Source organism: Colletes latitarsis, unplaced genomic scaffold (genome assembly GCF_051014445.1).
Source record: "Colletes latitarsis isolate SP2378_abdomen unplaced genomic scaffold, iyColLati1 scaffold0018, whole genome shotgun sequence".
Taxonomy (NCBI): Eukaryota; Metazoa; Arthropoda; class Insecta; order Hymenoptera; family Colletidae; genus Colletes; species Colletes latitarsis.
In genome coordinates, this window is record NW_027488369.1 from 17514591 (window position 1) to 17586679 (window position 72089).

A 72089-nucleotide genomic window follows, 5' to 3' on the forward strand; every position below is an offset into this window, starting at 1 on the left:
ACTGTTTCAGTGTGGTCCCACGTTACTACGTGATCCAAACCAGAAAAAACCCAGGTTCCGTTCAACAAGTATGTGAAGAATGCGAAAGTATGAGTCTGATGAGTGAAAATCCCAGGCCTAACCTAGACCTAACATGCGTTATCCTCAAAAATATTGAGCGAAACCAGGTTTAATGGACTGTTTCAGTGTGGTACCACACGACTTCGTGATCCAAACCAGAAATAACCCAGGATCCGTTCAACAAGTATGTGAAGAATGCGAAAGTATGAGTCTGATGAGTGAAAATCCCAGGCCTAACCTAGACCTAACATGCGTTATCCTCTAAGATATTGATCCAAACCAGGTTTAATGGACTGTTTCAGCATGGTACCACACTACTACGTGATCCAAACCAGAAAAAACCCAGGATCTGTTCAACAAGTATGTGAAAAACGCGAAAGTATAAGCCTGATGAGGGCAAATCCCAGACATATCCCAGACCAAACTTGCGTTGTCCTCTAAGATATTGATGCAAACCAGGTTTAATTGACTGTTTCAGTGTTATACTTCATTACTACGTGATGCAATCCAGAAAAAGCCCAGGATCTAGCCATCAAGTATGAGAAATATGCGAAAGAATGAGCCTGATGAGAGCAAATCCCAGACCTAACCTAGACCTAACATGAATAATTCTCTAAAATATTGATCGAAACCAGGTTTAATTGACTGTTTCAGTGTGGTCCCACATTACTACGTGATCCAAACCAGAGAAAACCCAGGATCCGTTCAACAAGTATGTGAAGAATGCGAAAGTATGAGTCCGATGAGTGAAAATCCCAGGCCTAACCTAGACCTAACATGCGTTATCCTCAAAAATATTGATCGAAACCTGGTTTAATCGACTGTTTCAGTGTGGTACCACTTTACTACGTGATCCAATCCAGAAACAGCCCAGGATCTAGCCATGAAGTATGAGAAATATGCGAAAGTATGAGCCTGATGAGGGCAAATCCTAGACCTAACCTAGACCTAACATAAATTATTCTCTAAAATATTGATCGAAACCAGGTTTACTTGACTGCTTCAGTGTGGTCCCACATTACTACGTGATCCAATCCAGAAATAGCCCAGGATCTAGCCATGAAGTATGAGAAATATGCGAAAGTACGAGCCTGATGAGGGCAAATCCTAGACCTAACCTAGACCTAACATGAATTATTCTCTAAAATATTGATCGAAACCAGGTTTACTTGACTGCTTCAGTGTGGTCCCACATTACTACGTGATCCAAACCAGAAAAAACCCAGGTTCCGTTCAACAAGTATGTGAAGAATGCGAAAGTATGAGTCTGATGAGGGAAAATCCCAGGCCTAACCTAGACCTAACATGCGTTATCCTCTAAAATATTGATCGAAACCAGGTTTAATCGACTGTTTCAGCGTGGTACCACATTACTACGTGATACAATCCAGAAACAGCCCAGGATCTAGCCATGAAGTATGAGAAATATGCGAAAGTATGAGCCTGATGAGGGCAAATCCTAGACCTAACCCAAACCTAACATGCGTTATCCTCTAAAATATTTATCAAGACCAGGTTTAATTGAACGTTTCAGTGTGGTACCACATTACTACGTGAACCAAACCAGAAAAAACCCAGGATCCGTTCAACAAGTATGTTAAAACTGCGACAGTATGACCCTGATGAGGGCAAATCCCAGGCCAAACTTAGACCTAACATGCGTTGTCCTATAAAATATTGATGGAAACCAGGTTTAATTGACTGTTTCAGTGTTGTACTTCATTACTACGTGATGCAATCCAGAAAAAGCCCAGGATCTAGCCATCAAGTATGAGAAATATGCGAAAGAATGAGCCTGATGAGAGCAAATCCCAGACCTAACCTAGACCTAACATGCGTTATCCTCTATAATATTTATCAAGATCAGGTTTAATTGATTGTTTCAGTGTGGTCCCAAATTACTACGTGATCCAAACCAGAAAAAACCCAGGATCCGTTCAACAAGTATGTGAAGAATGCGAAAGTAAGAGCCTGATGAGGGCAAATCCTAGACCTATCCCAGACCTAACTTGCGTTATCCTCTAAAATATTGATCGAAACCAGGTTTAATTGACTGTTTCAGCGTGGTACCACATTACTACGTGATCCATTCCAGAAACAGCCCAGGATCTAGCCATGAAGTATGAGAAATATGCGAAAGTATGAGCCTGATGAGGGCAAATCCTAGACCTAACCCAGACCTAACATGCATTATCCTTTAAAATATTTATCAAGATCAGGTTTAATTGATTGTTTCAGTGTGGTCCCACATTACTACGTGATACAAACCAGAAAAAACCCACGATCTGTTCAACAAGTATGAGAAATATGGGAAGGAATGAGCCTGATGAGAGCAAATCCCAGACCTAACTTAGACCTAACATGAATTATTCTCTAAAATATTGATCGAAACCAGGTTTACTTGACTGTTTCAGTGTGGTCCCACATTACTACGTGAACCAAACCAGAAAAAACCCAGGATCTGTTCAACAAGTATGTAAAAAACGCGAAAGTATGAGTCTGATGATGTCAAATCCCAGACCTATCCCAGACTTAACTTGCGTTATCCTCTAAAATATTGATCGAAACCAGGTTTAATCGACTGTTTCAGCGTGGTGCCACATTACTACGTGATACAATCCAGAAACAGCCCAGGATCTAGCCATGAAGTATGAGAAATATGCGAAAGTATGAGCCTGGTGAGGGCAAATCCTAGACCTAACCCAAACCTAACATGCGTTATCCTCTAAAATATTTATCAAGACCAGGTTTAATTGAATGTTTCAGTGTGGTAACACATTACTACGTGAACCAAACCAGAAAAAACCCAGGATCCGTTCAACAAGTATGTTAAAACTGCGACAGTATGACCCTGATGAGGGCAAATCCCAGGCCTAACCTAGACCTAACATGCGTTGTCCTCTAGAATATTGATGGAAACCAGGTTTAATTGACTGTTTCAGTGTTGTACTTCATTACTACGTGATGCAATCCAGAAAAAGCCCAGGATCCAGCCATCAAGTATGAGAAATATGCGAAAGAATGAGCCCGATGTGAGCAAATCCCAGACCTAACCTAGACCTAACATGAATTATTCTCTAAAATATTGATCAAAACCAGGTTTATTTGACTGTTTCAGTGTGGTACCACATTACTACGTGATCCAATCCAGAAAAAACCCAGGATCTGTTCAACAAGTTTGTGAAAGACGCTAAACTGTGAGCCTGATGAGGGCAAATCTTAGACCTAACCCAGACCTAAGATGCGTTATCCTCTAAAATATTTATCCAGACCAGGTTTAATGGACTGTTTCAGTGTGGTACCACACTACTTCGTGATCCAAACCAGAGAAAGCCCAGGATCTGTTCAAGAAGTATGTGAAAAACGCTAAACTGTGAGCCTGATGAGGGCAAATCTTAGACCTAACCCAGACCTAAGATGCGTTATCCTCTAAAATATTGATCGAAACCAGGTTTAATCGACTGTTTCAGCGTGGTACCACACTACTTCGTGATCCAAACCAGAAAAAACCCAGGATCTGTTAAACAAGTATGTGAAAAACGCTAAACTGTGAGCCTGATGAGGGCAAATCTTAGACCTAACCCAGACCTAAGATGCGTTATCCTCTAAAATATTTATCCAGACCAGGTTTCATTGAATGTTTCAATGTGGTACCACTTTACTACGTGATCCAATCCAGAAATAGCCCAGGATCTAGTCATGAAGTATGAGAAATATGCGAAAGTAGGAGCCTGATGAGGGCAAATCCTAGACCTATCCCAGACCTAACTTGCGTTATCCTCTAAAATATTGATCGAAACCAGGTTTAATTGACTGTTTCAGCGTGGTACCACATTACTACGTGAACCAAACCAGAAAAAACCCAGGATCCGTTCAACAAGTATGTTAAAACTGCGACAGTATGACCCTGATGAGGGCAAATCCCAGGCCTAACCTAGACCTAACATGCGTTGTCCTCTAGAATATTCATGGAAACCAGGTTTAATTGACTGTTTCAGTGTTGTACTTCATTACTACGTGATGCAATCCAGAAAAAGCCCAGGATCTAGCCATCAAGTATGAGAAATATGCGAAAGAATGAGCCTGATGAGAGCAAATCCCAGACCTAACCTAGACCTAACATGAATTATTCTCTAAAATATTGGTCAAAACCAGGTTTAATTGACTGTTTCAGTGTAGTACCACATTACTACGTGATCCAATCCAGAAATAGCCCAGGATCTAGCCATGAAGTATGAGAAATATGCGAAAGTATGAGCCTGATGAGGACAAATCGTAGACCTAACCCAGACCTAACATGCGTTATTCTCTAAAATATTTATCAACACCAGGTTTAATTGAATGTTTCAGTGTGGTACCATATTACTACGTGATCAAAACCAGAAAAAACCCAGGATCCGTTCAACAAGTATGTGAAGAATGCGAAAGTATGAGTCTGATGAGGTCAAATCCCAGACCTATCCCAGACTTAACTTGCGTTATCCTCTAAAATATTGATCGAAACCAGCTTTAATGGACTGTTTCAGTGTGGTACCACACTACTTCGTGATCCAAACCAGAAAAAACCCAGGATCTGTTAAACAAGTATGTGAAAAACGCTAAACTGTGAGCCTGATGAGGGCAAATCTTAGACCTAACCCAGACCTAAGATGCGTTATCCTCTAAAATATTTATCCAGACCAGGTTTCATTGAATGTTTCAATGTGGTACCACTTTACTACGTGATCCAATCCAGAAATAGCCCAGGATCTAGCCATGAAGTATGAGAAATATGCGAAAGTAGGAGCCTGATGAGGGCAAATCCTAGACCTATCCCAGACCTAACTTGCGTTATCCTCTAAAATATTGATCGAAACCAGGTTTAATTGACTGTTTCAGCGTGGTACCACATTACTACGTGATACAATCCAGAAACAGCCCAGGATCTAGCCATGAAGTATGAGAAATATGCGAAAGTATGAGCCTGATGAGAGCAAATCCTAGACTTAACCCAGACCTAACATGCGTTATCCTCTAAAATATTTATCAAGATCAGGTTTAATTGATTGTTTCAGTGTGGTCCCACATTACTACGTGATCCAAACCAGAAAAAACCCAGGTTCCGTTCAACAAGTATGTGAAGAATGCGAAAGTTTGAGTCTGATGAGGGAAAATCCCAGGCCTAACCTAGACCTAACATGCGTTATCCTCTAAAATATTGATCGAAACCAGGTTAAGTCGACTGTTTCAGTGTGGTCCCACATTACTACGTGATCCAAACCAGAAAAAACCCAGGATCCGTTCAACAAGTATGTGAAGAATGCGAAAGTATGAGTCTGATGAGGTCAAATCCCAGACCTATCCCAGACTTAACTTGCGTTATCCTCTAAAATATTGATCGAAACCAGGTTTAATCGACTGTTTCAGCGTGGTACCACATTACTACGTGATACAATCCAGAAACAGCCCAGGATCTAGCCATGAAGTATGAGAAATATGCGAAAGTATGAGCCTGATGAGGGCAAATCCTAGACCTAACCCAAACCTAACATGCGTTATCCTCTAAAATATTTATCAAGACCAGGTTTAATTGAATGTTTCAGTGTGGTACCACATTACTACGTGAACCAAACCAGAAAAAACCCAGGATCCGTTCAACAAGTATGTTAAAACTGCGACAGTATGACCCTGATGAGGGCAAATCCCAGGCCTAACCTAGACCTAACATGCGTTGTCCTCTAAAATATTGATGGAAACCAGGTTTAATTGACTGTTTCAGTGTTGTACTTCATTACTACGTGATGCAATCCAGAAAAAGCCCAGGATCTAGCCATCAAGTATGAGAAATATGCGAAAGAATGAGCCTGATGAGAGCAAATCCCAGACCTAACCTAGACCTAACATGAATTATTCTCTAAAATATTGATCGAAACCAGGTTTAATTGACTGTTTCAGTGTTGTACTTCATTACTACGTGATGCAATCCAGTAAAAGTCCAGGATCTAGCCATCAAGTATGAGAAATATGCGAAAGAATGAGCCTGATGAGAGCAAATCCCTGACCTAACCTAGACCTAACATGAATTATTCTCTAAAATATTGATCGAAACCTGGTTTACGTGACTGCTTCAGTGTGGTCCCACATTACTACGTGATCCAAACCAGAAAAAACCCAGGTTCCGTTCAACAAGTATGTGAAGAATGCGAAAGTATGAGTCTGATGAGGGAAAATCCCAGGCCTAACCTAGACCTAACATGCGTTATCCTCAGAAATATTGACCGAAACCAGGTTTAATCGACTGTTTCAGTGTGGTACCACATTACTACGTGATCCAAACCAGAAAAAAACCCAGGACCTGTTCAACAAGTATTTGAAGTGTGCGAAAGAATGAGTCTGATGAGGGCAAATCCCAGGCCTAAACTGGACCAGACATGCGTTATCCTCAAAAATATTAATCGAAACCAGTTTTAATCGACTGTTTCAGTGTGGTACCACATTACTACGTGAACCAAACCAGAAAAAACCCAGGATCCGTTCAACAAGTATGTTAAAACTGCGACAGTATGACCCTGATGAGGGCAAATCCCAGGCCTAACCTAGACCTAACATGCGTTGTCCTCTAGAATATTGATCGAAACCAGGTTTAATGGACTGTTTCAGTGTTGTACTTCATTACTACGTGATGCAATCCAGAAAAAGCCCAGGATCTAGCCATCAAGTATGAGAAATATGCGAAAGAATGAGCCTGATGAGAGCAAATCCCAGACCTAACCTAGACCTAACATGAATTATTCTCTAAAATATTGGTCAAAACCAGGTTTAATTGACTGTTTCAGTGTAGTACCACATTACTACGTGATCCAATCCAGAAATAGCCCAGGATCTAGCCATGAAGTATGAGAAATATGCGAAAGTATGAGCCTGATGAGGACAAATCGTAGACCTAACCCAGACCTAACATGCGTTATTCTCTAAAATATTTATCAAGACCAGGTTTAATTGAATGTTTCAGTGTGGTACCATATTACTACGTGATCAAAACCAGAAAAAACCCAGGATCCGCTCAACAAGTATGTGAAGAATGCGAAAGTATGAGTCTGACAAGGTCAAATCCCAGACCTATCCCAGACTTAACTTGCGTTATCCTCTAAAATATTGATCGAAACCAGGTTTAATGGACTGTTTCAGTGTGGTACCACACTACTTCGTGATCCAAACCAGAAAAAACCCAGGATCTGTTAAACAAGTATGTGAAAAACGCTAAACTGTGAGCCTGATGAGGGCAAATCTTAGACCTAACCCAGACCTAAGATGCGTTATCCTCTAAAATATTTATCCAGACCAGGTTTCATTGAATGTTTCAATGTGGTACCACTTTACTACGTGATCCAATCCAGAAATAGCCCAGGATCTAGCCATGAAGTATGAGAAATATGCGAAAGTAGGAGCCTGATGAGGGCAAATCCTAAACCTATCCCAGACCTAACTTGCGTTATCCTCTAAAATATTGATCGAAACCAGGTTTAATTGACTGTTTCAGCGTGGTACCACATTACTACGTGATCCAAACCAGAAAAAACCCAGGTTCCGTTCAACAAGTATGTGAAGAATGCGAAAGTTTGAGTCTGATGAGGGAAAATCCCAGGCCTAACCTAGACTTAACTTGCGTTATCCTCTAAAATATTGATCGAAACCAGGTTTAATCGACTGTTTCAGCGTGGTACCACATTACTACGTGATACAATCCAGAAACAGCCCAGGATCTAGCCATGAAGTATGAGAAATATGCGAAAGTATGAGCCTGATGAGGGCAAATCCCAGACCTATCCCAGACCTAACTTGCGTTATCCTCTAAAATATTTATCCAAACCAGGTTTAATGGACTGTTTCAGTGTGGTACCACACTACTACGTAATCCAAACCAGAAAAGACCCAGGATCTGTTCAACAAGTATGTGAAAAACGCGAAAGTATGAGCCTGGTGAGGGCAAATCCCAGACCTATCCCAGACCTAACTTGCGTTGTCCTCTAAAATATTTATCATGACCAGGTTTAATTGATTGTTTCAGTGTGGCCCCACATTACTACGTGATCCAAACCAGAAAAAACCCAGGATCCGTTCAACAAGTATGTGAAGAATGCGAAAGTATGAGTCTGATGAGTGAAAATCCCAGGCCTAACCTAGACCTAACATGCGTTATCCTCAAAATTATTGATCGAAACCTGGTTTAATCGACTGTTTCAGTGTGGTACCACATTACTACGTGACCCAAACCAGAAAAAACCCAGAATCTGTTCAACAAGTATGTGAAAAACACGTAAGTATGAGCCTGATGAGGGCAAATCCTAGACCTAACCCAGACCTAACATGCGTTGTCCTCTAAAATATTTATCAAGACCAGGTTTAATTGATTGTTTCAGTGTGGTCCCACATTACTACGTGATGCAATCCAGAAAAAGCCCAGGATCTAGCCATCAAGTATGAGAAATATGCGAAAGAATGAGCCTGATGAGAGCAAATCCCAGACCTAATCTAGACCTAACATGAAGTATTCTCTAAAATATTGATCGATACCAGGTTTAATCGATTGTTTCAGTGTGGTACCACATTACTACGTGATCCAAACCAGTAAAAACCCAGGATCCGTTCAACAAGTATGTGGAGAATGCGAAAGTATGAGTAGTGATGAGTGAAAATCCTCGGCCTAACCTAGACCTAACATGCGTTGTCCTCTAAAATATTGATGGAAGCAGGTTTAATTGACTGTTTCAGTGTTGCACTTCATTACTACCTGATCCAAACCAGTAAAAACCCAGGATCCGTTCAACAAGTACGTGAAGAATGCGAAAGTATGAGTGTGATGAGCGAAAATCCCAGGGCTAACCTAGACCTAACAAGCGTTACCCTCTAAAATATTTATCAAGACCAGGTTTAATTGACTGTTTCAGCGTGGTACCACATTACTACGTGACACAACCCAGAAACAGCCCAGGATCTAGCCATGAAGTATGAGAAATATGCGAAAGTATGAGCCTGATGAGGGCAAATCCTAGACCTAACCCAAACCTAACATGCGTTATCCTCTAACATATTTATCAAGACCAGGTTTAATTGAATGTTTCAGTGTGGTACCACATTACTACGTGATACAATCCAGAAACAGCCCAGGATCCGTTCAACAAGAATGTGAAGAATACGAAAGTATGTGTCTGATGAGTGAAAATCCCAGGACTAACCTAGACCTAACATGCGTTATCCTCATAAATATTGATGGAAACCAGATTTAATTGACTGTTGCAGTGTTGTACTTCATTACTACGTGATGCAATCCAGGAAAAGCCCAGGATCTAGCCATCAAGTATGAGAAATATGCGAAAGAATGAGCCTGATGAGAGCAAGTCCCAGACCTATCCTAGACCTAACATGAATTATTCTCTAAAATATTGATCGAAAACAGGTTTACTTGACTGTTTCAGTGTGGTCCCACATTACTACGTGATCCAAACCAGAAAAAACCCAGGATCCGTTCAACAAGTATGTGAAGAATGCGAAAGTATGAGTCTGATGGGTGAAAATCGCAGACCTAACCTAGCCCTAACATGCGTTATCCTCTAAAATATTGATCCAAACCAGGTTTAATGGACTGTTTCAGTGTGGTACCACACTACTTCGTGATCCAAACCAGAAAAAACCCAGGATCTAGCCATCAAATATGAGAAATATGGGAAAGAATGAGCCTGATGAGAGCAAATTCCAGACCTAACCTAGACCTTACATGCGTTATCCTCTCAAATATTGAGCGAAACCAGGTTTAATGGACTGTTTCAGTGTGGTACCACACTACTTCGTGATCCAAACCAGCAAAAACTCAGGATCTGTTCAACAAGTATGTGAAAAACGCTAAACTGTGAGCCTGATGAGGGCAAATCCTAGACCTATCCCAGACCTAACTTGCGTTGTCCTCTAAGATATTGATGGAAACCAGGTTTAATTGACTGTTTCAGTGTAGTACTTCATTACTACGTGATCCAAACCCGAAAAAACCCAGGATCTGTTCAACATGTATGAGAAATATGCGAAAGAATGAGCCTGATGAGAGCAAATCCCAGACCTCTCCTAGACCTAACATGAATTATTCTCTAAAATATTGATCGAAAACAGGTTTACTTGACTGTTTCAGTGTGGTCCCACATTACTACGTGATCCAAACCAGAAAAAACCCAGGATCCGTTCAACAAGTTTGTGAAGAATGCGAAAGTATGAGTCTGATGCGTGAAAATCGCAGGCCTAACCTAGACCTAACATGCGTTATCCTCCAAAATATTGAGCGAAACCTGGTTTAATCGACTGTTTCAGTGTGGTACCACATTACTATGTGATCCAAACCAGAAAATAACCCAGGATCTGTTCAAGGAGTATGTGAAGTGTGCGAAAGTATGTGTCTGATGAGGTCAAATCCCAGACCATTCCCAGACTTAACTTGCGTTATCCTCTAAAATATTGATCGAAACCAGGTTTAATCGACTGTTTCAGTGTGGTACCACATTACTACGTGATCCAAACCAGAAAAAACCCAGGATCTAGCCATCAAGTATGTGAAGAATGCGAAAGTATGAGTCTGATGAGTGAAAATCCCAGGCCTAACCTAGACCTAACATGCGTTATCCTCCAAAATATTGAGCGAAACCTGGTTTAATCGACTGTTTCAGTGTGGTACCACATTACTATGTGATCCAAACCAGAAAATAACCCAGGATCTGTTCAAGGAGTATGTGAAGTGTGCGAAAGTATGTGTCTGATGAGGTCAAATCCCAGACCATTCCCAGACTTAACTTGCGTTATCCTCTAAAATATTGATCGAAACCAGGTTTAATCGACTGTTTCAGTGTGGTCCCACATTACTACGTGATCCAAACCAGAAAAAACCCAGGATCCGTTCAACAAGTATGTGAAGAATGCGATAGTATGAGTCTGATGGGTGAAAATCCCAGACCTAACCTAGACCTAACATGCGTTATCCTCTAAAATATTGATCCAAACCAGGTTTAATGGACTGTTTCAGCGTGGTACCACACTACTACGTGATCCAAACCAGAAAAAACCCAGGATCTGTTCAACAAGTGTGTGAAAAACGCGAAAGTATGAGCCTGATGAGGGCAAATCCCAGACATATCCCAGACCTAACTTGCGTTATCCTCTAAAATATTGATCGAAACCAGGTTTAATCGACTGTTTCAGTGTGGTCCCACATTACTACGTGATCCAAACCAGAAAGAAGCCAGGATCTGTTCAACATGTATGAGAAATATGCGAATGAATCAGCCTGATGAGAGCAAATCCCAGATCTAACATAGACCTAACATGAATTATTCTCTAAAATATTGATCGAAACCAGGTTTAACTGACTGTTTCAGTGTGGTCCCACATTACTACGTGATCCAAACGAGAAAAAACCCAGGATCCGTTCAACAAGTATGTGAAGAATGCGAAAGTATGAGTCTGATGAGGTCAAATCCCAGGCCTAACCTAGACCTAACATGCGTTATCCTCAAAAATATTCATCGAAACCTGGTTTAATCGACTGTTTCAGTGCGGTACCACATTACTATGTGATCCAAACCAGAAAATAACCCAGGATCTGTTCAACGAGTATGTGAAGTGTGCGAAAGTATGTGTCTGATGAGGTCAAATCCCAGACCATTCCCAGACTTAACTTGCGTTATCCTCTAAAATATTGATCGAAACCAGGTTTAATCGACTGTTTCAGTGTGGTACCACATTACTACGTGATCCAAACCAGAAAAAACCCAGGATCTAGCCATCAAGTATGTGAAGAATGCGAAAGTATGAGTCTGATGAGTGAAAATCCCAGGCCTAACCTAGACCTAACATGCGTTATCCTCAAAAATATTGATCGAAACCTGGTTTAATCGTCTGTTTCAGTAAGGTACCACATTACTATGTGATCCAAACCAGAAAAAACCCAGGATCTGTTCAACAAGTATGTGAAAAACGCGAAAGTATGAGCCTGATGAGGGCAAATCCTAGACCTAACCCAGACCTAACATACGTTAGCCTCTAAAATATTTATCAAGACCAGGTTTAATTGAATGTTTCAGTGTGGTACCACATTACTACGTGATGCAATCCAGAAAAAGCCCAGGATCTAGCCATCAAGTTTGAGAAATATGCGAAAGAATGAGCCTGATGAGGGCAAATCGCAGACCTAGCCTTGACCTAACATGAATTATTCTCTAAAATATTGATCGAAACCAGGTTTAATTGACCGTTTCAGTGTGGTACCACATTACTACGTGATCCAAAACAGAAAAAACCCAGGATCCGTTCAACAAGTATGTGAAAAATGCGAAAGTATGAGTCCGATCAGTGAAAATCTCAGGCCTTACCTAGACCAGCATGCGTTGTCCTCTAAAATATTGATGGAAACCAGGTTTCATTGTCTGTTTCAGTGTGGTGCTACATTACTACGTGATGCAATCCAGAAAAAGCCCAGGATCTAGCCATCAAGTATGAGAAATATGCGAAAGAATGAGCCTGATGAGAGCAAATCCCAGACCTAACCTAGACCTAACATGCTTTATCCTCTAAAATATTGATGGAAACCAGGTTTCGTTGACTGTTTCAGTGTGGTACCATACTACTTTTGTGATCCAAACCAGAAAAAACCTAGGATCTGTTCAACAAGTATGTGAAAAACGCGAAACTGTGAGCCTGATGAGGGCAAATCTTAGACCTAACCCAGACCTAAGATGCGTTACCCTCTAAAATATTTATCTAGACCAGGTTTCATTGAATGTTTCAGTGTGGTACCACATTACTACGTGATCCAAACCAGAAATAACCCAGGATCCGTTCAACAAGTATGTGAAGAATACGAAAGTATGAGTCTGATGAGTGAAAATCCCAGGCCTAACCTAGACCTATCATGCGTTATCCTCTAAAATATTGATCCTAACCAGGTTTAATCGACTGTTTCAGCGTGGTACCACACTACTACGTGATCCAAACCAGAAAAAACCCAGGATCTGTTCAACAAGTATGTGAAAAACGCGAAAGTATGAGCTTGATGAGTGCAATCCCCAGACATATCCCAGACCTAACTTGCGTTGTCCTCTAAGATATTGATGGAAACCAGGTTTAATTGACTGTTTCAGTGTTGTACTTCATTACTACGTGATCCAAACCAGAAAAAACCCAGGATCTGTTCAACATGTATCAGAAATATGCGAAAGAATGTGCCTGCTGAGAGCAAATCCCAGACCTAACCTAGACCTTACATGAATTATTCTCTAAAATATTGATCGAAACCTGGTTTAATCGACTGTTTCAGTGTGGTACCACATTACTATGTGATCCAAACCAGAAAATAACCCAGGATCTGTTCAACGAGTATGTGAAGTGTGCGAAAGTATGAGTCTGATGAGGTCAAATCCCAGACCATTCCCAGACTTAACTTGCGTTATCCTCTAAAATATTGATCGAAACCAGGTTTAATCGACTGTTTCAGTGTGGTACCACATTACTACGTGATCCAAACCAGAAAAAACCCAGGATCTAGCCATCAAGTATGTGAAGAATGCGAAAGTATGAGTCTGATGAGTGAAAATCCCAGGCCTAACCTAGACCTAACATGCGTTATCCTCAAAAATATTGATCGAAACCTGGTTTAATCGTCCGTTTCAGTAAGGTACCACATTACTATGTGATCCAAACCAGAAAATAACCCAGGATCTGTTCAACGAGTATGTGAAGTGTGCGAAAGTATGAGTCTGATGAGGTCAAATCCCAGACCAATCCCAGACTTAGCTTGCGTTATCCTCTAAAATATTGATCGAAACCAGGTTTAATCGACTGTTTCAGTGTGGTACCACATTACTACGTGATCCAAACCAGAAAAAACCCAGGATCCGTTCAACAGGTATGTGAAGACTGCGGAAGTATGAGTCTGATGAGTGAAAATCCCAGACCTAACCTAGACCTAACATGCGTTATCCTCTAAAATATTGATCCAAACCAGGTATAATGGACTGTTTCAGTGCGGTACCACACTACTACGTGATCCAAACCAGAAAAAACCCAGGATCTGTTCAACAAGTATGTGAAAAACGCGAAAGTATGAGCCTGATGGGGGCAAATCCAAGACCTATTCCAGACCTAACTTGCGTTGTCCTCTAAGATATTGATGGAAACCAGGTTTAATTGACTGTTTCAGTGTTGTATTTCATTACTACGTGATCCAAACCAGAAAAAACCCAGGATCCGTTCAACAAGTATATGAAAAATGCGAAAGTATGAGTCCGATCAGTGAAATTCTCAGGCCTTACCTAGACCAGCATGCGTTGTCCTCTAAAATATTGATCGAAACCAGGTTTAATCGACTGTTTCAGTGTGGTACCACATTACTACGTGATCCAAACCAGAAAAAACCCAGGATCTAGCCATGAAGTATGAGAAATATGCGAAAGTATGAGCCTGATGAGGGCAAATGCCAGACCTAACCTTGACCTAACATGAATTATTCTCTAAAATATTGATCGAAACCAGGTTTAATTGACCGTTTCAGTGTGGTACCACATTACTACGTGATCCAAAACAGAAAAAACCCAGGATCCGTTCAACAAGTATATGAAAAATGCGAAAGTATGAGTCCGATCAGTGAAATTCTCAGGCCTTACCTAGACCAGCATGCGTTGTCCTCTAAAATATTGATGGAAACCAGGTTTCATTGTCTGTTTCAGTGTGGTGCTACATTACTACGTGATGCAATCCAGAAAAAGCCCAGGATCTAGCCATCAATTATGAGAAATATGCGAACGAATGAGCCTGATGAGAGCAAATCCCAGTCCTAACCTAGACCTAACATGCTTTATCCTCTAAAATATTGATGGAAACCAGGTTTCATTGACTGTTTCAGTGTGGTACCACACTACTTCGTGATCCAAACCAGAAAAAACCTAGGATCTGTTCAACAAGTATGTGAAAAACGCGAAACTGTGAGCCTGATGAGGGCAAATCTTAGACCTAACCCAGACCTAAGATGCGTTACCCTCTAAAATATTTATCCAGACCAGGTTTCATTGAATGTTTCAGTGTGGTACCACTTTACTACGTGATCCAATCCAGAAAATAACCCAGGATCTGTTCAAGGAGTATGTGAAGTGTTGCGAAAGTATGAGTCTGATGAGGTCAAATCCCAGTCCTATCCCAGACCTAACTTGCGTTATCCTCTAAAATATTGATCGAAACCAGGTTTAATCGACTGTTTCAGTGTGGTCCCACATTACTACGTGATCCAAACCAGAAAGAAGCCAGGATCTGTTCAACATGTATGAGAAATATGCGAATGAATCAGCCTGATGAGAGCAAATCCCAGATCTAACATAGACCTAACATGAATTATTCTCTAAAATATTGATCGAAACCAGGTTTAACTGACTGTTTCAGTGTGGTCCCACATTACTACGTGATCCAAACCAGAAATAACCCAGGATCCGTTCAACAAGTCTGTGAAGAATACGAAAGTATGAGTCTGATGAGTGAAAATCCCAGGCCTAACCTAGATCTATCATGCGTTATCCTCTAAAATATTGATTCAAACCAGGTTTAATGGACTGTTTCAGCGTGGTACCACACTACTACGTGATCCAAACCAGAAAAAACCCAGGATCTGTTCAACAAGTATGTGAAAAACGCGAAAGTATGAGCCTGATGAGGTCAAATCCCAGACCTATCCCAGACCTAACTTGCGTTATCCTCTAAAATATTGATCGAAACCAGCTTTAATCGACTGTTTTAGTGTGGTACCACATTACTACGTGATCCAAACCAGAAAAAACCCAGGATCCGTTCAACAAGTATGTGAAGACTGCGAAAGTATGAGCCTGATGTGGGCAAATCCAAGCCCTATCCCAGACCTAACTTGCGTTGTCCTCTAAGATATTGATGGAAACCAGGTTTAATTGACTGTTTCAGTGTTGTACTTCATTACTACGTGATGCAATCCAGAAAAAGCCCAGGATCTAGCCATGAAGTATGAGAAATATGCGAAAGAATGTGCCTGATGAGAGCAAATCCCAGACCTAACCTAGACCTTACATGAATTATTCTCCAAAATATTGATCGAAACCAGGTTTAATTGACTGTTTCAGTGTGGACCCACATTACTACGTGATCCAAACCAGAAATAACCCAGGATCCGTTCAACAAGTATGTGAAGAATGCGAAAGTATGAGTCTGATGAGTGAAAATCCCAGGCCTAACCTAGACCAAACATGCGTTATCTTCTAAAATATTGATCCAAACCAGGTTTAATGGACTGTTTCCGCGTGGTACCACAATACTACGTGATCCAAACCAGAAAAAACCCAGGATCTGTTCAACAAGTATGTGAAAAACGCGAAAGTATGAGCCTGATGAGGGAAAATCCCAGACATATCCCAGACCTAACTTGCGTTGTCCTCTAAGATATTGATGGAAACCAGGTTTAATTGACTGTTTCAGTGTTGTACTTCATTACTACGTGATGCAATCCACAAAAAGCCCAGGATCTAGCCATGAAGTATGAGAAATATGCGAAAGTATGAGCCTGATGAGGGCAAATCCTAGACTTAACCCAGACCTAACATGCGTTAGCCTCTAGAATATTTATCAAGACCAGGTTTAATTGAATGTTTCAGTGTGGTACCACATTACTACGTGATGCAATCTAGAAAAAGCCCAGGATCTAGCCATCAAGTTTGAGAAATATGCGAAAGAATGAGCCTGATGAGGGCAAATCCCAGGCCTAACCTAGACCTAACATGCGTTGTCCTCTAAAATATTGATGGAAACCAGGTTTCATTGACTGTTTCAGTGTGGTACCACACTACTTCGTGATCCAAACCAGAAAAAACCTAGGATCTGAACAACAAGGATGTGAAAAACGCGAAACTGTGAGCCTGATGAGGGCAAATCTTAGACCTAACCCAGACCTAAGATGCGTTACCCTCTAAAATATTTATCCAGACCAGGTTTCATTGAATGTTTCAGTGTGGTACCACTTTACTATGTGATCCAATCCAGAAAATAACCCAGGTTCTGTTCAAGGAGTATGTGAAGTGTTGCGAAAGTATGAGTCTGATGAGGTCAAATCCCAGACCTATCCCAGACCTAACTTGCGTTATCCTCTAAAATATTGATCGAAACCAGGTTTAATTGACTGTTTCAGTGTGGTACCACATTACTACGTGATCCAATCCAGAAATAGCCCAGGATCTAGCCATGAAGTATGAGAAATATGCGAAAGAATGAGCCTGATGAGAGCAAATCCCAGACCTAACCTAGACCTAACATGCGTTATCCTCTAAAATATTGAGCGAAACCAGGTTTAATGGACTGTTTCAGTGTGGTACCACACTACTTCGTGATCCAAACCAGAAAAAACCCAGGATCTGTTCATCAAGTATGTGAAAAACGCTAAACTGTGTGCCTGATGAGGGCAAATCTTAGACCTAACCCAGACCTAAGATGCGTTAACCTCTAAAATATTTATCCAGACCAGGTTTAATTGAATGTTTCAGTGTGGTACCACGTTACTCCGTGATCCAAACTAGAAAAAAACCAGGATCCGTTCAACAAGTATGTGAAGAATGCGATAGTATGAGTCTGATGAGTGAAAATCCCAGGCCTAACCTAGACCTAACATGCGTTATCCTCTAAAATATTGATCGAAACCTGGTTTAATCGACTGTTTCAGTGTGGTACCACATTACTACGTGATCCAAACCAGAAAAAACCCAGGATCCGTTCAACAAGTATGTGAAGAATGCGAAGGTATGAGTCTGATGAGGTCAAATCCCAGACCTATCCCAGACCTAACTTGCGTTATCCTCTAAAATATTGATCGAAACCAGGTTTAATTGACTGTTTCAGTGTGGTACCACATTACTACGTGATCCAATCCAGAAATAGCCCAGGATCTAGCCATGAAGTATGAGAAATATGCGAAAGAATGAGCCTGATGAGAGCAAATCCCAGACCTAACCTAGACCTAACATGCGTTATCCTCTAAAATATTGAGCGAAACCAGGTTTAATGGACTGTTTCAGTGTGGTACCACACTACTTCGTGATCCAAACCAGAAAAAACCCAGGATCTGTTCATCAAGTATGTGAAAAACGCTAAACTGTGTGCCTGATGAGGGCAAATCTTAGACCTAACCCAGACCTAAGATGCGTTAACCTCTAAAATATTTATCCAGACCTGGTTTAATTGAATGTTTCAGTGTGGTACCACGTTACTCCGTGATCCAAACTAGAAAAAAACCAGGATCCGTTCAACAAGTATGTGAAGAATGCGATAGTATGAGTCTGATGAGTGAAAATCCCAGGCCTAACCTAGACCTAACATGCGTTATCCTCTAAAATATTGATCGAAACCTGGTTTAATCGACTGTTTCAGTGTGGTACCACATTACTACGTGATCCAAACCAGAAAAAACCCAGGATCCGTTCAACAAGTATGTGAAGAATGCGAAGGAATGAGTCTGATGAGGTCAAATCCCAGACCATTCCCAGACTTAACTTGCGTTATCCTCTAAAATATTGATCGAAACCAGGTTTAATCGACTGTTTCAGTGTGGTACCACATTACTACGTGATCCAAACCAGAAAAAACCCAGGACCTAGCCATCAAGTATGAGAAATATGCGAAAGAATGAGCCTGATGAGAGCAAATCCCAGACCTAACCCAAACCTAACATGCGTTATCCTCTAACATATTTATCAAGACCAGGTTTAATTGAATGTTTCAGTGTGGTACCACATTACTACGTGATACAATCCAGAAACAGCCCAGGATCCGTTCAACAAGAATGTGAAGAATACGAAAGTATGTGTCTGATGAGTGAAAATCCCAGGACTAACCTAGACCTAACATGCGTTATCCTCATAAATATTGATGGAAACCAGATTTAATTGACTGTTGCAGTGTTGTACTTCATTACTACGTGATGCAATCCAGGAAAAGCCCAGGATCTAGCCATCAAGTATGAGAAATATGCGAAAGAATGAGCCTGATGAGAGCAAATCCCAGACCTAATCTAGACCTAACATGAAGTATTCTCTAAAATATTGATCGATACCAGGTTTAATCGACTGTTTCAGTGTGGTACCACATTACTACGTGATCCAAACCAGTAAAAACCCAGGATCCGTTCAACAAGTATGTGGAGAATGCGAAAGTATGAGTAGTGATGAGTGAAAATCCTCGGCCTAACCTAGACCTAACATGCGTTGTCCTCTAAAATATTGATGGAAGCAGGTTTAATTGACTGTTTCAGTGTTGCACTTCATTACTACCTGATCCAAACCAGTAAAAACCCAGGATCCGTTCAACAAGTACGTGAAGAATGCGAAAGTATGAGTGTGATGAGCGAAAATCCCAGGGCTAACCTAGACCTAACAAGCGTTACCCTCTAAAATATTTATCAAGACCAGGTTTAATTGACTGTTTCAGCGTGGTACCACATTACTACGTGACACAACCCAGAAACAGCCCAGGATCTAGCCATGAAGTATGAGAAATATGCGAAAGTATGAGCCTGATGAGGGCAAATCCTAGACCTAACCCAAACCTAACATGCGTTATCCTCTAACATATTTATCAAGACCAGGTTTAATTGAATGTTTCAGTGTGGTACCACATTACTACGTGATACAATCCAGAAACAGCCCAGGATCCGTTCAACAAGAATGTGAAGAATACGAAAGTATGTGTCTGATGAGTGAAAATCCCAGGACTAACCTAGACCTAACATGCGTTATCCTCATAAATATTGATGGAAACCAGATTTAATTGACTGTTGCAGTGTTGTACTTCATTACTACGTGATGCAATCCAGGAAAAGCCCAGGATCTAGCCATCAAGTATGAGAAATATGCGAAAGAATGAGCCTGATGAGAGCAAGTCCCAGACCTATCCTAGACCTAACATGAATTATTCTCTAAAATATTGATCGAAAACAGGTTTACTTGACTGTTTCAGTGTGGTCCCACATTACTACGTGATCCAAACCAGAAAAACCCCAGGATCTGTTAAAAAAGTATGTGAAAAACGCTAAACTGTGAGCCTGATGAGGGCAAATCTTAGACCTAACCCAGACCTAAGATGCGTTATCCTCTAAAATATTTATCCAGACCAGGTTTCATTGAATGTTTCAGTGTGGTACCACTTTACTACGTGATCCAATCCAGAAATAGCCCAGGATCTAGGCATGAAGTATGAGAAATATGCGAAAGTAAGAGCCTGGTGAGGGCAAATCCTAGACCTATCCCAGACCTAACTTGCGTTATCCTCTAAAATATTGATCGAAACCAGGTTTAATCGACTGTTTCAGTGTGGTCCCACATTACTACGTGATCCAAACCAGAACAAACCCAGGATCCGTTCAACAAGTATGTGAAGAATGCGATAGTATGAGTCTGATGGGTGAAAATCCCAGACCTAACCTAGACCTAACATGCGTTATCCTCTAAAATATTGATCCAAACCAGGTTTAATGGACTGTTTTAGCGTGGTACCACACTACTACGTGATCGAAACCAGAAAAAACCCAGGATCTGTTCAACAAGTGTGTGAAAAACGCGAAAGTATGAGCCTGATGAGGGCAAATCCCAGACATATCCCAGACCTAACTTGCGTTATCCTCTAAAATATTGATCGAAACCAGGTTTAATCGACTGTTTCAGTGTGGTCCCACATTACTACGTGATCCAAACCAGAAAGAAGCCAGGATCTGTTCAACATGTATGAGAAATATGCGAATGAATCAGCCTGATGAGAGCAAATCCCAGATCTAACATAGACCTAACATGAATTATTCTCTAAAATATTGATCGAAACCAGGTTTAACTGACTGTTTCAGTGTGGTCCCACATTACTACGTGATCCAAACGAGAAAAAACCCAGGATCCGTTCAACAAGTATGTGAAGAATGCGAAAGTATGAGCCTGATGAGGTCAAATCCCAGGCCTAACCTAGACCTAACATGCGTTATCCTCAAAAATATTGATCGAAACCTGGTTTAATCGACTGTTTCAGTGCGGTACCACATTACTATGTGATCCAAACCAGAAAATAACCCAGGATCTGTTCAACGAGTATGTGAAGTGTGCGAAAGGATGAGTCTGATGAGGTCAAATCCCAGACCATTCCCAGACTTAACTTGCGTTATCCTCTAAAAGATTGATCGAAACCAGGTTTAATCGACTGTTTCAGTGTGGTACGATATTACTACGTGATCCAAACCAGAAAAAACCCAGGATCTAGCCATCAAGTATGTGAAGAATGCGAAAGTATGAGTCTGATGAGTGAAAATCCCAGGCCTAACCTAGACCTAACATGCGTTATCCTCAAAAATATTGATCGAAACCTGGTTTAATCGTCTGTTTCAGTAAGGTACCACATTACTATGTGATCCTAACCAGAAAAAACCCAGGATCTGTTCAACAAGTATGTGAAAAACGCGAAAGTATGAGCCTGATGAGGGCAAATCCTAGACCTAACCCAGACCTAACATGCGTTAGCCTCTAAAATATTTATCAAGACCAGGTTTAATTGAATGTTTCAGTGTGGTACCACATTACTACGTGATGCAATCCAGAAAAAGCCCAGGATCTAGCCATCAAGTTTGAGAAATATGCGAAAGAATGAGCCTGATGAGGGCAAATCGCAGACCTAGCCTTGACCTAACATGAATTATTCTCTAAAATATTGATCGAAACCAGGTTTAATTGACCGTTTCAGTGTGGTACCACATTACTACGTGATCCAAAACAGAAAAAACCCAGGATCCGTTCAACAAGTATGTGAAAAATGCGAAAGTATGAGTCCGATCAGTGAAAATCTCAGGCCTTACCTAGACCAGCATGCGTTGTCCTCTAAAATATTGATGGAAACCAGGTTTCATTGTCTGTTTCAGTGTGGTGCTACATTACTACGTGATGCAATCCAGAAAAAGCCCAGGATCTAGCCATCAAGTATGAGAAATATGCGAAAGAATGAGCCTGGTGAGAGCAAATCCCAGACCTAACCTAGACCTAACATGCTTTATCCTCTAAAATATTGATGGAAACCAGGTTTCATTGACTGTTTCAGTGTGGTACCATACTACTTTGTGATCCAAACCAGAAAAAACCTAGGATCTGTTCAACAAGTATGTGAAAAACGCGAAACTGTGAGCCTGATGAGGGCAAATCTTAGACCTAACCCAGACCTAAGATGCGTTACCCTCTAAAATATTTATCCAGACCAGATTTCATTGAATGTTTCAGTGTGGTACCACATTACTACGTGATCCAATCCAGAAAATAACCCAGGATCTGTTCAAGGAGTATGTGAAGTGTTGCGAAAGTATGAGTCTGATGAGGTCAAATCCCAGACCTATCCCAGACCTAACTTGCGTTATCCTCTAAAATATTGATCCAAACCAGGTTTAATGGACTGTTTTAGCGTGGTACCATACTACTACGTGATCCAAACCTGAAAAAACCCAGGATCTGTTCAACAAGTGTGTGAAAAACGCGAAAGTATGAGCCTGATGAGGGCAAATCCCAGACATATCCCAGACCTAACTTGCGTTGTCCTCTAAGATATTGATGGAAACCAGGTTTAATTGACTGTTTCAGTGTTGTACTTCATTACTACGTGATGCAATCCAGAGAAAGCCCAGGAGCTAGCCATCAAGTATGAGAAATATGCGAAAGAGTGAGACTGATGAGAGCATATCCCAGGCCTAACCTAGACCTAACATGAATTATTCTCTAAAATATTGATCGAAACCAGGTTTAATTGACTGTTTCAGTGTGGTCCCACATTACTACGTGATCCAAACGAGAAAAAACCCAGGATCCGTTCAACAAGTATGTGAAGAATGCGAAAGTATGAGTCTGATGAGGTCAAATCCCAGGCCTAACCTAGACCTAACATGCGTTATCCTCAAAAATATTCATCGAAACCTGGTTTAATCGACTGTTTCAGTGCGGTACCACATTACTATGTGATCCAAACCAGAAAATAACCCAGGATCTGTTCAACGAGTATGTGAAGTGTGCGAAAGTATGTGTCTGATGAGGTCAAATCCCAGACCTTTCCCAGACTTAACTTGCGTTATCCTCTAAAATATTGATCGAAACCAGGTTTAATCGACTGTTTCAGTGTGGTACCACATTACTACGTGATCCAAACCAGAAAAAACCCAGGATCTAGCCATCAAGTATGTGAAGAATGCGAAAGTATGAGTCTGATGAGTGAAAATCCCAGGCCTAACCTAGACCTAACATGCGTTATCCTCAAAAATATTGATCGAAACCTGGTTTAATCGTCTGTTTCAGTAAGGTACCACATTACTATGTGATCCAAACCAGAAAAAACCCAGGATCTGTTCAACAAGTATGTGAAAAACGCGAAAGTATGAGCCTGATGAGGGCAAATCCTAGACCTAACCCAGACCTAACATACGTTAGCCTCTAAAATATTTATCAAGACCAGGTTTAATTGAATGTTTCAGTGTGGTACCACATTACTACGTGATGCAATCCAGAAAAAGCCCAGGATCTAGCCACCAAGTTTGAGAAATATGCGAAAGAATGAGCCTGATGAGGGCAAATCCTAGACTTAACCCAGACCTAACATGCTTTATCCTCTAAAATATTGATGGAAACCAGGTTTCATTGACTGTTTCAGTGTGGTACCATACTACTTTTGTGATCCAAACCAGAAAAAACCTAGGATCTGTTCAACAAGTATGTGAAAAACGCGAAACTGTGAGCCTGATGAGGGCAAATCTTAGACCTAACCCAGACCTAAGATGCGTTACCCTCTAAAATATTTATCTAGACCAGGTTTCATTGAATGTTTCAGTGTGGTACCACATTACTACGTGATCCAAACCAGAAATAACCCAGGATCCGTTCAACAAGTATGTGAAGAATACGAAAGTATGAGTCTGATGAGTGAAAATCCCAGGCCTAACCTAGACCTATCATGCGTTATCCTCTAAAATATTGATCCTAACCAGGTTTAATCGACTGTTTCAGCGTGGTACCACACTACTACGTGATCCAAACCAGAAAAAACCCAGGATCTGTTCAACAAGTATGTGAAAAACGCGAAGGTATGAGCTTGATGAGTGCAATCCCCAGACATATCCCAGACCAAACTTACGTTGTCCTCTAAGATATTGATGGAAACCAGGTTTAATTGACTGTTTCAGTGTTGTACTTCATTACTACGTGATCCAAACCAGAAAAAACCCAGGATCTGTTCAACATGTATCAGAAATATGCGAAAGAATGTGCCTGATGAGAGCAAATCCCAGACCTAACCTAGACCTTACATGAATTATTCTCTAAAATATTGATCGAAACCTCGTTTAATCGACTGTTTCAGTGTGGTACCACATTACTATGTGATCCAAACCAGAAAATAACCCAGGATCTGTTCAACGAGTATGTGAAGTGTGCGAAAGTATGAGTCTGATGAGGTCAAATCCCAGGCCATTCCCAGACTTAACTTGCGTTATCCTCTAAAATATTGATCGAAACCAGGTTTAATCGACTGTTTCAGTGTGGTACCACATTACTACGTGATCCAAACCAGAAAAAACCCAGGATCTAGCCATCAAGTATGTGAAGAATGCGAAAGTATGAGTCTGATGAGTGAAAATCCCAGGCCTAACCTAGACCTAACATGCGTTATCCTCAAAAATATTGATCGAAACCTGGTTTAATCGTCCGTTTCAGTAAGGTACCACATTACTATGTGATCCAAACCAGAAAATAACCCAGGATCTGTTCAACGAGTATGTGAAGTGTGCGAAAGTATGAGTCTGATGAGGTCAAATCCCAGACCAATCCCAGACTTAGCTTGCGATATCCTCTAAAATATTGATCGAAACCAGGTTTAATCGACTGTTTCAGTGTGGTACCACATTACTACGTGATCCAAACCAGAAAAAACCCAGGATCCGTTCAACAGGTATGTGAAGACTGCGGAAGTATGAGTCTGATGAGTGAAAATCCCAGACCTAACCTAGACCTAACATGCGTTATCCTCTAAAATATTGATCCAAACCAGGTATAATGGACTGTTTCAGTGCGGTACCACACTACTACGTGATCCAAACCAGAAAAAACCCAGGATCTGTTCAACAAGTATGTGAAAAACGCGAAAGTATGAGCCTGATGGGGGCAAATCCAAGACCTATTCCAGACCTAACTTGCGTTGTCCTCTAAGATATTGATGGAAACCAGGTTTAATTGACTGTTTCAGTGTTGTATTTCATTACTACGTGATTCAATCCAGAAAAAGCCCAGGATCTAGCCATGAAGTATGAGAAATATGCGAAAGTATGAGCCTGATGAGGGCAAATCCTAGACCTAACCCAGACCTAACATGCGTTAGCCTCTAAAATATTTATCAAGACCAGGTTTAATTGAATGTTTCAGTGTGGTACCACATTACTACGTGATGCAATCCAGAAAAAGCCCAGGATCTAGCCATCAAGTTTGTGAAATATGCGAAAGAATGAGCCTGATGAGGGCAAATGCCAGACCTAACCTTGACCTAACATGAATTATTCTCCAAAATATTGATCGAAACCAGGTTTAATTGACCGTTTCAGTGTGGTACCACATTACTACGTGATCCAAAACAGAAAAAACCCAGGATCCGTTCAACAAGTATATGAAAAATGCGAAAGTATGAGTCCGATCAGTGAAATTCTCAGGCCTTACCTAGACCAGCATGCGTTGTCCTCTAAAATATTGATGGAAACCAGGTTTCATTGTCTGTTTCAGTGTGGTGCTACATTACTACGTGATGCAATCCAGAAAAAGCCCAGGATCTAGCCATCAATTATGAGAAATATGCGAACGAATGAGCCTGATGAGAGCAAATCCCAGACCTAACCTAGACCTAACATGCTTTATCCTCTAAAATATTGATGGAAACCAGGTTTCATTGACTGTTTCAGTGTGGTACCACACTACTTCGTGATCCAAACCAGAAAAAACCTAGGATCTGTTCAACAAGTATGTGAAAAACGCGAAACTGTGAGCCTGATGAGGGCAAATCTTAGACCTAACCCAGACCTAAGATGCGTTACCCTCTAAAATATTTATCCAGACCAGGTTTCATTGAATGTTTCAGTGTGGTACCACTTTACTACGTGATCCAATCCAGAAAATAACCCAGGATCTGTTCAAGGAGTATGTGAAGTGTTGCGAAAGTATGAGTCTGATGAGGTCAAATCCCAGTCCTATCCCAGACCTAACTTGCGTTATCCTCTAAAATATTGATCGAAACCAGGTTTAATCGACTGTTTCAGTGTGGTCCCACATTACTACGTGATCCAAACCAGAAAGAAGCCAGGATCTGTTCAACATGTATGAGAAATATGCGAATGAATCAGCCTGATGAGAGCAAATCCCAGATCTAACATAGACCTAACATGAATTATTCTCTAAAATATTGATCGAAACCAGGTTTAACTGACTGTTTCAGTGTGGTCCCACATTACTACGTGATCCAAACCAGAAATAACCCAGGATCCGTTCAACAAGTATGTGAAGAATACGAAAGTATGAGTCTGATGAGTGAAAATCCCAGGCCTAACCTAGATCTATCATGCGTTATCCTCTAAAATATTGATTCAAACCAGGTTTAATGGACTGTTTCAGCGTGGTACCACACTACTACGTGATCCAAACCAGAAAAAACCCAGGATCTGTTCAACAAGTATGTGAAAAACGCGAAAGTATGAGCCTGATGAGGTCAAATCCCAGACCTATCCCAGACCTAACTTGCGTTATCCTCTAAAATATTGATCGAAACCAGCTTTAATCGACTGTTTTAGTGTGGTACCACATTACTACGTGATCCAAACCAGAAAAAACCCAGGATCCGTTCAACAAGTATGTGAAGACTGCGAAAGTATGAGCCTGATGTGGGCAAATCCAAGACCTATCCCAGACCTAACTTGCGTTGTCCTCTAAGATATTGATGGAAACCAGGTTTAATTGACTGTTTCAGTGTTGTACTTCATTACTACGTGATGCAATCCAGAAAAAGCCCAGGATCTAGCCATGAAGTATGAGAAATATGCGAAAGAATGTGCCTGATGAGAGCAAATCCCAGACCTAACCTAGACCTTACATGAATTATTCTCCAAAATATTGATGAAACCAGGTTTAATTGACTGTTTCAGTGTGGTCCCACATTACTACGTGATCCAAACCAGAAATAACCCAGGATCCGTTCAACAAGTATGTGAAGAATGCGAAAGTATGAGTCTGATGAGTGAAAATCCCAGGCCTAACCTAGACCTAACATGCGTTATCTTCTAAAATATTGATCCAAACCAGGTTTAATGGACTGTTTCCGCGTGGTACCACAATACTACGTGATCCAAACCAGAAAAAACCCAGGATCTGTTCAACAAGTATGTGAAAAACGCGAAAGTATGAGCCTGATGAGGGAAAATCCCAGACATATCCCAGACCTAACTTGCGTTGTCCTCTAAGATATTGATCGAAACCAGGTTTAATCGACTGTTTTAGTCTGGCACCACACTACTACGTGATCCAATCCAGAAATAACCCAGGGTCCGTTCAACAAGTATGTGAAGAATGCGAAAGTATGAGTCTGATGAGTGAAAATCCCAGACCTAACCTAGACCTAACATGCGTTATCCTCTAAAATATTGATCCAAACCAGGTATAATGGACTGTTTCAGTGTGGTACCGCAATACTACGTGATCCAAACCAGAAAAAACCCAGGATCTGTTCAACAAGTGTGTGAAAAACGCGAAAGTATGAGCCTGATGAGGGCAAATCCCAGACATATCCCAGACCTAACTTGCGTTATCCTCTAAAATATTGATCGAAACCAGGTTTAATCGACTGTTTCAGTGTGGTCCCACATTACTACGTGATCCAAACCAGAAAGAAGCCAGGATCTGTTCAACATGTATGAGAAATATGCGAATGAATCAGCCTGATGAGAGCAAATCCCAGATCTAACCCAGACCTAACATGCGTTAGCCTCTAGAATATTTATCAAGACCAGGTTTAATTGAATGTTTCAGTGTGGTACCACATTACTACGTGATGCAATCTAGAAAAAGCCCAGGATCTAGCCATCAAGTTTGAGAAATATACGAAAGAATGAGCCTGATGAGGGCAAATCCTAGGCCTAACCCAGACCTAACATGCGTTATCCTCTAAAATATTGATCGCAACCAGGTTTAATGGACTGTTTCAGTGTGGTACCACACTACTACGTGATCCAAACCAGAAAAAACCCAGGATCCGTTCAACAAGTATGTTAAAACTGCGACAGTATGACCCTGATGAGGGCAAATCCCAGGCCTAACCTAGACCTAACATGCGTTGTCCTCTAAAATATTGATGGAAACCAGGTTTCATTGACTGTTTCAGTGTGGTACCACACTACTTCGTGATCCAAACCAGAAAAAACCTAGGATCTGAACAACAAGGATGTGAAAAACGCGAAACTGTGAGCCTGATGAGGGCAAATCTTAGACCTAACCCAGACCTAAGATGCGTTACCCTCTAAAATATTTATCCAGACCAGGTTTCATTGAATGTTTCAGTGTGGTACCACTTTACTATGTGATCCAATCCAGAAAATAACCCAGGTTCTGTTCAAGGAGTATGTGAAGTGTTGCGAAAGTATGAGTCTGATGAGGTCAAATCCCAGACCTATCCCAGACCTAACTTGCGTTATCCTCTAAAATATTGATCGAAACCAGGTTTAATTGACTGTTTCAGTGTGGTACCACATTACTACGTGATCCAATCCAGAAATAGCCCAGGATCTAGCCATGAAGTATGAGAAATATGCGAAAGAATGAGCCTGATGAGAGCAAATCCCAGACCTAACCTAGACCTAACATGCGTTATCCTCTAAAATATTGAGCGAAACCAGGTTTAATGGACTGTTTCAGTGTGGTACCACACTACTTCGTGATCCAAACCAGAAAAAACCCAGGATCTGTTCATCAAGTATGTGAAAAACGCTACACTGTGTGCCTGATGAGGGCAAATCTTAGACCTAACCCAGACCTAAGATGCGTTAACCTCTAAAATATTTATCCAGACCAGGTTTAATTGAATGTTTCAGTGTGGTACCACGTTACTCCGTGATCCAAACTAGAAAAAAACCAGGATCCGTTCAACAAGTATGTGAAGAATGCGATAGTATGAGTCTGATGAGTGAAAATCCCAGGCCTAACCTAGACCTAACATGCGTTATCCTCTAAAATATTGATCGAAACCTGGTTTAATCGACTGTTTCAGTGTGGTACCACATTACTACGTGATCCAAACCAGAAAAAACCCAGGATCCGTTCAACAAGTATGTGAAGAATGCGAAGGTATGAGTCTGATGAGGTCAAATCCCAGACCATTCCCAGACTTAACTTGCGTTATCCTCTAAAATATTGATCGAAACCAGGTTTAATCGACTGTTTCAGTGTGGTACCACATTACTACGTGATCCAAACCAGAAAAAACCCAGGACCTAGCCATCAAGTATGAGAAATATGCGAAAGAATGAGCCTGATGAGAGCAAATCCCAGACCTAACCTAGACCTTACATGAATTATTCTCTAAAATATTGATCGGAACCAGGTTTAATCGACTGTTTCAATGTGGTACCACATTACTATGTGATCCATTCCAGAAAATAACCCAGGATCTGTTCAACGAGTATGTGAAGTGTGCGAAAGTATGAGTCTGATGAGGTCAAATCCCAGACCATTCCCAGACTTAACTTGCGTTATCCTCCAAAATATTGATCCTAACCAGGTTTAATCGACTGTTTCAGTGTGGTACCACATTACTACGTGATCCAAACCAGAAAAAACCCAGGATCTAGCCATCAAGTATGAGAAATATGCGAAAGAATGAGCCTGATGAGAGCAAATCCCAGACCCAACCAAGACCTTACATGCGTTATCCTCTAAAATATTGAGCGAAACCAGGTTTAATGGACTGTTTCAGTGTGGTACCACACTACTTCGTGATCCAAACCAGAAAAAACCCAGGATCTGTTCAACAAGTATGTGAAAAACGCTAAACTGTGAGCCTGATGAGGGCAAATCTTAGACCTAACCCAGACCTAAGATGCGTTATCCTATAAAATATTTATCCAGACCAGGTTTCATTGAATGTTTCAGAGTGGTACCACTTTACTACGTGATCCAATCCAGATATAGCCCAGGATCTAGCCATGAAGTATGAGAAATATGCGAAAGTAAGAGCCTGATGAGGGCAAATCCTAGACCTAACCCGGACCTAACATGCGTTATCCTCTAAAATATTTATCAAGACCAGGTTTAATTGATTGTTTCAGTGTGGTCCCACATTACTACGTGATCCAAACCAGAAGTAACCCAGGGTCCGTTCAACAAGTAAGTGAAGAATGCGAAGGTATGAGTCTGATGAGAGCAAATCCCAGACCTAACCTAGACCTAACATGCGTTATCCTCTAAAATATTGAGCGAAACCAGGTTTAATGGACTGTTTCAGTGTGGTACCACACTACTTCGTGATCCGAACCAGAAAAAACCCAGGATCTGTTCAACAAGTACGTGAAAAACGCGAAACTTTGAGCCTGATGTGGGCAAATCTTAGACCTAACCCAGACCTAACTTGCGTTATCCTCTAAAATATTGATCGAATCCAGGTTTAATTGACTGTTTCAGCGTGGTACCACATTACTACGTGATACAATCCAGAAACAGCCCAGCATCTAGCCATGAAGTATGAGAAATATGCGAAAGAATGAGCCTGATGAGAGCAAATACCAGACCTAACCTTGACCTAACATGAATTATTCGCTAAAATATTGATCGAAACCAGGTTTAATTGACTGTTTCAGTGTGGTCCCACATTACTACGTGATCCAAACCAGAAAAAACCCAGGATCCGTTCAACAAGAATGTGAAGAATGCGAAAGTATGAGTCTGATGAGGTCAAAACCCAGACATATCCCAGACCTAACTTGCGTTGTCCTCTAAGATATTGATGGAAACCAAGTTTAATTGACTGTTTCAGCGTGGTACCACAATACTACGTGATACAATCCAGAAACAGCCCAGGATCTAGCCATGAAGTATGAGAAATATGCGAAAGTATGAGCCTGATGAGGGCAAATCCTAGACCTAACCCAGACCTAACATGCGTTATCCTCTAAAATATTTATCAAGATCAGGTTTAATTGACCGTTTCGGTGTGGTACCACATTACTACGTGATCCAAACCAGAAAAAACCCAGGATCTAGCCATCAAGTATGAGTAATATGCGAAAGAATGAGCCTGATGAGAGTAAATCCCAGACCTAACCTAGACCTAACATGCGTTATCCTCTAAAATATTGATCGAAACCAGGTTTAATTGACTGTTTCAGTGTGGTCCCACATTACTACGTGATCCAAACCAGAAAAAACCCAGGATCCGTTCAACAAGTATGTGAAGAATGCGAAAGTATCAGTCTGATGAGGTCAAATCCCAGACCTGTCCCAGACCTAACTTGCGTTATCCTCTAAAATATTGATCGAAACCAGGTTCAATTGACCGTTTCGGTGTGGCACCACATTACTACGTGATCCAAACCAGAAAAAACCCAGGATCCGTTCAACAAGAATGTGAAGAATGCGAAAGTATGAGTCTGATGAGGTCAAAACCCAGACATATCCCAGACCTAACTTGCGTTGTCCTCTAAGATATTGATCGAAACCAGGTTTAATTGACTGTTTCAGTGTGGTCCCACATTACTACGTGATCCAAACCAGAAAAAACCCAGGATCCGTTCAACAAGTATGTGAAGAATGCGAAAGTATCAGTCTGATGAGGTCAAAACCCAGACATATCCCAGACCTAACTTGCGTTATCCTCCAAAATATTGATCGAAACCAGGTTTAATTGACTGTTTCAGTGTGGTCCCACATTACTACGTGATCCAAACCAGAAATAACCCAGGATCCGTTCAACAAGTATGTAAAGACTGCGAAAGTATGAGTCTGATGAGTGAAAATCCCAGGCCTAACCTAGACCTAACATGCTTTATCCTCTAAAATATTGATCCAAACCAGGTTTAATGGACTGTTTCAGTGTGGTACCACTTTACTACGTGATCCAATCCAGAAATAGCCCAGGATCTAGCCATGAAGTATGAGAAATATGCGAAAGTAAGAGCGTGATGAGGGCAAATCCTAGACCTATCCCAGACCTAACTTGCGTTATCCTCCAAAATATTGATCGAAACCAAGTTTAATTGACTGTTTCAGCGTGGTACCACATTACTACGTGATACAATCCAGAAACAGCCCAGGATCTAGCCATGAAGTATGAGAAATATGCGAAAGTATGAGCCTGATGAGGGCAAATCCTAGACCTAACCCAGACCTAACATGCGTTATCCTCTAAAATATTTATCAAGATCAGGTTTAATTGACCGTTTCGGTGTGGTACCACATTACTACGTGATCCAAACCAGAAAAAACCCAGTATCTAGCCGTCAAGTATGAGAAATATGCGAAAGAATGAGCCTGATGAGAGTAAATCCCAGACCTAACCTAGACCTAACAATGCGTTATCTTCTAAAATATTGATCGAAACCAGGTTTAATTGACTGTTTCAGTGTGGTCCCAGATTACTACGTGATCCAAACCAGAAAAAACCCAGGATCCGTTCAACAAGTATGTGAAGAATGCGAAAGTATGAGTCTGATGAGGTCAAATCCCAGACCTATCCCAGACCTAACTTGCGTTATCCTCTAAAATATTGATCGAAACCAGGTTCGATTGACCGTTTCGGTGTGGTACCACATTACTACGTGATCCAAACCAGAAAAAACCCAGGATCCGTTCAACAAGTATGTGAAGAATGCGAAAGTATGAGTCTGATGAGTGAAAATCCCAGGCCTAACCTAGACCTAACATGCGTTAGCCTCAAAAATATTGATCGAAACCTGGTTTAATCGACTGTTTCAGTGTGGTACCACATTACTATGTGATCCAAACCAGAAAATAACCCAGGATCTGTTCAACGAGTATGTGAAGGGTGCGAAAGTATGAGTCTGATGAGGTCAAATCCCAGACCTATCCCAGACCTAACTTGCGTTATCCTCTAAAATATTGATCGAAACCAGGTTTAATGGACTGTTTCAGTGTGGTACCACACTACTTCGTGATCCAAACCAGAAAAAACCCAGGATCTGTTCAAGAAGTATGTGAAAAACCCTAAACTGTGAGCCTGATGAGGGCGAATCGTAGACCTAACCCAGACCTAAGATGCGTTATCCTCTAAAATATTTATCCAGATCAGGTTTCATTAAATGTTTCAGTGTGGTATCACTTTACTACGTGATCCAATCCAGAAATAGCCCAGGATCTAGCCATGAAGTATGAGAAATATGAGAAAGCAAGAGCCTGATGAGGGCAAATCCTAGACCTATCCCAGACCTAACTTGCGTTATCCTCCAAAATATTGATCGAAACCATGTTTAATTGACTGTTTCAGCGTGGTACCACATTACTACGTGACACAATCCAGAAACAGCCCAGGATATGTTCAACATGTATGAGAAATATGCGAAAGAAAGAGCCTGATGAGAGCAAATCCCAGACCTGACCTAGACCTAACATGAATTATTCTCTAAAATATTGATCGAAACCAGGTTGAATTGACTGTTTCAGTGTGGTACTACACTACTTCGTGATCCAAACCAGACAAAACCCAGGATTTTCAACAAGAAAGTGAAAAACGCGAAACTGTGAGCCTGATGAGGGCAAATCTTAGACCTAACCCAGACCTAAGATGCGTTATCCTCTAAAATATTTATCCAGACCAGGTTTCATTGAATGTTTCAGTGTGGTACCACATTACTATGTGATCCAAACCAGAAAATAACCCAGGATCTAGCCATCAAGTATGAGAAATATGCGAAAGAATGAGCCTGATGAGAGCAAATCCCAGACCTAACCTAGACCTAACATGAATTATTCTCTAAAATATTGATCGAAACCAGGTTTAATCGACTGTTTCAGTGTGGTACCACATTACTATGTGATCCAAACCAGAAAATAACCCAGGATCTGTTCAAGGAGTATGTGAAGTGTGCGAAAGTATGAGTCTGATGAGGTCAAATCCCAGACCTATCCCGGACCTAACTTACGTTATCCTCTACAATTTTGATCGAAACCAGGTTTAATCGACTGTTTCAGTGTGGTACCACATTACTACGTGATCCAAACCAGAAAAAACCCAGGATCCGTTCAACAAGTATGTGAAGAATGCGAAAGTATGAGTCTGATGAGTGAAAATCCCAGGCCTAACCTAGACCTAACATGCGTTATCCCCTAAAATATTGATCCAAACCAGGCTTAATGGACTGTTTCAGTGTGGTACCACACTACTACGTGATCCAAACCAGAAAAAACCCAGGATCTGTTCAACAAGTATGTGAAAAACGCGAAAGCATGAGCCTGATGAGGGCAAATCCCAGACATATCCCAGACCTAACTTGCGTTGTCCTCTAAGATATTGATGGAAACCAGGTTTAATTGACTGTTTCAGTGTTGTACTTCATTACTACGTGATGCAATCCAGAAAAAGCCCAGGATCTAGCCATCAAGTATGAGAAATATGCGAAAGAATGAGCCTGATGAGAGCAAATCCCAGAACTAACCTAGACCTAACATGAATTATTCTCAAAAATAATGATCGAAACCAGGTATAATTGACTGTTTCAGTGTGGTACCGCACTACTATGTGATCCAAACCAGAAAATAACCCAGGATCCGTTCAACAAGTATGTGAAGAATGCGAAAGTATGAGTCTGATGAGTGAAAATCCCAGTCCTAACCTAGACCTAACATGCGTTATCCTCTAAAATATTGATCCAAACCAGGTTTAATGGACTGTTTCAGTGTGGTACCACACTACGACGTGATCCAAACCAGAAAAAACCTAGGATCTAGCCATGAAGTATGAGAAATATGCGAAAGTATGAGCCTGATGAGGGCAAATCCTAGACTTCACCCAACCCTAACATGCGTTATCCTCTCAAATATTTATCAAGATCAGGTTTAATTGAATGTTTCAGTGTGGTACCTCATTACTACGTGAAACAAACCAGAAAAAACCCAGGATCCGTTGAACAAGTATGTGAAGAATGCGAAAGTATGAGTCTGATGAGGGCGAATCCCAGACCTATGCCAGACCTAACTTGCGTTATCCTCTAAACTATTGATCGAAACCAGGTTTAATTGACTGTTTCAGCGTGGTACCACATTACTACGTGATACAATCCAGAAACAGCCCAGGATCTAGCCATCAAGTATGAGAAATATGCGAAAGTATGAGTCTGATGAGGTCAAATCCCAGACCTATCCCAGACCTAACTTGCGTTATCCTCTAAAATTTTGATCGAAACCAGGTTTAATCGACTGTTTCAGTGTGGTACCACATTACTACGTGATCCAAACCAGAAAAAACCCAGGATCCGTTCAACAAGTATGTGAAGAATGCGAAAGTATGAGTCTGATGAGTGATAATCCCAGGGCTAACCTAGACCTAACATGCGTTATCCTCTAAAATATTGATCCAAACCAGGTTTAATGGACTGTTTCAGTGTGGTACCACTTTACTACGTGATGCAAAGCAGAAAAAACCCTCGATCAGGTCATCATGTATGCTAAAACTGCGAAAGAATGCCCCTGATGAGGGCAAATCCCAGGCCTAACCTAGACCAAGCATGCGTTGTCCTCTAAAATATTGATGGAAACCAGGTTTAATTGACTGTGTCAGTGTTGTACTTCATTACTACGTGATGCAATCCAGAAAAAGCCCAGGATCTAGCCATCAAGTATGAGAAATATGCGAAAGAATGAGCCTGATGAGAGCAAATCCCAGACCTAACCCAGACCTAACATGCGTTATCCTCTAAAATATTGATGGAAACCAGGTTTAATTGACTGTTTCAGTGTTGTACTTCATTACTACGTGATTCAATCCAGAGAAAGCCCAGGATCTATCCAACAAGTATGAGAAATATGCGAAAGTATGAGCCTGATGAGGGCAAATCCTAGACCTAACCCAGACCTAACATGCGTTATCCTCTAAAATATTGATGGAAACCAGGTTTAATTGACTGTTTCAGTGTTGTACTTCATTACTACGTGATTCAATCCAGAGAAAGCCCAGGATCTATCCAACAAGTATGAGAAATATGCGAAAGTATGAGCCTGATGAGGGCAAATCCTAGACCTAACCCAGACCTAACATGCGTTATCCTCTAAAATATTGATGGAAACCAGGTTTAATGGACTGTTTCAGCGTGGTACCACATTACTACGTGATTCAATCCAGAGAAAGCCCAGGATCTATCCAACAAGTATGAGAAATATGCGAAAGTATGAGCCTGATGATGGCAAATCCTAGACTTAACCCATACCTAACATGCGTTATCCTCTCAAATATTTATCAAGATCAGGTTTAATTGAATGTTTCAGTGTGGTACCACATTACTACGTGAACCAAACCAGAAAAAACCCAGGATCCGTTCAACAAGTATGTGAAGAATGCGAAAGTATGAGTCTGATGAGTGATAATCCCAGGGCTAACCTAGACCTAACATGCGTTATCCTCTGAAATATTGATCCAAACCAGGTTTAATGGACTGTTTCAGTGTGGTACCACTTTACTACGTGATGCAAAGCAGAAAAAACCCTCGATCAGGTCAACATGTATGTTAAAACTGCGAAAGAATGCCCCTGATGAGGGCAAATCCTAGGCCTAACCAAGACCAAACATGCGTTGTCCTCTAAAATATTGATGGAAACCAGGTTTAATTGACTGTTACCAGTGTTGTACTTCATTACTACGTGATGCAATCCAGAAAAAGCCCAGGATCTAGCCATCAAGTATGAGAAATATGCGAAAGAATGAGCCTGATGAGAGCAAATCCCAGACCTAACCTAGACTTAACTTGCGTTATCCTCTAAAATATTGATCCAAACCAGGTTTAATGGACTGTTTCAGTGTGGTACCACTTTACTACGTGATCCAAAGCAGAAAAAACACTCGATCAGGTCAACATGTATGTTAAAACTGCGAAAGTATGACCCTCATGAGAGCAAATCCCAGGCCTAACCTAGACCTAACATGTGTTGTCCTCTAAAATATTGTTGGAAACCAGGTTTAATTGACTGTTTCAGTGTTGAACTTCATTACTACGTGATGCAATCCGGAAACTGCCCAGGATCTAGCCATGAAGTATGAGAAATATGCGAAAGTATGAGCCTGATGAGTGAAAATCCCCGGCCAAACCTAGACCTAACATGCGTTATCCTCAAAAATATTGATCCAAACCAGGTTTAATGGACTGTTTCAGTGTGGTACCACTTTACTACGTGATCCAAAGCAGAAAAAATACTCGATCAGGTCAACATGTATGTTAAAACTGCGAAAGTATGACCCTCATGAGAGCAAATCCCAGGCCTAACCTAGACCTAACATGTGTTGTCCTCTAAAATATTGTTGGAAACCAGGTTTAATTGACTGTTTCAGTGTTGAACTTCATTACTACGTGATGCAATCCGGAAACAGCCCAGGATCTAGCCATGAAGTATGAGAAATATGCGAAAGTATGAGCCTGATGAGTGAAAATCCCCGGCCAAACCTAGACCTAACATGCGTTATCCTCGAAAATATTGATCCAAACCAGGTTTAATGGACTGTTTCAGTGTGGAACCACTTTACTACGTGATGCAAAGCAGAAAAAACCCTCGATCAGGTCAACATGTATGTTAAAACTGCGAAAGAATGCCCCTGATGAGGGCAAATCCTAGGCCTAACCAAGACCAAACATGCGTTGTCCTCTAAAATATTGATGGAAACCAGGTTTAATTGACTGTTTCAGTGTTGTACTTCATTACTACGTGATGCAATCCAGAAAAAGCCCAGGATCTAGCCATCAAGTATGAGAAATATGCGAAAGAATGAGCCTGATGAGAGCAAATCCCAGACCTAACCTAGACTTAACTTGCGTTATCCTCTAAAATATTGATCCAAACCAGGTTTAATGGACTGTTTCAGTCTGGTACCACTTTACTACGTGATCCAAAGCAGAAAAAACACTCGATCAGGTCAACATGTATGTTAAAACTGCGAAAGTATGACCCTCATGAGAGCAAATCCCAGGCCTAACCTAGAACTAACATGTGTTGTCCTCTAAAATATTGTTGGAAACCAGGTTTAATTGACTGTTTCAGTGTTGAACTTCATTACTACGTGATGCAATCCGGAAACAGCCCAGGATCTAGCCATGAAGTATGAGAAATATGCGAAAGTATGAGCCTGATGAGTGAAAATCCCCGGCCAAACCTAGACCTAACATGCGTTATCCTCAAAAATATTGATCCAAACCAGGTTTAATGGACTGTTTCAGTGTGGTACCACTTTACTACGTGATCCAAAGCAGAAAAAACACTCGATCAGGTCAACATGTATGTTAAAACTGCGAAAGTATGACCCTCATGAGAGCAAATCCCAGGCCTAACCTAGACCTAACATGTGTTGTCCTCTAAAATATTGATGGAAAGCAGGTTTAATCGACTGTTTCAGCGTGGTACCACATTACTATGTGATACAATCCGGAAACAGCCCAGGATCTAGCCATGAAGTATGAGAAATATGCGAAAGTATGAGCCTGATGAGTGAAAATCCCCGGCCAAACCTAGACCTAACATGCGTTATCCTCAAAAATATTGATCCAAACCAGGTTTAATGGACTGTTTCAGTGTGGTACCACTTTACTACGTGATCCAAAGCAGAAAAAACACACGATCAGGTCAACATGTATGTTAAAACTGCGAAAGTATGACCCTCATGAGAGCAAATCCCAGGCCTAACCTGGACCTAACATGTGTTGTCCTCTAAAATATTGTTGGAAACCAGGTTTAAATGACTGTTTCAGTGTTGAACTTCATTACTACGTGATGCAATCCGGAAACAGCCCAGGATCTAGCCATGAAGTATGAGAAATATGCGAAAGTATGAGCCTGATGAGTGAAAATCCCCGGCCAAACCTAGACCTAACATGCGTTATCCTCGAAAATATTGATCCAAACCAGGTTTAATGGACTGTTTCAGTGTGGTACCACTTTACTACGTGATCCAAAGCAGAAAAAACACTCGATCAGGTCAACATGTATGTTAAAACTGCGAAAGTATGACCCTCATGGGAGCAAATCCCAGGCCTAACCTAGACCTAACATGTGTTGTCCTCTAAAATATTGTTGGAAACCAGGTTTAATTGACTGTTTCAGTGTTGTACTTCATTACTACGTGATGCAATCCAGAGAAAGGCCAGGATCTATCCATCAAGTATGAGAAATATGCGAAAGAATGAGCCTGATGAGAGCAAATCCCAGACCTAACCTAGACCTAACATGAATTATTCTCTAAAATATTGATCGAAACCAGGTTTAATTGAGTGTTTCAGTGTCGTACTTCATTACTACGTGATGCAATCCAGAAAAAGCCCAGGATCTAGCCGTCAAGTATGAGAAATATGCGAAAGAATGAGCCTGATGAGAGCAAATCCCAGACCTAACCTAGACCTAACATGAATTATTCTCTAAAATATTGATCAAAACCAGGTTTAATTGACTGTTTCAGTGTGGTACCACATTACTACCTGATCCAATCCAGAAATAGCCCAGGATCCGTTCAACAAGTATGTGAGGAATGCGAAAGTATGAGTCTGATGAGTGAAAATCCCAGACCTAACCTAGACCTAACATGCGTTATCCTCTAAAATATTGATCCAAACCAGGTTTAATGGACTGTTTCAGTGTTGTACTCCATTACTACGTGATGCAATTCAGAAAAAGCCCAGGATCTGTTCAACAAGTATGTGAAAAACGCGAAAGTATGAGCCTGATGAGGGCAAATCCTAGACCTAACCCAGACCTAACATGAATTATTCTCTAAAATATTGATCGAAACCAGGTTTAATTGACTGTTTCAGTGTGGTCCCACATTACTTCGTGATCCAAACCAGAAAAAACCCAGGATCCGTTCAACAAGTATGTGAAGAATGCGAAAGTATGAGCCTGATGAGTGAAAATCCCAGGCCTAACCTAGACCTAACATGCGTTATTCTCTAAAATATTGATCGAAACCTGGTTTGATCGACTGTTTCAGTGTGGTACCACATTACCATGTGATCCAAACCAGAAAATAACCCAGGATCTGTTCAAGGAGTATGTGAAGTGCGCGAAAGTATGAATCTGATGAGGTCAAATCCCAGACCTATCGCAGACCTAACTTGCGTTATCCTCTAAAATATTCATCGAAACCAGGTTTAATCGACTGTTTCAGTGTGGTACCACATTACTACGTGATCCAAACCAGAAAAAACCCAGGATCCGTTCAACAAGTATGTGGAGAATGCGAAAGTATGAGTCTGATGAGTGAAAATCCCAGACCTAACCTAGACCTAACATGCGTTATCCTCTAAAATATTGATCCAAACCAGGTTTAATGGACTGTTTCAGTGTGGTACCACACTACTACGTGATCCCAACCAGAAAAAACCCAGGATCTGTCCAACAAGTATGTGGAGAATGCGAAAGTATGAGTCTGATGAGTGAAAATCCCTGGGCTAACCTAGACCTAACATGCGTTATCCTCTAAAATATTGATCGAAACCAGGTTTAATCGACTGTTTCAGTGTGGTACCACATTACTACGTGATCCAAACCAGAAAAAACCCAGGATCAGTTCAACAAGTATGTGAAGAATGCGAATGTATGAGTCTGATGTGTGAAAATCCCAGGGCTAACCTAGACCTAACATGCGTTATCCACTAAAATATTGATCGAAACCAGGTTTAATCGACAGTTTCAGTGTGGTATCACACTACTACGTGATCGAAACCAGACAAAACCCAGGATCTGTTCAACAAGAATGTGAAAAACGCGAAACTGTGAGCCTGATGAGGGCAAATCTTAGACCTAACCCAGACCTAAGATGCGTTATCCTCTAAAATATTTATCCAGACCAGGTTTCATTGAATGTTTCAGTGTGGTACCACTTTACTACGTGATCCAATCCAGAAATAGCCCAGGATCTAGCCATGAAGTATGAGAAATATGCGAAAGTATGAGCCTGATGAGGGCAAATCCCAGACATATCCCAGACCTAACTTGCGTTGTCCTCTAAGATATTGATGGAAACCAGGTTTAATTGACTGTTTCAGTGTTGTACTTCATTACTACGTGATGAAATCCAGAAAAAGCCCAGGATCTAGCCATCAAGTATGAGAAATATGCGAAAGAATGAGCCTGATGAGAGCAAATCCCAGACCTAACCTAGACCTAACATGAATTATTCTCTAAAATATTTATCAAAACCAGGTTTAATTGACTGTTTCAGTGTGGTACCACATTACTACGTGATCCAATCCAGAAAAAGCCCAGGATCTAGCCATCAAGTATGAGAAATATGCGAAAGAATGAGCCTGATGAGAGCAAATCCCAGACCTAACCTAGACCTAACTTGCGTTGTCCTCTAAAATAGTGATGGAAACCGGGTTTCATTGACTGTTTCAGTGTGGTACTACATTACTACGTGATGCAATCCAGAAAAAGCCCAGGATCTAGCCATGAAGTATGAGAAATATGCGAAAGTAAGAGCCTGATGAGGGCAAATCCTAGACCTATCCCAGACCTAACTTGCGTTATCCTCTAAAATATTGATCGAAACCAGGTTTAATTGACTGTTTCAGCGTGGTACCACACTACTTCGTGATCCAAACCAGTCAAAACCCAGGATCTGTTCAACAAGAATGTGAAAAACGCGAAACTGTGAGCCTGATGAGGGCAAATCTTAGACCTAACCCAGACCTAAGATGCGTTATCCTCTAAAATATTTATCCAGACCAGGTTTCATTGAATGTTTCAGTGTGGTACCACTTTACTACGTGATCCAATCCAGAAATAGCCCAGGATCTAGCCATGAAGTATGAGAAATATGCGAAAGTGAGAGCCTGATGAGGGCAAATCCTAGACCTATCCCAGACCTAACTTGCGTTATCCTCTAAAATATTGATCGAAACCAGGTTTAATTGACTGTTTCAGCGTGGCACCACATTACTACGTGATACAATCCAGAAACAGCCCAGGATCTGTTCAACATGTATGAGAAATATGCGAAAGAAAGAGCCTGATGAGAGCAAATCCCAGACCTAACCTAGACCTAACATGAATTATTCTCGAAAATATTGATCGAAACCAGGTTTAATTGACTGTTTCAGTGTGGTCCCACATTACTACGTGATCCAAACCAGAAAAAACCCAGGATCCGTTCAACAAGTATGTGAAGAATGCGAAGGTATGAGTCTGATGAGTGAAAATCCCAGGCCTAACCTAGACCAAACATGCGTTATCCGCTAAAATATTGATCGAAACTTGGTTTAATCGACTGTTTCAGTGTGGTACCACATCAATATGTGATCCAAACCAGAAAAAAACCCAGGATCTGTTCAAGGAGTATGCGAAGTGTGCGAAAGTATGAGTCTGATGAGGTCAAATCCCAGACCTATCCCAGACCTAACTTGCGTTATCCTCTAAAATTTTGATCGAAACCAGGTTTAATCGACTGTTTCAGTGTGGTACCACATTACTACGTGATCCAAACCAGAAAAAACCCAGGATCCGTTCAACAAGTATGTGAAGAATGCGAAAGTATGAGTCTGATGAGTGAAAGTCCCAGACCTAACCTAGACCTAACATGCGTTATCCTCTAAAATATTGATCCAACCCAGGTTTAATGGACTGTTTCAGTGTGGCACCACACTACTACGTGTTCCAAACCAGAAGAAACCCAGGATCTGTTCAACAAGTATGTGAAAAACGCGAAAGTATGAGCCTGATGAGGGCGAATCCCAGACATATCCCAGACCTAACTTGCGTTGTCCTCTAAGATATTGATGGAAACCAGATTTAATTGACTGTTTCAGTGTTGTACTTCATTACTACGTGATGCAATCCAGAAAAAGCCCAGGATCTAGCCATCAAGTATGAGAAATATGCGAAAGAATGAGCCTGATGAGAGCAAATCCCAGACCTAACCTAGACCTAACATGAATTATTCTCTAAAATATTGATCGAAACCAGGTTTAATTGACTGTTTCAGTGTGGTCCCACATTACTACGTGATCCAAACCAGAAAATAACACAGGATCTGTTCAAGGAGTATGTGAAGTGTGCGAAAGTATGAGTCTGATGAGGTCAAATCCCAGACCTATCCCAGACCTAACTTGCGTTATCCTCTAAAATATTGATCGAAACCAGGTTTAAACGACTGTTTCAGTGTGGTACCACATTACTACGTGACCCAAACCAGAAAAAACCCACGATCTGTTCAACATGTATGTGAAAGACGCGAAAGTATGAGCCTGATGAGGGCAAATCCCAGACCTATCCCAGACCTGACTTGCGTTATCCTCTAAAATATTGATCGAAACCAGGTTTAATTGACCGTTTCAGTGTGGTACCTCATTACTACGTGATCCAAACCAGAAAAACCCAGGATCCGTCCAACAAGTATGTGAAGAATGCGAAAGTATGAGTATGATCAGTGAAAATCTCAGGCCTTACCTAGACCTAACTTGCGTTGTCCTCTAAAATAGTGATGGAAACCAGGTTTCATTGACTGTTTCAGTGTGGTACTACATTACTACGTGATGCAATCCAGAAAAAGCCCAGGATCTAGCCATCAAGTATGAGAAATATGCGAAAGTATGAGCCTGATGAGTGAAAATCCCCGGCCAAACCTAGACCTAACATGCGTTGTCCTCTAAAATATTGATGGAAACCAGGTTTAATTGACTGTTACAGTGTTGTACTTCATTACTACGTGATGCAATCCAGAGAAAGCCCAGGATCTGTCCATCAAGTATGAGAAATATGCGAAAGAATGAGCCTGATGAGAGCAAATCCCAGACCTATCCTAGACCTAACATGAATTATCCTCTAAAATATTGATCGAAACCAGGTTTAAACGACTGTTTCAGTGTGGTACCACATTACTACGTGACACAAACCAGAAAAAAACCACGATCTGTTCAACAAGTATGTGAAAAACGCGAAAGTATGAGCCTGATGAGGGCAAATCCTAGACCTAACCCAGACCTAACATGCGTTATCCTCTAAAATATTGATCGCAACCAGGTTTAATGGACTGTTTCAGTGTGGTACCACACTACTACGTGATCTAAACCAGAAAAAACCGAGGATCTGTTCAACAAGTATGTGAAAAACGCGAAAGTATGAGTCTGATGAGGTGAAATCCCAGACCTATCCCAGACGTAACTTGCGTTATCCTCTAAAATATTGATCGAAACCAGGTTTAATCGACTGTTTCAGCGTGGTACCACATTACTATGTGATACAATCCAGAAACTGCCCAGGATCTAGCCATGAAGTATGAGAAATATGCGAAAGTATGAGCCTGATGAGTGAAAATCCCCGGCCAAACCTAGACCTAACATGCGTTGTCCTCTAAGATATTGATGGAAACCAGGTTTAATTGACTGTTTCAGTGTTGTACTTCATTACTACGTGATGCAATCCAGAGAAAGCCCAGGATCTATCCATCAAGTATGAGAAATATGCGAAAGAATGAGCCTGATGAGAGCAAATCCCAGACCTAACCTAGACCTAACATGAATTATTCTCTAAAATATTGATCGAAACCAGGTATAATTGACTGTTTCAGTGTTGTACTTCATTACTACGTGATGCAATCCAGAAAAAGCCCATGATCTAGCCGACAAGTATGAGAAATATGCGAAAGAATGAGCCTGATGTGAGCAAATCCCAGACCTAACCTAGACTTAACATGAATTATTCTCTAAAATATTGATCAAAACCAGGTTTAATCGACTGTTTCAGTGTGGTACCACATTACTACGTGACCCAATCCAGAAATAGCCCAGGATCCGTTCAACAAGTATGTGAAGAATGCGAAAGTATGAGTCTGATGAGTGAAAATCCCAGACCTAACCTAGACCTAACATGCGTTATCCTCTAAAATATTGATCCAAACCAGGTTTAATGGACTGTTTCAGTGTGGTACCACACTACTCCGTGATCCAAACAAGAAAAAGCCCAGGATCTGTTCAACAAGTATGTGAAAAACGCGAAAGTATTAGCCTGATGAGGGCAAATCCCAGACATATCCCAGACCTAACTTGAGTTGTCCTCTAAGATATTGATGGAAACCAGGTTTAATTGACTGTTTCAGTGCTGTACTTCATTACTACGTGATGTAATCCAGAAAAAGCCCAGGATCTGTTCAACAAGTATGTGGAGAATGCGAAAGTATGAGTCTGATGAGTGAAAATCCCTGGGCTAACCTAGACCTAACATGCGTTATCCTGAAAAATATTGATCGAAACCTGGTTTAATCGACTGTTTCACTGTGGTACCACATTACTATGTGTTCCAAACCAGAAAATAACCCAGGATCTGTTCAAGGAGTATGTGAAGTGTGCGAAAGTATGAGTCTGATGAGTGAAAATCCCAGGGCTAACCTAGACCTAACATGCGTTATCCACTAAAATATTGATCGAAACCAGGTTTAATCGACTGAATCGTTTCAGTGTGGTATCACATTACTACGTGATCCAAACCAGACAAAACCCAGGATCTGTTCAACAAGAATGTGAAAAACGCGAAACTGTGAGCCTGATGAGGGCAAATCTTAGACCTAACCCAGACCTAAGATGCGTTATCCTCTAAACTATTTATCCAGACCAGGTTTCATTGAATGTTTCAGTGTGGTACCACTTTACTACGTGATCCAATCCAGAAATAGCCCAGGATCTAGCCATGAAGTATGAGAAATATGCGAAAGTATGAGCCTGATGAGGGCAAATCCCAGACATATCCCAGACCTCACTTGCGTTGTCCTCTAAGATATTGATGGAAACCAGGTTTAGTTGACTGTTTCAGTGTTGTACTTCATTACTACATGATGCAATCCAGAAAAAGCCCAGGATCTAGCCATCAAGTATGAGAAATATGCGAAAGAATGAGCCTGATGAGAGCAAATCCCAGACCTAACCTAGGCCTAACATGAATTATTCTCTAAAATATTGATCGAAACTAGGTTTAATTGACTGTTTCAGCGTGGTACCACACTACTTTGTGATCCAAACCAGTCAAAACCCAGGATCTGTTCAACAAGAATGTGAAAAACGCGAAACTGTGAGCCTGATGAGGGCAAATCTTAGACCTAACACAGACCTAAGATGCGTTATCCTCTAAAATATTTATCCAGACCAGGTTTCATTGAATGTTTCAGTGTGGTACCACTTTACAACGTGATCCAATCCAGAAATAGCCCAGGATCTAGCCATGAAGTATGAGAAATATGCGAAAGTGAGAGCCTGATGAGGGCAAATCCTAGACCTATCCCAGACCTAACTACCGTTATCCTCTAAAACATTGATCGAAACCAGGTTTAATTGACTGTTTCAGCGTGGTACCATATTTCTACGTGATACAATCCAGAAGCAGCCCAGGATCTGTTCAACATGTATGAGAAATATGCGAAAGAAAGAGCCTGATGAGAGCAAATCCCAGACCTAACCTAGACCTAACATGAATTATTCTCTAAAATATTGATCGAAACCAGGTTTAATCGACTGTTTCAGTGTGGTACCACATTACTATGTGATCCAAACCAGAAAATAACCCAGGATCTGTTCAACGAGTAAGTGAAGTGTGCGAAAGTATGAGTCTGATGAGGTCAAATCCCAGACCTATCCCAGACATAACTTGCGTTATCCTCTAAAATATTGATCGAAACCAGGTTTAATCGACTGTTTCAGTGTGGTACCACATTACTACGTGATCCAAACCAGAAAAAACCCAGGATCAGTTCAACAAGTATGAGAAGAATGCGAAAGTATGAGTCTGATGAGTGAAAATCCCAGGGCTAACCTAGACCTAACATGCGTTATCCTCTAAAATATTGATCCAAACCAGGTTTAATGGACTGTTTCAGTGTGGTACCACACTACTACGTGATACAAACCAGAAAAAAACCAGGATCTGTTCAACAAGTATGTGGAGAATGCGAAAGTATGAGTCTGATGAGTGAAAATCCCTGGGCTAACCTAGACCTAACATGCGTTATCCTGAAAAATATTGATCGAAACCTGGTTTAATCGACTGTTTCACTGTGGTACCACATTACTATGTGTTCCAAACCAGAAAATAACCCAGGATCTGTTCAAGGAGTATGTGAAGTGTGCGAAAGTATGAGTCTGATGAGTGAAAATCCCAGGGCTAACCTAGACCTAACATGCGTTATCCACTAAAATATTGATCGAAACCAGGTTTAATCGACTGTTTCAGTGTGGTATCACATTACTACGTGATCCAAACCAGACAAAACCCAGGATCTGTTCAACAAGAATGTGAAAAACGCGAAACTGTGAGCCTGATGAGGGCAAATCTTAGACCTAACCCAGACCTAAGATGCGTTATCCTCTAAACTATTTATCCAGACCAGGTTTCATTGAATGTTTCAGTGTGGTACCACTTTACTACGTGATCCAATCCAGAAATAGCCCAGGATCTAGCCATGAAGTATGAGAAATATGCGAAAGTATGAGCCTGATGAGGGCAAATCCCAGACATATCCCAGACCTCACTTGCGTTGTCCTCTAAGATATTGATGGAAACCAGGTTTAATGGACTGTTTCAGTGTGGTACCACTCTACTACGTGATACAAACCAGAAAAAACCCAGGATCTGTTCAACAAGTATGTGAAAAACGCGAAAGTATGAGCCTGATGAGGGCAAATCCCAGACCTATCCCAGACCTAACTTGCGTTGTCCTCTAAGATATTGATGGAAACCAGGTTTAATTGACTGTTTCAGTGTTGTACTTCATTACTACGTGATGCAATCCAGAAAAAGCCCAGGATCTAGCCATCAAGTATGAGAAATATGCGAAAGAATGAGCCTGATGAGAGCAAATCCCAGACCTAACCTAGACCTAACATGAATTATTCTCTAAAATATTGATCGAAACCAGGTTTAATTGACTGTTTCAGTGTGGTCCCACATTACTACGTGATCCAAACCAGAAAAAACCCAGGATCCGTTCAACAAGTATGTGATGAATGCGAAAGTATGAGCCCGATGAGTGAAAATCTCAGGCCTAACCTAGACCTAACATGCGTTATCCTCAAAAATATTGATCGAAACCTGGTTTAATCGACTGTTTCAGTGTGGTACCACATTACTATGTGATCCAATCCAGAAAATAACCCAGAATCTGTTCAACAAGTATGTGAGGTGTGCGAATGTATGAGCCTGATGATGGCAAATCCCAGACCTCTCCCAGACCTAACTTGCGTTATCCTCTAAAATATTGATCGAAACCAGGTTTAATCGACTGTTTCAGTGTGGTACCACATTACTACGTGATCCAAACCAGAAAAAACCCAGGATCAGTTCAACAAGTATGTGAAGAATGCGAAAGTATGAGTCTGATGTGTGAAAATCCCAGGGCTAACCTAGACCTAACATGCGTTATCCACTAAAATATTGATCGAAACCAGGTTTAATCGACTGTTTCAGTGTGGTATCACACTCCTACGTGATCCAAACCAGACAAAACCCAGGATCTGTTCAACAAGAATGTGAAAAACGCGAAACTGTGAGCCTGATGAGGGCAAATCTTAGACCTAACCCAGACCTAAGATGCGTTATCCTCTAAACTATTTATCCAGACCAGGTTTCATTGAATGTTTCAGTGTGGTACCACTTTACTACGTGATCCAATCCAGAAATAGCCCAGGATCTAGCCATGAAGTATGAGAAATATGCGAAAGTATGAGCCTGATGAGGGCAAATCCCAGACATATCCCAGACCTAACTTGCGTTGTCCTCTAAGATATTGATGGAAACCAGGTTTAATTGACTGTTTCAGTGTTGTACTTCATTACTGCGTGATGCAATCCAGAAAAAGCCCAGGATCTAGCCATCAAGTATGAGAAATATGCGAAAGAATGAGCCTGATGAGAGCAAATCCCAGACCTAACCTAGGCCTAACATGAATTATTCTCTAAAATATTGATCGAAGCCAGGTTTAATTGACTGTTTCAGCGTGGTACCACACTACTTCGTGATCCAAACCAGTCAAAACCCAGGATCTGTTCAACAAGAATGTGAAAAACGCGAAACTGTGAGCCTGATGAGGGCAAATCTTAGACCTAACCCAGACCTAAGATGCGTTATCCTCTAAAATATTTATCCAGACCAGGTTTCATTGAATGTTTCAGTGTGGTACCACTTTACAACGTGATCCAATCCAGAAATAGCCCAGGATCTAGCCATGAAGTATGAGAAATATGCGAAAGTGAGAGCCTGATGAGGGCAAATCCTAGACCTATCCCAGACCTAACTACCGTTATCCTCTAAAACATTGATCGAAACCAGGTTTAATTGACTGTTTCAGCGTGGTACCATATTTCTACGTGATACAATCCAGAAGCAGCCCAGGATCTGTTCAACATGTATGAGAAATATGCGAAAGAAAGAGCCTGATGAGAGCAAATCCCAGACCTAACCTAGACCTAACATGAATTATTCTCTAAAATATTGATCGAAACCAGGTTTAATCGACTGTTTCAGTGTGGTACCACATTACTATGTGATCCAAACCAGAAAATAACCCAGGATCTGTTCAACGAGTAAGTGAAGTGTGCGAAAGTATGAGTCTGATGAGGTCAAATCCCAGACCTATCCCAGACATAACTTGCGTTATCCTCTAAAATATTGATCGAAACCAGGTTTAATCGACTGTTTCAGTGTGGTACCACATTACTACGTGATCCAAACCAGAAAAAACCCAGGATCAGTTCAACAAGTATGAGAAGAATGCGAAAGTATGAGTCTGATGAGTGAAAATCCCAGGGCTAACCTAGACCTAACATGCGTTATCCTCTAAAATATTGATCCAAACCAGGTTTAATGGACTGTTTCAGTGTGGTACCACACTACTACGTGATACAAACCAGAAAAAAACCAGGATCTGTTCAACAAGTATGTGGAGAATGCGAAAGTATGAGTCTGATGAGTGAAAATCCCTGGGCTAACCTAGACCTAACATGCGTTATCCTGAAAAATATTGATCGAAACCTGGTTTAATCGACTGTTTCACTGTGGTACCACATTACTATGTGTTCCAAACCAGAAAATAACCCAGGATCTGTTCAAGGAGTATGTGAAGTGTGCGAAAGTATGAGTCTGATGAGTGAAAATCCCAGGGCTAACCTAGACCTAACATGCGTTATCCACTAAAATATTGATCGAAACCAGGTTTAATCGACTGTTTCAGTGTGGTATCACATTACTACGTGATCCAAACCAGACAAAACCCAGGATCTGTTCAACAAGAATGTGAAAAACGCGAAACTGTGAGCCTGATGAGGGCAAATCTTAGACCTAACCCAGACCTAAGATGCGTTATCCTCTAAACTATTTATCCAGACCAGGTTTCATTGAATGTTTCAGTGTGGTACCACTTTACTACGTGATCCAATCCAGAAATAGCCCAGGATCTAGCCATGAAGTATGAGAAATATGCGAAAGTATGAGCCTGATGAGGGCAAATCCCAGACATATCCCAGACCTCACTTGCGTTGTCCTCTAAGATATTGATGGAAACCAGGTTTAATTGACTGTTTCAGTGTTGTACTTCATTACTACGTGATGCAATCCAGAAAAAGCCCAGGATCTAGCCATCAAGTATGAGAAATATGCGAAAGAATGAGCCTGATGAGAGCAAATCCCAGACCTAACCTAGGCCTAACATGAATTATTCTCTAAAATATTGATCGAAACTAGGTTTAATTGACTGTTTCAGCGTGGTACCACACTACTTTGTGATCCAAACCAGTCAAAACCCAGGATCTGTTCAACAAGAATGTGAAAAACGCGAAACTGTGAGCCTGATGAGGGCAAATCTTAGACCTAACACAGACCTAAGATGCGTTATCCTCTAAAATATTTATCCAGACCAGGTTTCATTGAATGTTTCAGTGTGGTACCACTTTACTACGTGATCCAATCCAGAAATAGCCCAGGATCTAGCCATGAAGTATGAGAAATATGCGAAAGTATGAGCCTGATGAGGGCAAATCCCAGACATATCCCAGACCTCACTTGCGTTGTCCTCTAAGATATTGATGGAAACCAGGTTTAATTGACTGTTTCAGTGTTGTACTTCATTACTACGTGATGCAATCCAGAAAAAGCCCAGGATCTAGCCATCAAGTATGAGAAATATGCGAAAGAATGAGCCTGATGAGAGCAAATCCCAGACCTAACCTAGACCTAACATGAATTATTCTCTAAAATATTGATCGAAACCAGGTTTAATGGACTGTTTCAGTGTGGTACCACATTACTACGTGATCCAAACCAGAAAAAACCCAGGATCCGTTCAACAAGTATGTGAAGAATGCGAAAGTATGAGTCTGATGAGTGAAAATCCCAGGCCTAACCTAGACCTAACATGAGTTATACTCTAAAATATTGATCGAAACCTGGTTTAATCGACTGTTTCAGTGTGGTACCACATTACTATGTGATCCAAACCAGAAAATAACCCAGGATCTGTTCAACAAGTATGTGAGGTGTGCGAATGTATGAGTCTGATGACGTCAAATCCCAGACCAATCCCAGACTTAACTTGCGTTATCCTCTAAAATATTGATCGAAACCAGGTTTAATCGACCGTTTCAGTGTGGTACCACATTACTACGTGATCCAAACCAGAAAATACCCAGGATCTGTTCAACAAGTATGTGAAGAATGCGAAAGTATGAGTCTGATGTGTGAAAATCCCAGGGCTAACCTAGACCTAACATGCGTTATCCACTAAAATATTGATCGAAACCAGGTTTAATCGACTGTTTCAGTGTGGTATCACACTACTACGTGATCCAAACCAGACAAAACCCAGGATCTGTTCAACAAGAATGTGAAAAACGCGAAACTGTGAGCCTGATGAGGGCAAATCTTAGACCTAACCCAGACCTAAGATGCGTTATCCTCTAAACTATTTATCCAGACCAGGTTTCATTGAATGTTTCAGTGTGGTACCACTTTACTACGTGATCCAATCCAGAAATAGCCCAGGATCTAGCCATGAAGTATGAGAAATATGCGAAAGTATGAGCCTGATGAGGGCAAATCCCAGACATATCCCAGACCTAACTTGCGTTGTCCTCTAAGATATTGATGGAAACCAGGTTTAATTGACTGTTTCAGTGTTGTACTTCATTACTACGTGATGCAATCCAGAAAAAGCCCAGGATCTAGCCATCAAGTATGAGAAATATGCGAAAGAATGAGCCTGATGAGAGCAAATCCCAGACCTAACCTAGGCCTAACATGAATTATTCTCTAAAATATTGATCGAAACCAGGTTTAATTGACTGTTTCAGCGTGGTACCACACTACTTCGTGATCCAAACCAGTCAAAACCCAGGATCTGTTCAACAAGAATGTGAAAAACGCGAAACTGTGAGCCTGATGAGGGCAAATCTTAGACCTAACCCAGACCTAAGATGCGTTATCCTCTAAAATATTTATCCAGACCAGGTTTCATTGAATGTTTCAGTGTGGTACCACTTTACAACGTGATCCAATCCAGAAATAGCCCAGGATCTAGCCATGAAGTATGAGAAATATGCGAAAGTGAGAGCCTGATGAGGGCAAATCCTAGACCTATCCCAGACCTAACTACCGTTATCCTCTAAAATATTGATCGAAACCAGGTTTAATTGACTGTATCAGCGTGGTACCATATTACTACGTGATACAATCCAGAAGCAGCCCAGGATCCGTTCAACAAGTATGTGAAGAATGCGAAAGTATGAGTCTGATCAGTGAAAATCCCAGACCTAACGTAGACCTAACATGAGTTATACTCTAAAATATTGATCGAAACCTGGTTTAATCGACTGTTTCAGTGTGGTACCACATTACTATGTGATCGAAACCAGAAAATAACCCAGGATCTGTTCAACGAGTAAGTGAAGTGTGCGAAAGTATGAGTCTGATGAGGTCAAATCCCAGACCTATCCCAGACATAACTTGCGTTATCCTCTAAAATATTGATCGAAACCAGGTTTAATCGACTGTTTCAGTGTGGTACCACATTACTACGTGATCCAAACCAGAAAAAACCCAGGATCAGTTCAACAAGTATGAGAAGAATGCGAAAGTATGAGCCTGATGAGGGCAAATCCCAGACCTATCCCAGACCTAACATGCGTTATCCTCAAAAATATTGATCGAAACCTGGTTTAATCGACTGTTTCAGTGTGGTACCACATTACTATGTGATCCAAACCAGAAAATAACCCAGGATCTGTTCAACAAGTATGTGAGGTGTGCGAATGTATGAGTCTGATGACGTCAAATCCCAGACCAATCCCAGACTTAACTTGCGTTATCCTCTAAAATATTGATCCAAACCAGGTTTAATGGACTGTTTCAGTGTGGTACCACATTACTACGTGATCCAAACCAGAAAAAACCCAGGATCAGTTCAACAAGTATGAGAAGAATGCGAAAGTATGAGTCTGATGAGTGAAAATCCCAGGGCTAACCTAGACCTAACATGCGTTATCCTCTAAAATATTGATCGAAACCAGGTTTAATCGACTGTTTCAGTGTGGTACCACATTACTACGTGATCCAAACCAGAAAAAACCCAGGATCAGTTCAACAAGTATGTGAAGAATGCGAAAGTATGAGTCTGATCAGTGAAAATCCCAGGCCTAACCTAGACCCAGCTTGCGTTATCCTCTAAAATATTGATCGAAACCAGGTTTAATCGACTGTTTCGGTGTGGTACCACATTACTACGTGACCCAAACCAGAAAAAACCCATTATCTGTTCAACAAGTATGTGAAAAACGCGAAAGTATGAGCCTGATGAGGGCAAATCCCAGACCTCTCCCAGACCTAACTTGCGTTATCCTCTAAAATATTGATCGAAACCAGGTTTAATTGACCGTTTCAGTGTGGTACCTCATTACTACGTGATCCAAACCAGAAAAACCCAGGATCAGTTCAACAAGTATGTGAAGAATGCGAAAGTATGAGTCTGATGAGTGAAAATCCCAGGCCTAACCTAGACCTAACATGCGTTATCCTCTAAAATATTGATCGAAACGAGGTTTAATTGTCTGTTTCAGCGTGGTACCACATTACTACGTGATACAATCCAGAAACAGCCCGGGATCTAGCCATGAAGTATGAGAAAAAATGAGAAAGTATGAGCCTGATGAGGGCAAATCCTAGACCTAACCCAAACCAAACATGCGTTATCCTCTAAAATAATGATCCAAACCAGGTTTAATTAATTGTTTTAGTTGTGGCACCACATTACTACGTGATCCAAAGCAGAAAAAACCCTCGATCAGGTCAAAATGCATGTTAAATCTGCGAAAGTATGACCCTGATGAGGGCAAATCCCAGACCTATCCCAGACCTATCTTGCGTTGTCCTCTAAAATAATGATCGAAACCAGGTTTAATTGATTGATTTAGTTGTGGCACCACTTTACTACGTGATCCAAAGCAGAAAAAACCCTCGATCAGGTCATCATGCATGTTAAAACTGCGAAAGTATGACCCTGATGCGTGAAAATCCCAGGCCTAACCTAGACCTAACATGCGTTATCCTCAAAAATATTGATCGAAACCTGGTTTAATTGACTGTTTTAGTTGTGGTACCACTTTACTACGTGATCCAAAGCAGAAAAAACCCTCGATCAGGTCAAAATGCATGTTAAAACTGCGAAAGTATGACCCTGATGAGGTCAAATCCCAGACCTTTCCCAGACCTGACATGCGTTATTCTCTAAAATATTTATCAAGACCAGGTTTAATTGATTGTTTCGGTGTGGTCCCACATTACTACGTGATCCAAACCAGAAAAAACCCAGGATCCGTTCAACAAGTATGTGAAGAATGCGAAAGTATGAGTCTGATGAGTGAAAATCCCAGACCTAACCTAGACCTAACATGCGTTATCCTCAAAAATATTGATCGAAACCTGGTTTAATTGACTGTTTTAGTTGTGGTACCACTTTACTACGTGATCCAAAGCAGAAAAAACCCTCGATCAGGTCAAAATGCATGTTAAAACTGCGAAAGTATGACCCTGATGAGGTCAAATCCCAGACCTATCCCAGACCTGACATGCGTTATTCTCTAAAATATTTATCAAGAACAGGTTTACTTGATTGTTTCGGTGTGGTCACACATTACTACGTGATCCAAACCAGAAAAAACCCAGGATCCGTTCAACAAGTATGTGAAGAATGCGAAAGTATGAGTCTGATGAGGGCAAATCCCAGACCTATCCCACACCTAACATGCGTTATCCTCTAAAAGATTTATCAAGACCAGGTTTAATTGACTGTTTCAGTGTGGTACCACATTGCTACGTGATCCAAACCAGAAAAAGCCCAGGATCTGTTCAACAAGTATGTGAAAAACACGAAAGTATGAGCCTGGTGAGTGAAAATCCCAGACCTAACCTAGACCTAACATGCGTTATCCTCTAAAATATTGATCCAAACCAGGTTTAATGGACTGTTTCAGTGTGGTACCACTTTACTACGTGATCCAAAGCAGAAAATACCCTCGATCAGGTCAACATGCATGTTAGAACTGCGAAAGTATGGCCCTGATGAGGTCAAATCCCAGACCTGTCCCAGACCTGACATGCGTTATCCTCTAAAATATTGATCCAAACCAGGTTTAATTGACTGTTTCAGTGTGGTCCCACATTACTACGTGATACAATCCAGAAACAGCCCAGGATCTAGCCATGAAGTATGAGAAATATGCGAATGTATGAGCCTGATGATGACAAATTCTAGACCTAACCCAAACCTAACATGCGTTATCCTCCAAAATATTTATCAAGACCAGGTTTAATTGAATGTTTCAGTGTGGTACCACATTACTACGTGAACCAAACCAGAAAAAACCCACGATCCGTTCAACAAGTATGTGAAGAATGCGAAAGTATGAGTCTGATGAGTGAAAATCCCAGGGCTAACCTAGACCTAACATGTGTTATCCTCTAAAATATTGATCCAAACCAGGTTTAATTGACTGTTTCAGTGTGGTACCACATTGCTACGTGATCCAAACCAGAAAAAACCCAGGATCAGTTCAACAAGTATGTGAAAAACGCGAAAGTATGAGCCTGATGAGGGCAAATCCGAGACCTATCCCAGACCTAACATGCGTTATCCTCTAAAATATTTATCAAGACCAGTTTTAATTGACTGTTTCAGCGTGGTACCACGTTACTACGTGATACAATCCAGAAATAGCACAGGATCTAGCCATCAAGTATGAGAAATATGCGAAAGAATGAGCCTGATGAGAGCAAATCCCAGACCTAACCTAGACATAACATGAATTATTCTCTAAAATATTGATCGAAACCAGGTTTAATTGACTGTTTCAGTGTGGTACCACATTACTACGTGATCCAATCCAGAAATAGCCCAGGATCTAGCCATGAAGTATGAGAAATATGCGAAAGTATGAGCCTGACGAGGGCAAATCCTAGACCTAACCCAGACCTAACATGCGTTATCCTCTAAAATATTTATCATGAGCAGGTTTAATCGATTGCTTCAGTGTGGTCCCACATTACTACGTGATCCAAACCAGAAAATAACCCAGGATCTGTTCAACGAGTATGTGAAGTGTGCGAAAGTATGAGTCTGATGGGGGCAAATCCTAGACCTATCCCATACCTAACATGCGTTATCCTCTAAAGTATTTATCAAGACCAGGTTTAATTGTCTGCTTCAGTGTGGTACCACATTGCTACGTGATCCAAACCAGCAAAAACCCAGGATCCGTTCAACAAGTATGTGAAGAATGCGAAAGTATGAGTCTGATGAGGGCAAATCCTAGACCTATCCCAGACCTACCATGCGTTATCCTCTAAAATATTGATCCAAACCAGGTTTAGTGGACTGTTTCAGTGTGGTACCACATTACTACGTGATCCAAACCAGAAAATAACCCAGGATCTGTTCAACGAGTATGTGAAGTGTGCGAAAGTATGAGTCTGATGAGGGCAAATCCCAGACCTATCCCAGACCTAACATGCGTTATCCTCTAAAATATTTATCATGACCAGGTTTAATTGATTGTTTCAGTGTGGTCCCACATTACTACGTGATCCAAACCAGAAAAAACCCAGGATCCGTTCAACAAGTATGTGAAGAATGCGAAAGTATGAGTCTGATGAGGGCAAATCCTAGACCTGTCCCAGACCTACCATGCGTTATCCTCTAAAATATTGATCCAAACCAGGTTTAGTGGACTGTTTCAGTGTGGTACCACATTACTACGTGATCCAAACCAGAAAATAACCCAGGATCTGTTCAACGAGTATGTGAAGAATGCGAAAGTATGAGTCTGATGAGGGCAAATCCTAGACCTATCCCAGACCTACCATGCGTTATCCTCTAAAATATTGATCCAAACCAGGTTTCGTGGACTGTTTCAGTGTGGTACCACTTTACAACGTGATCCAAAGCAGAAAAAACCCTCGATCACGTCAACATGTATGATAAAACTGCGAAAGTATGACCCTGATGAGGGCAAATCCCAGACCTATCCCAGACCTAACTTGCGTTATCCTCTAAAATATTGATTGAATCCAGGTTTAATTGACTGTGTCAGTGTGGTACCACATTACTACGTGATCCAATCCAGAAATAGCCCAGGATCTAGCAATGAAGTATGAGAAATATGCTTAAGTATGAGCCTGACGAGGGCAAATCCTAGACCTAACCCAGACCTAACATGCGTTATCCTCTAAAATATTTATCATGACCAGGTTTAATTGATTGTTTCAGTGTGGTCCCACATTACTACGTGATCCAAACCAGAAAAAACCCAGGATCCGTTCAACAAGTATGTGAAGAATGCGAAAGTATGATTCTGATGAGGGCAAATCCTAGACCTATCCCAGACCTAACATGCGTTATCCTCTAAAATATTGATCCAAACCAGGTTTAATGGACTGTTTCAGTGTGGTACCACACTACTACGTGATCCAAACCAGAAAAAACCCAGGATCTGTTCAACAAGTATGTGAAGAATGCGAAAGTATGTGTCTGATGAGGGCTAATCCCAGACCTATCCCAGACCTAACTTGCGTTATCCTCTAAAATATTGATTGAATCCAGGTTTAATTGACTGTGTCAGTGTGGTACCACATTACTACGTGATCCAATCCAGAAATAGCCCAGGATCTAGCAATGAAGTATGAGAAATATGCTTAAGTATGAGCCTGACGAGGGCAAATCCTAGACCTAACCCAGACCTAACATGCGTTATCCTCTAAAATATTTATCATGACCAGGTTTAATTGATTGTTTCAGTGTGGTCCCACATTACTACGTGATCCAAACCAGAAAAAACCCAGGATCCGTTCAACAAGTATGTGAAGAATGCGAAAGTATGATTCTGATGAGGGCAAATCCTAGACCTATCCCAGACCTAACATGCGTTATCCTCTAAAATATTGATCCAAACCAGGTTTAATGGACTGTTTCAGTGTGGTACCACACTACTACGTGATCCAAACCAGAAAAAACCCAGGATCTGTTCAACAAGTATGTGAAGAATGCGAAAGTATGTGTCTGATGAGGGCTAATCCCAGACCTATCCCAGACCTAACTTGCGTTATCCTCTAAAATAATGATCGAAACCAGGTTTAATTGACTGTTTTAGTAGTGGCACCACTTTACTACGTGATCCAAAGCAGAAAAAACCCTCGATCAGGTCAACATGCATGTTAAAACTGCGAAAGTATGACCCTAATGAGGGCAAATCCCAAGCCTAACCTAGACCTAACATGCGTTATCTTCTAAAATATTGAGCGAAACCTGGTTTAATCGACTGTTTCAGTGTGGTACCACATTACTATGTGATCCAAACCAGAAAATAACCCAGGATCTGTTCATCGAGTATGTGAAGTGTGCGAAAGTATGAGTCTGATGAGGGCAAATCCTAGACCTATCCCAGACCTAACATGCGTTATCCTCTAAAATATTTATCAAGACCACGTTTAATTGACTGTTTCAGTGTGGTACCACATTACTATGTGATCCAAACCAGAAAAAGCCCAGGATCTGTTCAACGAGTATGTGAAGTGTGCGAATGTATGAGCCTGACGAGGGCAAATCCTAGACCTAACCCAGACCTAACATGCGTTATCCTCTAAAATATTTATCATGAGCAGGTTTAATTGATTGCTTCAGTGTGGTCCCACATTACTACGTGATCCAAACCAGAACATAACCCAGGATCTGTTCAACGAGTATGTGAAGTGTGCGAAAGTATGAGTCTGATGAGGGCAAATCCTAGACCTATCCCAGACCTAACATGCGTTATCCTCTAAAATATTTATCAAGACAAGGTTTAATTGACTGTTTCAGCGTGGTACCACGTTACTACGTGATACAGTCCAGAAATAGCCCAGGATCTAGTCATGAAGTATGAGAAATATGCGAAAGTATGAGTCTGATGAGGGCAAATCCCAGACCTATCCCAGACCTAACATGCGTTATCCTCTAAAATATTTATCAAGACCAGGTTTAATTGACTGTTTCAGTGTGGTACCACATTGCTACGTGATCCAAACCAGAAAAAGCCCAGGATCTGTTCAACAAGTATGTGAAAAACACGGAAGTATGAGCCTGGTGAGGGCAAATCCTAGACCTATCCCAGACCTAACATGCGTTATCCTCTAAAATATTTATCAAGACAAGGTTTAATTGACTGTTTCAGTGTGGTACCACATTGCTGCGTGATCCAATCCAGAAATACCCCAGGATCTAGCCATGAAGTATGAGAAATATGCGAAAGTATGAGTCTGACGAGGGCAAATCCTACACCTAACGCAGACCTAACATGCGTTATCCTCTAAAATATTTATCAAGACCAGGTTCATTTGATTGTTTCAGTGTGGTCCCACATTACTACGTAATCCAAACCAGAAAAAACACAGGATCCGTTCAAGAAGTATGTGAAAAACGCGAAAGTATGAGCCTGATGAAGGCAAATCCCAGACCTATCCCAGACCTAACTTTTTTTTTTTTTTTTTTTTTTTTTTTATCGTGGGGAAAATCTTCGAAAGACTCCCTCCCACCTCCTTGGGGAGAGGTGGGAGGGGTGTGTGGGATTCCCCGCGCCCGTACAACGACAGGCGCGGGACCTACCCACTAAAAACCCCACGGTGACCCTTCGGCACGCTTTGGGAGGATACCGGGAATCGCTCGAAGCATTCTTCCGGTATCCTCCCCGTGCCCGCGCTTTCGCGCCCATCCCCCGGGAGGACAATCGGTCCCCCCAGTAGACACACTGCCTCATAGCGGCGGGACGGGGCCACTCCATCCCGCCGCTATCCGTCCCGGGGCCGCGTTTAGTGGCGGCTGCGAGCCCCAACTCGCAACCGCCCGCGACCCCGTTTCCACCCCTCGGCGGCCGGGCGTTCATGGCCGCACCAGACCGCCGATCCCAGACCTAACTTGCGTTATCCTCTAAAATATTGATCGAAACCTGGTTTAATCGACTGTTTCAGTGTGGTACCACATTACTATGTGATCCAAACCAGAAAATAACCCAGGATCTGTCCAACGAGTATGTGAAGTGTGCGAAAGTATGAGTCTGATGAGGGCAAATCCTAGACCTAACCCAAACCTAACATGCGTTATCCTCTAAAATATTTATCAAGACCACGTTTAATTGACTGTTTCAGTGTGGTACCACATTACTATGTGATCCAAACCAGAAAAAGCCCAGGATCTGTTCAACGAGTATGTGAAGTGTGCGAATGTATGAGCCTGACGAGGGCAAATCCTAGACCTAACCCAGACCTAACATGCGTTATCCTCTAAAATATTTATCATGAGCAGGTTTAATTGATTGCTTCAGTGTGGTCCCACATTACTACGTGATCCAAACCAGAACATAACCCAGGATCTGTTCAACGAGTATGTGAAGTGTGCGAAAGTATGAGTCTGATGAGGGCAAATCCTAGACCTATCCCAGACCTAACATGCGTTATCCTCTAAAATATTTATCAAGACAAGGTTTAATTGACTGTTTCAGCGTGGTACCACGTTACTACGTGATACAGTCCAGAAATAGCCCAGGATCTAGTCATGAAGTATGAGAAATATGCGAAAGTATGAGTCTGATGAGGGCAAATCCCAGACCTATCCCAGACCTAACATGCGTTATCCTCTAAAATATTTATCAAGACCAGGTTTAATTGACTGTTTCAGTGTGGTACCACATTGCTACGTGATCCAAACCAGAAAAAGCCCAGGATCTGTTCAACAAGTATGTGAAAAACACGGAAGTATGAGCCTGGTGAGGGCAAATCCTAGACCTATCCCAGACCTAACATGCGTTATCCTCTAAAATATTTATCAAGACAAGGTTTAATTGACTGTTTCAGTGTGGTACCACATTGCTGCGTGATCCAATCCAGAAATACCCCAGGATCTAGCCATGAAGTATGAGAAATATGCGAAAGTATGAGTCTGACGAGGGCAAATCCTACACCTAACGCAGACCTAACATGCGTTATCCTCTAAAATATTTATCAAGACCAGGTTCATTTGATTGTTTCAGTGTGGTCCCACATTACTACGTAATCCAAACCAGAAAAAACACAGGATCCGTTCAAGAAGTATGTGAAAAACGCGAAAGTATGAGCCTGATGAAGGCAAATCCCAGACCTATCCCAGACCTAACTTTTTTTTTTTTTTTTTTTTTTTTTTTATCGTGGGGAAAATCTTCGAAAGACTCCCTCCCACCTCCTTGGGGAGAGGTGGGAGGGGTGTGTGGGATTCCCCGCGCCCGTACAACGACAGGCGCGGGACCTACCCACTAAAAACCCCACGGTGACCCTTCGGCACGCTTTGGGAGGATACCGGGAATCGCTCGAAGCATTCTTCCGGTATCCTCCCCGTGCCCGCGCTTTCGCGCCCATCCCCCGGGAGGACAATCGGTCCCCCCAGTAGACACACTGCCTCATAGCGGCGGGACGGGGCCACTCCATCCCGCCGCTATCCGTCCCGGGGCCGCGTTTAGTGGCGGCTGCGAGCCCCAACTCGCAACCGCCCGCGACCCCGTTTCCACCCCTCGGCGGCCGGGCGTTCATGGCCGCACCAGACCGCCGATCCCAGACCTAACTTGCGTTATCCTCTAAAATATTGATCGAAACCTGGTTTAATCGACTGTTTCAGTGTGGTACCACATTACTATGTGATCCAAACCAGAAAATAACCCAGGATCTGTCCAACGAGTATGTGAAGTGTGCGAAAGTATGAGTCTGATGAGGGCAAATCCTAGACCTAACCCAAACCTAACATGCGTTATCCTGTAAAATATTTATCAAGACCAGGTTTAATTGAATGCTCCAGTGTGGTACCACATTACTACGTGAACCAAACCAGAAAAAACCCAGGATCCGTTCAACAAGTATGTGAAGAATGCGAAAGTATGAGTCTGATGAGTGAAAATCCCAGGCCTAACCCAGACCTAACATGCGTTATCCTCAAAAATATTGATCGAAACCTGGTTTAATCGACTGTCTCAGTGTGGTACCACATTACTATGTGATCCAAACCAGAAAATAACCCAGGATCTGTTCAACGAGTATGTGAAGTGTGCGAAAGTATGAGCCTGACGAGGGCAAATCCTAGACCTAACCCAGAGCTAACATGCGTTATCCTCTAAAATATTTATCATGAGCAGGTTTAATTGATTGCTTCAGTGTGGTCCCACATTACTACGTGATCCAAACCAGAAAATAACCCAGGATCTGTTCAACGAGTATGTGAAGTGTGCGAAAGTATAAGTCTGATGGGGGCAAATCCTAGACCTATCCCATACCTAACATGCGTTATCCTCTAAAGTATTTATCAAGACCAGGTTTAATTGTCTGTTTCAGTGTGGTACCACATTGCTACGTGATCCAAACCAGCAAAAACCCAGGATCCGTTCAACAAGTATGTGAAGAATGCGAAGGTATGAGTCTGATGAGGGCAAATCCTAGACCTATCCCAGACCTACCATGCGTTATCCTCTAAAATATTGATCCAAACCAGGTTTAGTGGACTGTTTCAGTGTGGTACCACATTACTACGTGATCCAAACCAGAAAATAACCCAGGATCTGTTCAACGAGTATGTGAAGTGTGCGAAAGTATGAGTCTGATGAGGGCAAATCCCAGACCTATCCCAGACCTAACATGCGTTATCCTCTAAAATATTTATCATGACCAGGTTTAATTGATTGTTTCAGTGTGGTCCCACATTACTACGTGATCCAAACCAGAAAAAACCCAGGATCCGTTCAACAAGTATGTGAAGAATGCGAAAGTATGAGTCTGATGAGGGCAAATCCTAGACCTGTCCCAGACCTACCATGCGTTATCCTCTAAAATATTGATCGAAACCAGGTTTAATTGACTGTTTTAGTAGTGGCACCACTTTACTACGTGATCCAAAGCAGAAAAAACCCTCGATCAGGTCAACATGCATGTTAAAACTGCGAAAGTATGACCCTAATGAGGGCAAATCCCAAGCCTAACCTAGACCTAACATGCGTTATCTTCTAAAATATTGAGCGAAACCAGGTTTAATTGACTGTTTCAGTGTCGTACCACATTACTACGTGATCCAATCCAGAAATAGCTCAGGATCTAGCCATGAAGTATGAGAAATATGCGAAAGTATGAGCCTGATGAGGGCAAATCCCAGACCTAACCCAGACCTAACATGCGTTGTCCTCTAAAATATTTATCAAGACCAGGTTTAATCGACTGTTTCAGTGTGGTCCCACATTACTACGTGATCCAAACCAGAAGAAACCCAGGATCTCTTCAACAAGTATGTGAAAAACGCAAAAGTATGAGCCTGATGAGGGCAAATCCCAGACCTATCCCAGACCAAACTTGCGTTATCCTCTAAAATATTGATCGAAACCTGGTTTAATCGACTGTTTCAGTGTGGTACCACATTACTATGTGATCCAAACCAGAAAATAACCCAGGATCTGTTCAACGAGTATGTGAAGTGTGCGAAAGTATGAGTCTGATGAGGGCAAATCCTAGACCTATCCCAGACCTAACATGCGTTATCCTCTAAAATATTTATCAAGACCACGTTTAATTGACTGTTTCAGTGTGGTACCACATTACTATGTGATCCAAACCAGAAAAAGCCCAGGATCTGTTCAACAAGTATGTGAAAAACACGAAAGTATGAGCCTGACGAGGGCAAATCCTACACCTAACGCAGACCTAACATGCGTTATCCTCTAAAATATTTTTCAAGACCAGGTTCATTTGATTGTTTCAGTGTGGTCCCACATTACTACGTAATCCAAACCAGAAAAAACACAGGATCCGTTCAACAAGTATGTGAAAAACGCGAAAGTATGAGCCTGATGAGGGCAAATCCCAGACCTATCCCAGACCTAACTTGCGTTATCCTCTAAAATATTGATCGAAACCTGGTTTAATCGACTGTTTCAGTGTGGTACCACATTACTATGTGATCCAAACCAGAAAATAACCCAGGATCTGTCCAACGAGTATGTGAAGTGTGCGAAAGTATGAGTCTGATGAGGGCAAATCCTAGACCTAACCCAAACCTAACATGCGTTATCCTGTAAAATATTTATCAAGACCAGGTTTAATTGAATGCTCCAGTGTGGTACCACATTACTACGTGAACCAAACCAGAAAAAACCCAGGATCCGTTCAACAAGTATGTGAAGAATGCGAAAGTATGAGTCTGATGAGTGAAAATCCCAGGCCTAACCTAGACCTAACATGCGTTATCCTCAAAAATATTGATCGAAACCTGGTTTAATCGACTGTCTCAGTGTGGTACCACATTACTATGTGATCCAAACCAGAAAATAACCCAGGATCTGTTCAACGAGTATGTGAAGTGTGCGAAAGTATGAGTCTGATGGGGGCAAATCCTAGACCTATCCCATACCTAACATGCGTTATCCTCTAAAATATTTATCAAGACCAGGTTTAATTGTCTGTTTCAGTGTGGTACCACATTGCTACGTGATCCAAACCAGATAAAACCCAGGATCAGTTCAACAAGTATGTGAAAAACGCGAAAGTATGAGCCTGATGAGGGCAAATCCCAGACCTATCCCAGACCTAACTTGCGTTATCCTCTAAAATATTGATCGAAACCTGGTTTAATCGACTGTTTCAGTGTGGTACCACATTACTATGTGATCCAAACCAGAAAATAACCCAGGATCTGTTCAACGAGTATGTGAAGTGTGCGAAGGTATGAGTCTGATGAGGGCAAATCCTAGACCTATCCCAGACCTAACATGCGTTATCCTCTAAAATATTTATCAAGACCAGGTTTAATTGACTGTTTCAGCGTGGTACCACGTTACTACGTGATACAATCCAGAAATAGCGCAGGATCTAGCCATCAAGTATGAGAAATATGCGAAAGAATGAGCCTGATGAGAGCAAATCCCAGACCTAACCTAGACATAACATGAATTATTCTCTAAAATATTGATCCAAACCAGGTTTAATGGACTGTTTCAGTGTGGTACCACTTTACTACGTGATCCAAAGCAGAAAATACCCTCGATCAGGTCAACATGCATGTTAAAACTGCGAAAGTATGACCCTGATGAGGTCAAATCCCAGACCTATCCCAGACCTGACATGCGTTATCCTCTAAAATATTGATCCAAACCAGGTTTAATTGACTGTTTCAGTGTGGTCCCACATTACTACGTGATACAATCCAGAAACAGCCCAGGATCTAGCCATGAAGTATGAGAAATATGCGAATGTATGAGCCTGATGATGACAAATTCTAGACCTAACCCAAACCTAACATGCGTTATCCTCCAAAATATTTATCAAGACCAGGTTTAATTAAATGTTTCAGTGTGGTGCCACATTACTACGTGAACCAAACCAGAAAAAACCCACGATCCGTTCAACAAGTATGTGAAGAATGCGAAAGTATGAGTCTGATGAGTGAAAATCCCAGGGCTAACCTAGACCTAACATGTGTTATCCTCTAAAATATTGATCCAAACCAGGTTTAATTGACTGTTTCAGCGTGGTACCACGTTACTACGTGATACAATCCAGAAATAGCACAGGATCTAGCCATCAAGTATGAGAAATATGCGAAAGAATGAGCCTGATGAGAGCAAATCCCAGACCTAACCTAGACATAACATGAATTATTCTCTAAAATATTGATCGAAACCAGGTTTTATTGACTGTTTCAGTGTGGTGCCACATTACTACGTGATCCAATCCAGAAATAGCCCAGGATCTAGCCATGAAGTATGAGAAATATGCGAAAGTATGAGCCTGACGAGGGCAAATCCTACACCTAACGCAGACCTAACATGCGTTATCCTCTAAAATATTTTTCAAGACCAGGTTCATTTGATTGTTTCAGTGTGGTCCCACATTACTACGTAATCCAAACCAGAAAAAACACAGGATCCGTTCAACAAGTATGTGAAAAACGCGAAAGTATGAGCCTGATGAGGGCAAATCCCAGACCTATCCCAGACCTAACTTGCGTTATCCTCTAAAATAATGATCGAAACCAGGTTTAATTGACTGTTTTAGTAGTGGCACCACTTTACTACGTGATCCAAAGCAGAAAAAACCCTCGATCAGGTCAACATGCATGTTAAAACTGCGAAAGTATGACCCTAATGAGGGCAAATCCCAGGCCTAACCTAGACCTAACATGCGTTATCTTCTAAAATATTGAGCGAAACCAGGTTTAATTGACTGTTTCAGTGTCGTACCACATTACTACGTGATCCAATCCAGAAATAGCCCAGGATCTAGCCATGAAGTATGAGAAATATGCGAAAGTATGAGCCTGATGAGGGCAAATCCCAGACCTAACCCAGACCTAACATGCGTTGTCCTCTAAAATATTTATCAAGACCAGGTTTAATCGACTGTTTCAGTGTGGTCCCACATTACTACGTGATCCAAACCAGAAAAAACCCAGGATCCGTTCAACAAGTATGTGAAGAATGCGAAAGAATGAGTCAGATGCGTGAAAATCCCAGGCCTAACCTAGACCTAAAATGCGTTATCCTAAAAAATATTGATCGAAACCTGGTTTAATCGACTGCTTCAGTGTGGTACCACATTACTACGTGACCCAAACCAGAAAAAACCCAGGATCTCTTCAACAAGTATGTGAAGAATGCGAAAGTATGAGTCTGATGAGTGAAAATCCCAGGCCTAACCTAGACCTAACATGCGTTATCCTCAAAAATATTGATCAAAACCTGGTTTAATGGACTGTCTCAGTGTGGTACCACATTACTATGTGATCCAAACCAGAAAATAACCCAGGATCTGTTCAACGAGTATGTGAAGTGTGCGAAAGTATGAGTCTGATGGGGGCAAATCCTAGACCTATCCCATACCTAACATGCGTTATCCTCTAAAATATTTATCAAGACCAGGTTTAATTGTCTGTTTCAGTGTGGTACCACATTGCTACGTGATCCAAACCAGATAAAATCCAGGATCAGTTCAACAAGTATGTGAAAAACGCGAAAGTATGAGCCTGATGAGGGCAAATCCCAGACCTATCCCAGACCTAACTTGCGTTATCCTCTAAAATATTGATCGAAACCTGGTTTAATCGACTGTTTCAGTGTGGTACCACATTACTATGTGATCCAAACCATAAAATAACCCAGGATCTGTTCAACGAGTATGTGAAGTGTGCGAAGGTATGAGTCTGATGAGGGCAAATCCTAGACCTATCCCAGACCTAACATGCGTTATCCTCTAAAATATTTATCAAGACCAGGTTTAATTGACTGTTTCAGCGTGGTACCACGTTACTACGTGATACAATCCAGAAATAGCGCAGGATCTAGCCATCAAGTATGAGAAATATGCGAAAGAATGAGCCTGATGAGAGCAAATCCCAGACCTAACCTAGACATAACATGAGTTATTCTCTAAAATATTGATCGAAACCAGGTTTTATTGACTGTTTCAGTGTGGTGCCACATTACTACGTGATCCAATCCAGAAATAGCCCAGGATCTAGCCATGAAGTATGAGAAATATGCGAAAGTATGAGCCTGACGAGGGCAAATCCTAGACCTAACCCAGACCTAACATGCGTTATCCTCTAAAATATTTATCACGACCAGGTTTAATTGATTGTTTCAGTGTGGTACCACATTGCTACGTGATCCAAACCAGAAAAAACCCAGGATCCGTTCAACAAGTATGTGAAGAATGCGAAAGTATGAGTCTGATGAGGGCAAATCCCAGACCTATCCCAGACCTAACTTGCGTTATCCTCTAAAATATTGATCGAAACCTGGTTTAATCGACTGTTTCAGTGTGGTACCACATTACTATGTGATCCAAACCAGAAAATAACCCAGGATCTGTCCAACGAGTATGTGAAGTGTGCGAAAGTATGAGTCTGATGAGGGCAAATCCTAGACCTATCCCAGACCTAACATGCGTTATCCTCTAAAATATTTATCAAGACAAGGTTTAATTGACTGTTTCAGTGTGGTACCACATTGCTGCGTGATCCAATCCAGAAATACCCCAGGATCTAGCCATGAAGTATGAGAAATATGCGAAAGTATGAGCCTGACGAGGGCAAATCCTACACCTAACGCAGACCTAACATGCGTTATCCTCTAAAATATTTATCAAGACCAGGTTCATTTGATTGTTTCAGTGTGGTCCCACATTACTACGTAATCCAAACCAGAAAAAACACAGGATCCGTTCAACAAGTATGTGAAAAACGCGAAAGTATGAGCCTGATGAGGGCAAATCCCAGACCTATCCCAGACCTAACTTGCGTTATCCTCTAAAATATTGATCGAAACCTGGTTTAATCGACTGTTTCAGTGTGGTACCACATTACTATGTGATCCAAACCAGAAAATAACCCAGGATCTGTCCAACGAGTATGTGAAGTGTGCGAAAGTATGAGTCTGATGAGGGCAAATCCTAGACCTAACCCAAACCTAACATGCGTTATCCTCTAAAATATTTATCAAGACCAGGTTTAATTGAATGCTCCAGTGTGGTACCACATTACTACGTGAACCAAACCAGAAAAAACCCAGGATCCGTTCAACAAGTATGTGAAGAATGCGAAAGTATGAGTCTGATGAGTGAAATTCCCAGGCCTAGCCCAGACCTAACATGCGTTATCCTCAAAAATATTGATCGAAACCTGGTTTAATCGACTGTCTCAGTGTGGTACCACATTACTATGTGATCCAAACCAGAAAATAACCCAGGATCTGTTCAACGAGTATGTGAAGTGTGCGAAAGTATGAGCCTGACGAGGGCAAATCCTAGACCTAACCCAGACCTAACATGCGTTATCCTCTAAAATATTTATCTTGAGCAGGTTTAATTGATTGCTTCAGTGTGGTCCCACATTACTACGTGATCCAAACCAGAAAATAACCCAGGATCTGTTCAACGAGTATGTGAAGTGTGCGAAAGTATAAGTCTGATGGGGGCAAATCCTAGACCTATCCCATACCTAGCATGCGTTATCCTCTAAGGTATTTATCAAGACCAGGTTTAATTGTCTGTTTCAGTGTGGTACCACATTGCTACGTGATCCAAACCAGCAAAAACCCAGGATCCGTTCAACAAGTATGTGAAGAATGCGAAAGTATGAGTCTGATGAGGGCAAATCCTAGACCTATCCCAGACCTACCATGCGTTATCCTCTAAAATATTGATCCAAACCAGGTTTAGTGGACTGTTTCAGTGTGGTACCACATTACTACGTGATCCAAACCAGAAAATAACCCAGGATCTGTTCAACGAGTATGTGAAGTGTGCGAAAGTGTGAGTCTGATGAGGGCAAATCCCAGACCTATCCCAGACCTAACATGCGTTATCCTCTAAAATATTTATCATGACCAGGTTTAATTGATTGTTTCAGTGTGGTCCCACATTACTACGTGATCCAAACCAGAAAAAACCCAGGATCCGTTCAACAAGTATGTGAAGAATGCGAAAGTATGAGTCTGATGAAGGCAAATCCTAGACCTGTCCCAGACCTACCATGCGTTATCCTCTAAAATATTGATCGAAACCAGGTTTAATTGACTGTTTTAGTAGTGGCACCACTTTACTACGTGATCCAAAGCAGAAAAAACCCTCGATCAGGTCAACATGCATGTTAAAACTGCGAAAGTATGACCCTAATGAGGGCAAATCCCAAGCCTAACCTAGACCTTACATGCGTTATCTTCTAAAATATTGAGCGAAACCAGGTTTAATTGACTGTTTCAGTGTCGTACCACATTACTACGTGATCCAATCCAGAAATAGCCCAGGATCTAGCCATGAAGTATGAGAAATATGCGAAAGTATGAGCCTGATGAGGGCAAATCCCAGACCTAACCCAGACCTAACATGTGTTGTCCTCTAAAATATTTATCAAGACCAGGTTTAATCGACTGTTTCAGTGTGGTCCCACATTACTACGTGATCCAAACCAGAAAAAACCCAGGATCTCTTCAACAAGTATGTGAAAAACGCAAAAGTATGAGCCTGATGAGGGCAAATCCCAGACCTATCCCAGACCAAACTTGCGTTATCCTCTAAAATATTGATCGAAACCTGGTTTAATCGACTGTTTCAGTGTGGTACCACATTACTATGTGATCCAAACCAGAAAATAACCCAGGATCTGTTCAACGAGTATGTGAAGTGTGCGAAAGTATGAGTCTGATGAGGGCAAATCCTAGACCTATCCCAGACCTAACATGCGTTATCCTCAAAAATATTTATCAAGACCACGTTTAATTGACTGTTTCAGTGTGGTACCACATTACTATGTGATCCAAACCAGAAAAAGCCCAGGATCTGTTCAACAAGTATGTGAAAAACACGAAAGTATGAGTCTGATGAGGGCAAATCCCAGACCTATCCCAGACCTAACATGCGTTATCCTCTAAAATATTTATCAAGACCAGGTTTAATTGACTGTTTCAGTGTGGTACCACATTGCTACGTGATCCAAACCAGAAAAAGCCCAGGATCTGTTCAACAAGTATGTGAAAAACACGGAAGTATGAGCCTGGTGAGGGCAAATCCTAGACCTATCCCAGACCTAACATGCGTTATCCTCTAAAATATTTATCAAGACAAGGTTTAATTGACTGTTTCAGTGTGGTACCACATTGCTACGTGATCCAATCCAGAAATACCCCAGGATCTAGCCATGAAGTATGAGAAATATGCGAAAGTATGAGCCTGACGAGGGCAAATCCTACACCTAACGCAGACCTAACATGCGTTATCCTCTAAAATATTTATCAAGACCAGGTTCATTTGATTGTTTCAGTGTGGTCCCACATTACTATGTGATCCAAACCAGAAAATAACCCAGGATCTGTCCAACGAGTATGTGAAGTGTGCGAAAGTATGAGCCTGATGAGGGCAAATCCCAGACCTATCCCAGACCTAACTTGCGTTATCCTCTAAAATATTGATCGAAACCTGGTTTAATCGACTGTTTCAGTGTGGTACCACATTACTATGTGGTCCAAACCAGAAAATAACCCAGGATCTGTCCAACGAGTATGTGAAGTGTGCGAAAGTATGAGTCTGATGAGGGCAAATCCTAGACCTAACCCAAACCTAACATGCGTTATCCTGTAAAATATTTATCAAGACCAGGTTTAATTGAATGCTCCAGTGTGGTACCACATTACTACGTGA